The following is a 72,089-nucleotide window of genomic DNA, read 5'->3' on the forward strand; positions in this document are numbered from 1 at the left end:
GATGATTAATAGGTAAATTACTCACGTACATAAATTTATTTTAGAATTTTTTGTGTTCCATATCTTGCGTTAGCTACAGATTACTACAGACTGTTCTGTTTTTGACAGATTCTGTTTTTCATGTGTTGTTTGCTTATTTTGATGAATCTATGGCTAGTAAAATAGTTTATAAACCATAGAGAAGTTGTAATACAGTAGGTTTAACACCAATATAAATAAAGAATGAGTTCATTACAGTACCTTGAAGTGGTGTTTTGTTTTCTTTCGCTAACGGAGCTCACGAGATTTTCTACTTTAAGTTTTGTGTTGTGAAGTTTTCAGGTTTTGGGTAAAGATTTGATGGATTATGGAACAAATAGTGGCAAGAGACTAAGCTTGGGGATGCCCATGGCACCCCAAGATAATCTAAGGACACCCAAAAGCCAAAGCTTGGGGATGCCCCGGAAGGCATCCCTTCTTTCGTCTACTTCTATTGGTAACTTTACTTGGAGCTATATTTTTATTTACCACATGATATGTGTTTTGCTTGGAGCGTCTTGTATTATTTGAGTCTTTATTTTTTAGATTTCCACAATCATCCTTGCTGCACACACCTTTATGAAAGAGACACACATGCTTCGGTAATTATTAGAATACTCTATGTGCTTCACTTATATCTTTTGAGTTATATAGTTTTTGCTCTAGTGCTTCACTTATATCTTTTAGAGCATGGTGGTAGATTTGTTTTATATAAACCATTGTTCTCTCATGCTTCACTTAGATTATTTAAGAGTCCTGCAAAACAGCATGGTAATTTGCTTTAATTATTTGAGGCATTCAAGATTACTAAATAAAATTTTCTTATGAGTGTGTTGAATACTATGAGAAGTTTGAAACTTGATAATTGTTTTGAGATACGGAGATGGTGATATTAGAGTCGTGCTAGTTGAGTAGTTGTGAATTTGAGAAATGCTTGTGTTGAAGTTTGTGATTCCCGTAGCATGCACGTATGGTGAACCGTTATGTTAAGAAGTCGGAGCATGATGTATTTATTGATTGTCCTCCTTATGAGTGGCGGTCGGGGACGAGCGATGGTATTTCCTACCAATCTATCCCCCTAGGAGAATGCGTGTAGTACTTTGCTTCGATAACTAATAGATTTTTGGAATAAGTATGTGAGTTCTTTATGACTAATGTTGAGTCCATGGATTATACGCACTCTCACCCTTCCACCATTGCTAGCCTCTCTAATACCGCGCACCTTTCGCCGGTATCATACACCCACCATATACCTTCCTCAAAACAGCCACCATACCTACCTATCATGGCATTTCCATAGCCATTCCGAGATATATTGCCATGCAACTTTCCACCGTTCCGTTTATCATGACACGCTCCATCATTGTCATATTGCTTTGCATGATCATGTAGTTGACATTTTAGTTGTGGCAAAGCCGCCGTTCATAATTCTTTCATATAAGTCACTCATGCATCATTGCTATCCCGGTACACCGTCGGAGGCATTCATATAGAGTCATAGTTTTTTCTGGTATCGAGTTCTAATCATTGAGTTGTAAATAAATAGAAGTTTGATGATCATCATTCATAGAGTATTGTCCCAAATAAAAAAAGGCCAAAGAAAAAAGGCCCAAAAAAGGGGCAATACTACTATCCTTTTTCCACACTTGTGCTTCAAAGTAGCACCATGATCTTCATGATAGAGAGTCTCCTATGTTATCACTTTCATATACTAGTGGGAATTTTTCATTATAGAACTTGGCTTGTATATTCCAACGATGGGCTTCCTCAAAATGCCCTAGGTCTTCGTGAGCAAGCAAGTTGGATGCACACCCACTTAGTTTCTTTTTGTTGAGCTTTCATATACTTATAGCTCTAGTGCATCCGTTGCATCGCAATCCCTACTCACTCACATTGATATCCATTGATGGGCATCTCCATAGCCCGTTGATACGCCTAGTTGATGTGAGAATATCTTCCCCCTTTTTTGTCTTCTCCACAACCACCATTCTATTCCACCTATAGTGCTATGTCCATGGCTCACGCTCATGTATTGCGTGAAGATTGAAAAAGTTTGAGAACATTAAAAGTATGAAACAATTGCTTGGCTTGTCATCGGGGTTGTGCATGATTTGAATACTTTGTGTGGTGAAGATGGAGCATAACCAGACTATATGATTCTGTAGGGATAACTTTCTTTGGCCATGTTATTTTGAAGAGACATAATTGCTTAGTTAGTATGCTTGAAGTATTATTATTTCTATGTCAATATTAAACTTTCGTCTTGAATCTTTCGGATCTGGATATTCTACCACAATTAAGAGAATTACATTGAAATTATGCCAAGTAGCATTCCACATCAAAAATTCTGTTTTTATCATTATCCACTCGAGGATGAGCAGGAATTAAGCTTGGGGATGCTTGATACGTCTCCAACGTATCTATAATTTTTGATTGTTCCATGCTATATTATATTCTGTTTTGGACATTATTGGGCTTTATTATACACTTTTATATTATTTTTGGGACTAACCTATTAACTGGAGGCCCAGCCCAGAATTGTTGTTTTTTTTCCTATTTTAGGGTTTCACGGAAAAAGAATATCAAACGGAGTCCAAACGGAATGAAACCTTCGGGAACGTGATTTTCGGAACGAACATGATCCAGAGGACTTGGACCCTACATCAAGACATCAACCAGGAGGCCACGAGGTACGGGCATGCCTACCCCCCTGGGCGCGCCCTCCACCCTCGTGGGCCCCCTGTTGCTCCACCGACGTACTCCTTCCTCCTATATATACCTACGTACCCCCAAACTACCACATACGGAGCCAAAACCCTAATTCCACCACCGTAACTTTCTGTATCCACGAGATCCCATCTTGGGGCCTGTTCCGGAGCTCCGCCGGAGGGGGCATCGATCACGGAGGGCTTCTACATCAACACCATAGCCCTTCCGATGAAGTGTGAGTAGTTTACCTCAGACCTACGGGTCCATAGTTATTAGCTAGATGGCTTATTCTCTATTTTTGGATCTCAATATAAAGTTCTCCCCCTCTCTTGTGGAGATCTATTCGATGTAATCTTCTTTTGCGGTGTGTTTGTTGAGACCGATGAATTGTGGGTTTATGATCAAGTATATCTATGAAAAATATTTGAATCTTCTTTGAATTCTTTTATGTGTGATTGGTTATCTTTGCAAGTCTCTTTGAATTATCAGTTTGGTTTGGCCTACTAGATTGATCTTTCTTGCAATGGGAGAGGCGCTTAGCTTTGGGTTCAATCTTGCGGTGTCCTTTCCCAGTGACAGTAGGGCAACAAGGCACGTATTGTATTGTTGCCATCGAGGATAACAAGATGGGGTTTATTTCATATTGCATGAGTTTATCCCTCTACATCATGTCATCTTGCTTAAAGCGTTACTCTGTTCTCTTGAACTTAATACTCTAGATGCATGCTGGATAGCGGTCGATGTGTGGAGTAATAGTAGTAGATGCAGGCAGGAGTCAGTCTACTTGTCTTGGACGTGATGCCTATATACATGATCATACCTAGATATTCTCATAACTATGCTCAATTCTATCAATTGCTCAACAGTAATTTGTTTACCCACCGTGAATACTTATGCTCTCGAGAGAAGCCACTAGTGAAACCTATGGCCCCCGGGTCTATCTTCCATCATATTAATCTTCCAATACTTAGTTATTTTTTATTGCCTTTTATTTTACTTTGCATCTTTATCATAAAAATACCAAAAATATTATCTTATCATATCTATCAGATCTCACTCTCGTAAGTGACCGTGTAGGGATTGACAACCCCTTATCGTGTTGGTTGCGAGGATTTATTTGTTTGTGTAGGTGCGAGGGACTCGTGCGTGACCTCCTACTGGATTGATACCTTGGTTCTCAAAAAACTGAGGGAAATACTTACGCTACTTTGCTGCACCACCCTTTCCTCTTCAAGGGAAAACCAACGCAAGTGCTCAAGAGGTAGCACACAACGACGATAACGAAAATGGTGCCACGACGACGTTCCGGTTCCGGTAACTCGATTGAGATGCCGGTGAAAAAGAACCAAGTGTGCGGAACATGCAAGAGTGACAGGGAGTGATCCTGGTAACCAGGTTCCCACGGGTCGACGGCATGGCAAACGAGGAGGAACGTGCAAGGACATCTCGGACACGGTGCAAACACGAGCATCTCATACAACACACATGCATACGGTCCACGGGCGGTCGTCTCGGCGGTTATACCTTCGAAGCGTGCAAGCGGGACGGTTCGGGTTCGTAGAGGGAAGTGGTGGTACATGGGTCTTCGGCGATGGAAGTCGTACATGTTTCAAAGAGGAAGTAGAGGTTCTCGCGATCTCGGCGACGGTAGTGGTATATGTCATCGATAGTCAAACTTGGCGATCCGGAGAGGGTACTTGCCGGATCCACAACACTGTAACCGTTCATGTCAGAGAGCTTGATGTTCACGGGTCTTCCAAAAATGGTGTGGTTCTTGGCGAAGTGCACGTCGACGGTAGTCAAACTTGACGTTTTTGGTTCATGGGTCTTCGCCTTCGGTAGTCGTTCTAGGCACCGGATGTCGAGGTACTTGGCGTATTTGGGATTCCGAAGACGGCGGTAGAGGTACTTGGCGAAAAATCCTGGAGACGGATGCGTCCGTGTACGGTTCCTTGCTACCTCTTGAGCACTGCGTTGGTTTTCCCTTGAAGAGGAAAGGGTGATGCAGCAAAGTAGCGTAAGTATTTCCCTCGGTTTTTTAGAACCAAGGTATCAATCCAGTAGGAGATCACGCTCGAGTCCCACGCACCTACACAAACAAATAAGAACCTCGCAACCAACGCGATAAAGGGGTTGTCAATCCCTTCACGGTCACTTACGAGAGTGACATCTGATAGATATGATAAGATAATATTTTTGGTATTTTTACGATAAAGATAAATAAAGATGCAAAGTAAAATAAACGGAAATAGAAATAACTAAGTGTTGGAAGATTAATATGATGGAAGATAGACCCGGGGGCCATAGGTTTCACTAGTGGCTTCTCTCAAGAGCATAAGTATTACGGTGGGTAAACGAATTATTGTCGAGCAATTGATAGAATTGAGCATAGTTACGAGAATACCTAGGTATGATCATGTGTATAGGCATCACGTCCGCGACAAGTATACCGAAACGATTCTGCATCTACTACTATTACTCCACACATCGACCGCTATCCAGCATGCATCTAGAGTATTAAGTTCATAAGAACAGAGTAATGTTTTAAGGAAGACGACATGATGTAGAGGGATAAACTCATGCAATATGATATAAACCCCATCATTTTATCCTCGATGGCAACAATACAATACGTGTCGTTTCCCTTTCTGTCACTGGGATCGAGCACCGCAAGATTGAACCCAAAGCTAAGCACTTCTCCCATTGCAAGAAAGATCAATCTAGTAGGCCAAACCAAACTGATAATTCGAAGAGACTTGCAAAGATAAACCAATCATACATAAAAGAATTCAGAGGAGATTCAAATATTGTTCATAGATAAACTTGATCATAAACCCACAATTCATCTGATCTTGACAAACACACCGCAAAAGAAGATTACATCGAATAGATCTCCAAGAAGATCGAGGAGAACTTTTTATTGAGATCCAAAGAGAGAGAGGAAGCCATCTAGCTAATAACTATGGACCCGTAGGTCTTAAGTAAACTACTCACACATCACCGGAGAGGCCATGGAGTTGATGTAGAGGCCCTCCGTGATCAATGCCCCCCTCCGGCGGAGCTCCGGAAAAGGCCCCGAGATGGGATCTCTCGGGTACAGAAGGTTGTGGCGGTGGAATTAGGTTTTCGTGGTGCTCCTAGATGTTTGGGGGGGGTACGTGGATATATATAGGAGGAATAAGTACGTCGGTGGAGCAACGAGGGGCCCACGAGGGTGGAGGGCGCGCCTAGGGGGGTAGGCGCGCCTCCTGCCTCGTGGCTTCCTCGGTTGTTTCTTGACACCCACTCCAAGTCTCATGGATCACATTTGTTGATAAAATCACGTTCCCGAAGGTTTCATTCTGTTTGGACTCCGTTTAATATTCCTTTTCGGCGAAACCCTAAAATAGGCAAAAAAAAGCAATTTGGGCTGGGCCTGCGGTTAGTAGGTTAGTCCCAAAAATGATATAAAAGTGTAAAATAAAGCCCATTGACATCCAAATTAGATAATATAATAGCATGGAGCAATCAAAAATTATAGATACGTTGGAGACATATCATTCCTGACAATGTTCTTGCTGGTCCAAAAAGAAGCAAGACAGGAGGCCGGTGGTGCAGCTATCCGGTGAGGCTGTGGTGGATCCGGTTAGACGGTGCCGGATCCGGGCAGAGCAAGCGGCAGTGCGAGAGCAGCGGTCTTGGTGATGCGGTGTGGTGCAAAGGCATTGAGGAGGCCAACGAGGTGGTTGTCCACGGCTGCGACGGGCAGGGCTCGAGCTTGGGCTCGAGGCAGAGGGCAACCGCGAACCACAGAGTTGCGACAACAGAGGTCGAAGGGAAGGTTGACGTCGTGGGAACGAAGGCGTGGTACAGGAGGTCAGGCCGAGGAAGGAGAGGTTGACGTGGTCGCGCGCGGCGGCAGGCTTGCTGGCGTTGGGGATGAGGTGCAGGAGAGGAGAGGGCCTGCGAGCGGGAGGAGGTGGCTAAGGCGAAGGAGCTCGAGCATAGAGGCAGCGCTCGCCGGAGGCGGGGAGGTAGCAGTGAGGCGGCGACAGAGCAAGGGAGGGAGGCGCGTGGAGGAGGCGAGAGGAACCGGGCGGAGGCGACCTGATCCGGTGGATGGGAGCTCCTGTGGGGGTGCCATGGCGGGGAGGCGAAGGTGCTTGCAGCGAGGAGGTTCGACGCTCGAACTGCACGCTCTCTCTCTCTCTGGCGGCGGCACGAGGAAGATAGGGATCGGGACGAGGGAGAGATCGAGAGGAGTGGGTTCGGTCAGCGCTAGGGTTAGAGCAGAGGGACTGGGCTGGCTGCTGCTGGGCCTGAGTGGCCTGCGGCTACAGGAGGCCCAAGAGGCAAGGCTGGGCTCTCCCTCTCTTAACCTCTCTTCTAATATCATAAAAATAAAGAGAAAGAAAAGGGAAGAAAAGAAAAGGTTAGAGAAAGATTTTGGGCAAGGGGATTATTTTCCCGGACTCACAAAAATGAGCTTGATCCAGAAAAATAAAAGTGGCATGATTGAAAGACCTGAATTCAAATCCGTTTGAATTTAATTCAAATCCATTTGAATTTAATTCAAATGGTTTGAGTAAGATCAAGGTTTTGAATATGCCAAAAATGTTGGGAATTTTGGTGGAGCTCGGGAAGGTGGCGAAAGGATTTGTGGGAAAAGTTTGAGGTCAAGAATATTGAGATAGAAAAGGCATGGAATTAAATTGCACGTGTGTTATGGGTAATCCCAAACTAATGGAATATTTTTAATAGCTCCATAAATATTAGGAGGATATGTTATATAGAGAAATCACCATGTGAGTTCCTTCAATTTAAATATATCAAAGATCTATGCATTCTATTTAGTGGAGTTGGAAAAATTAATGGCATGATGACATGATGCAATGCACATGATGCAAAGATGAATGCAACAAACAAATAAATAACAGAGCTGACATGCAAAACATAGAAGACATCTGGAGCGCCAGTCTCGAGGTGTCACACTGACCGACCACCACGTGGCCGGGACAGAATGGCAACTCAAGCCGAACACCATCCCGCACCACCTCGCCGTAAAAAGTAGAGAAACAATAGTTCGGGGATACACATATAACCTACGACAGGACCTAGAAAATAAAGCAGGTCAGACCAGATCAATCTATGGATCGCGGGGCGTGCCCCGGCACGAGAAGACGACTATCAAGCCTGGCGCGACAAGCATAACCACGCCCGGGCCAAAAACTGCATACGGACTTCATCCGAACTGCGTCGTGACATGGCCCGGTACAGAGGCGCCGCACACCCCCTATGCTTCACCGATGAGGTAATGGAGCACCAGTTCCCAGAAGGGTTTAAACCCGTCAACATTGAATCATACGACGGCACAACAGATCCTGCAGTATGGATTGAAGATTTTCTTCTCCACATTCACATGGCTCGCGGGGACGATCTACACGCCATCAAATACCTTCCCCTAAAACTTAAGGGGCCAGCTTGACACTGGTTAAATAGCCTCCTAGAAAACTCTATTGGAAGCTGGGAAGACTTGGAGGATGCCTTTAGAGACAACTTCCAAGGCACTTATACTAGGCCTCCGGATGCCGATGACCTCAGTCATATAGTCCAGCAGCCCGGAGAGTCGGCTAGGAAATTCTGGACCAGGTTCCTAATTAAAAAGAACCATATTGTTGACTGTTCAGACGCCGAAGCCCTAGCGGCCTTTAAGCACAACATTCATGATGAATGACGCGCCCGACACCTCGGCCAAGAAAAGCCGAAGTCCATGGCAGCCCTTACAACACTAATGACCCGCTTTTACGCGGGCGAAGATAGCTGGCTAGCCCGTAGCAGCAATAGCACCAGCGACCTTGGCACTTCCGAAGCTAGAAACGGCAATAGAAGGCCCCGATGCAACATGCATAAGCGTCGAAGCAACAATGATAATGTAGAGGATACGACGGTCAATGACGGATTCAGTGGCTCCAAATCCGGTCAACGGAAGAAGCCATTCAAACGAAACAAAGACGGTTCATCAAGCCTAGACCGAATACTTGATCGACCTTGCCAGATCCACGGCACTCCTGACAAGCCTGCCAACCACACCAACAGAAGTTGTTGGGTCTTCAAACGGGCCAGCAAGTTAAATGTCGAACATAAGGAGAAAAGGGTCGCCCATCGAGGATGACGACGGGGAACCTCGCGCACCGAGCACAGGGGGACAAAAGAACCCCCCCCCCCCCGAGATCAAAATGGTGAATATGATATATGCTACTCATATCCCCAAGCGGGAACGCAAGCGCGCGTTAAGGGATGTCTACGCGATCGAGCCAGTCACCCCAAAATTCAACTCATGGTCAGCCTGTCCGATCACTTTCGATCGCAGAGACCACCGACCAGTATCTGTCACGGAGGCTCGGCCGCGCTAGTCCCCGACCCAATTATTGATGGATTCCACCTCACGCGAGTCCTCATGGACGGCGACAGCAGCCTTAACATGCTCTATCAGGACACAGTCCGCAAGATGGGTATTGATCCGTCAAGAATCAAGCCCACTAAAACCACCTTTAAGGGAGTAATACCTAGTGTAGAGGCCCGTTGCACGGGCTCAATCACATTGGAGGTTGTCTTCAGTTTGCCGGACAACTTCCAAAGCGAAGACTTGATCTTCGACATCGTCCCTTTCCGCAGTGGCTACCATGCGCTGCTTGGACGAACCGCGTTCGCTCATTTCAACGCGGTCCCACACTATACCTATCTCAAACTCAAGATGCCCGGACCCCGCGGTGTTATAACAGTCAATGGAAACATGGAACACTCCCTCCGCACCGAGGAGCACACCGCGGCCCTGGCAGCGGAAGTACAAAGCGGCCTTATCATACCAAATAATACATCGGCAGTCAAGCCCCCAGACACTACAATTTAAACCCATTGTTCCCTTTGGACATTCTCCCTCTACCACTACAAGAGTGCATCAATATGGCCGCAAGCGCACGTGTGAACCATTTCAAGAAGGTGCATGAAGATACAAGGTACACCATCGAGCGCCAAGTATAATGACTTGCGACCAAGCTCAACATCAACAAGCACCCCATGGTGTTCAACATTGGAGATCTTGTGTGGCTACACCTTCGCAAGGACTACTTCCCCGATGAACGCAAGTCCAAACTTCGACCATGAGCGGATGGACCCTTCAAGGTGCTTGAACGCTACAACAACAACGCCTACAAGATCAACATTCCACGCGACAAGTACTCCGTGAGCGACATCTTCAACGTCAAAGATCTCTCGCCCTACCATGGTGATGAGGATTTCGATCCGAGGTCGGATCTTCCCCAAGGGAGGGGAGATGATGCGAAGCATCCTACGGTTATCCCCATGGACCTACCATCGTCTCATGAAGTGCCAAGAGGACCTATGACTCGAGCTAGAGCTAGAGCTCTCGAGACCGAGGTGACTTCTCTCCTTAGTGATATTACATATGATCCTCTCGAGACATGACTACTACCTAAGTCCGATATGTTGTCCATGATTAGGTACCAAGAGGACCCTCCCGAAGATGCATGTGAAGACGGACAAGTCGCCAAGTCCACGGATGAAGAGGAACGCCGAAAGGAAAAGAAGGCAGCTCCAGGGCCTGGACATCCGGCCACTAGAGACATCAACTACAGCAACATTCCAGCCGCCGAGCATCTACAGGCCCCGGACATCTGGCCCCAGCCCGGACATCCGACCCGACCCAGAAATCCGGCCCCAACGCCTGGATATCCGGACAAGCTGCAAACAGAGGACAGAAGAGAAGCCCCGTCAGCCCAGACATCTGCCCCCAGCCCCGGACATCCAGCTCCTCCCGAAGGCCCGGACATCCGGCCCAACGCCCGGATGTCCGGCCCCGTCTGTCTGCGCATAGTAAAGGGCCAATGCCCATTTACCCTTTCCCCCTAGACTATATATACTCTCCTCCTAGCTACGTTTTAGGGTTAGCGTTGTGATAGCTCATTTGAGAGATAGAGCCTCACTCATCCATATCGGATCTACTCCTCGAGAGAGACCGCGGCCCCTCTTCGGAGAAGATCCACTTGGATTCGATACCTCCTCACGGAGAAGACCATCAAGACCTCCTCACGGAGAAGACTGGTTACCATTTGTATCGCCCTTTGTTGATCGTGGATCTTGTATCTCCTCTCGTGTTTTGAGGATCTAGCACATGTGTGACTTAATCTTGTTGGTTTGAGTGTTTCTCTTTGTGCCCCTTTGTGATTTACCCTCGTGTTCTTCGTGTTCATCGCGGGATCCGCTCCTTTCGTGAAAGATCAGCCCCTAGGGTTTCCACCCTACATCAATAGCTGGCTGTTGTGTATCTAGAACTAGTGTGCTCATATCCAAGTACTCAAGTTTCCTTCTTTGGTGATGCAGGTGGTGAAGGGGCACACTTGCTCTCCTTGATGAGATCCAAAAGGATCTCCTTCAGGTCTTCGAATCTTGTGAAGCAAGCATTGTATCATGATAACATTAATTTAACTTCACGCATAATATCCTTGTTTTCTAGTCCCCATGGATTTTTATTTCCTGCATCACTTTCACTTGGATTGGAGATGTACCAATTGGAGGGTTGCAAGCCAGACGTATTATCAACTCCATAGTTGTGAACCAAATTATGAAAAGGGTTCCTTTGTAACCAAGGCGAGGGATTCTTTGAGTAGAGTCCTCTAATGCCTTGAAACCTGAGTGAATTATCGCCATCTTCAAGGTCCTGGATGAGATGGGGGCAATGGAGATGCTGGCCAGAGTCTCTTAGTTAGACTCCGGTGCTTGAGCTTTTACGGGGTTCCCCGATTCTTCCTCCAACGCAACGTCCTCCATCAACTCCCTCTCAATATCCTCCTTCAACTTTTGAGCATCATCTTCAACGTCGTTGGAGAAGGAAGAAGGCACGATGAACTTGACCTCGAAACCCTTGCAGAAAATAGCTCGAAATGAAAACAAGAGGAAAACATGTGATACGGAGGTCAGATCGTCCTCGGGATTTTATAGGAACTTTTACTTTGCAGGACAAGCATACGAGAAGAAAACGAAGAGTCGAGGGAGAGGGGGGGGGCTAGCCCCCCATATGGACATACGGCACGACAGGGGGGGGGGGTTCCATGTGGGCCTCTCGGGCACCGCCTCATATGTATCTTTTTCCCAAAAAATCATTAAATATTCCAAAACTAACAAAAACATTTTATGGAATTTTCGGAGTCGGTTTACTTACCGTATCATATACCTATTCCTTTTTCAGAATTTCGGAGTCCTCCGAAAGGTTTTTCTATGTACTCTTCCGGTGTAATTACTTGAATAACATCGGAATCAATGTTAATGGGATTACCTGCAATATAATGTTTAAGTCGTTGCCCATTAACTATCTTGGATTTATTTCCTTCAACATTATTTATCTTTTTCTAGCCATCAATGTTATTTATCTTGATAGCTCCGTAATGGAAAACTTTTTCAATGCCATATGGGCCTTCCCATTTAGAAATTGCGAGAAATTTGAAAATTAGTGAACCATTTCAATTTTGTGAACATTATATAAATATGTGATGTTTTTGAATTAGTGAACATTTCAATTTTTTCTGCTTTTTTTTTTCAAACTTGTGAACATTTTTTCTATCTGCGAACTATTTTTTGAATTAGTGAACTTTTTCCAAATATGCCAACATTTTTAAATCCACAATTTTTTTTGAAATGGCAATCAGTTTTCATATTCGCGATTTGTTTGAATTAACAATTTTTAATACATGAACTTTTTGAATCCACGGATACTTTTTCTACTCTGCATGAACGTTTTTTCAAATTCATGAACACCTTTCAAATATACAGACAATTTTGAATCTGTGAACATATTTTCAATCTACAATCTTTTCTATTTTGCGTGAATTTTTAAATTCATAAATATTTTTAAGTTCACAAACATTTTTTGAATTCATGTTTTTAGTTTGCCTTTTCCCGAATCTACGGATATGTTTTGAATTCGCAAACATTTTTATGATTTTTTCGTTTTTAATAAAACCGGTAAAGCCATGAGAGAAAACCAGGAAAAAGAAAAGGTAAACCGGTGAAAGAAGGTTAAAAAACAAGAATGTTCCCAAATTAGGAAAGGACCAAAAGAGTGAAAACCAAAGTGAAAAAACCAGAGTTTTTTATTTTAGCGAGCGGTGCGAGGCTCGTGTGCTCGCTCGTGTGCTCGCGGTCCTCTACCTCGTGGCTGCCTGTAGCGATACATAGCGCTGCCCGTCAGAAATCCAAAACCATTCTCGCGGTCGCGCGCTCCGTAATCAGCGCGCGGTTCCGGCTTTTCCGTTCCCGCCCGTATCTTTTCGCCAGGAACGGCGATCCGCGCCGAAACGCATCCCGCCCGTCCACAAAAAACAGCGCCGAACGCATCGCACGGTTCCACGTCACCGATCCGGGGCACCCACCCTTCCACCAATCAGCGCGCACCTCCCCTCTGTATAAACCCAGCAGCACCGCCCCTCATTACCTCTCATCTCGCTCTAAATTCCCCACCTTCTTCCAGCACTCACGAGTCACAACCCACCAGCGAAGCCCCCAACCCCGATCAGCCTCAGCAGCGATGGCCCCCAAGGCGGAGAAGAAGCCGGCGGCGAAGAAGCCCGCGGAGGAGGAGCCGACGACGGAGAAGGCCGAGAAGGCCCCGGCGGCGAAGAAGCCCAAGGCCGAGAAGCGGCTGCCGGCGGGCAAGACCGCCTCCAAGGAGGGCGGCGAGAAGAGGGGCCGCAAGAAGGGCAAGAAGAGCGTCGAGACCTACAAGATATACATCTTCAAGGTTCTCAAGCAGGTCCACCCCGACATCGGCATCTCCTCCAAGGCCATGTCCATCATGAACTCCTTCATCAACGACATCTTCGAGAAGCTCGCCGGCGAGGCCGCCAAGCTCGCCCGCTACAACAAGAAGCCCACCATCACCTCCCGGGAGATCCAGACCTCCGTCCGCCTCGTCCTCCCCGGCGAGCTCGCCAAGCACGCCGTCTCCGAGGGCACCAAGGCCGTCACCAAGTTCACCTCCTCTTAGATCGCTAGTTTCTGGCAGTGCTTGTAGTTACCTGGTGTTGACTCGTTTGTCTGAATCTAGAAGTGTTGGTGATGAATGAAATTTGTTGGATGCTCTTGGGAAGCTCTAATCTGGAATAGAAATGTGCACTTCCTGCTATGTGACTTGTTTCGTAACCTGAATTAATGATATATTTACATCTGGATTATAGTTGTACTCCTGTTTAAGTATCTTTACCACTTGATGCGTGTTTGATAGGTTGAGTCAGTTCATCCTCGTTGTTTTGCATGACATATTTCAGTACTGCTTTGCTTGCTTTCTGATTAAGGAATGTCGCATGAACTTTCAGGGTGCTATAGTGGTCATTGCTTTTGGTAGAGCAATAATGGTCAGAAATCAGAAAGTTCAGCCACCCTTAATTTTGGTAGAGCAATAGTGGTCATTGCTTTTGTTTCATTATACATTAGCACTTTATTTAGTTTACAGAAATCTGTTAATGTTACTGAATTTCCACGGCAGATTTGTAAGTCAAAGGAGATTATACATTTGCTCTGCAGTTTTTGGCACAACAGGTTGCACAGAGTGATCTGCAAGGGCGCCGTGTTTCTCAAGTACGTACTGAACATTGTTGTTGTCTATGTGCAAAGATATGATCATATGGCAAATTCGCTAGTAGCTAACCCAATCAATGACGACATATATACCACATCGATTTTTGGGATCTCGAGGGATAAGATTGGGATAAAAATAGAGAACATAGTTAGTTGCCTGTTGAGCGTCAACCAACGTGCTAGTTACCCGCTGAAGACAGATTACTCTCAAGTCTTAACTAGCAAATGTACAGATGGGTTGCCGATTACTGTTTAGTAAACTGTTACCAATGTACTCCCTCCGTATCAAAATATAAGACGTTTTTTGACACTGTTTTGATACAGAGGGAGTAGTACTGTTTTGGCTATTAGTTCTTTTTTTCAAACCATGCATGAGGGCTGATTATGATATATTAAGATAAAAAAAGGCACAAAGAGGTTCATCTACAGGACACACTACTCAGATCACAGGCCAACAACGACCACATGGCTCATCTGCAGGGTACAATAATGCTTTTGTAGTAGTGCAAATTTCCAGATTAATGATCTGCTGACATTGTATTCTGTTTCTGCATAGGTGCAGAACCAAGTACTCTGGAGTATATCTGTGCGTGCTGCAAAAGGAAACCTGAAGGCCGGGTTTAAATTGCATTGGATCATTAATGTTACAAGGAAGAATAAGAGCAATCCAATGGGTTGCTTGCCGTTTCTTGTTCTGGTTTTGGCAATTGTTGGCGTTGCTTACCCAGCCGTACGAATTGTTATCAGTCAATTGGTTAGGCTGGAGCTGCCTGATGTTACTCTGAATATGAGGCGTGAGACAATTAGGCTTGCTCGAAGGTGGTCCTTAAACAAGATAAAATTCTAGTGACCTGCTTTGCGATTTGGTGTTTCCATGCAAGCAATGGTCCTGTGGCTGTAGCTTCTGACATGGTAGTATCATGTACTCAACAGAACGTGAATTATCTGCGCATAAATTGAAAGATTGATAACTTCTGTGACCTGGCTACCACGGTAGTATTATGTATAGTGTTGGATTTGTGGTATCTGCGGCTATCTGAATCTGGGCACCTGCGTTTCGTAATAGCCCTGATTTTTTTGTAGCCCTGTTTTTATTTGATAGCAACCTTGGTCAGCATATTTATTTGATAATTTGACAAACACTATATCTTTTCTTCGGTTTGTGACGGCAAGTTAAGCAGTACCATTTAAATAATTTAACAATATGACTCATCATCTCCATGTCAATGCTAGGAGGAGAAAAACTACATTCAGAGGTTACAATGGCAATGGGCGGGTTACCTCCCAGGAGCAGAAGACTGGTGTTATTAGCGATCACTTCAACGCCATGATGCACAAGGGTCCCATGATACAAGTACATCAAGGAAATTACGGTAAGTTCATGGCGCAACATATAATTTACTGTACAAATCATCTTCAGGTGCCATGGCATTTTAAGAGCAATACAGCCAACAACATCAATTGTGCAGCTTTTAAGGGGTTTGAAATGCATGTAGTTTAAATTCACTGTCCATCACTAGGGATTGTAGCCACTAAGTGTCGGTGCATCGGCAGTTTAGCTCCCATAACCAGTATCCAGATTTAGGGGCATATCACCTCAATATCAAAGTACTTAATTCTTTCAGAATATACCTTCCAAAAAGATCCAAAAACAAACAAACAAGCCATGGAGCTTCTAGGTAAGCAAATCTGCAGGCAGCCACAACATCCTGATAGTTTTGAGCAGAGTGTTTCATCCTTGTCCTGTACATGCCATTTTTCTTCACCACAGGTATATATCTTTCCTGAAACGTGAAATCCTTACAGAATTAAATACCACTGATGTAAGTTGTACTTAATTCACTACCTTAAAGATTTTATAGGTAAATGACACACATGCCGATCAACTATAGTAGGGCAAGTACATATATCAAGTAAATATACCAATAACAAGAACCCCCCTATAAAAGTCAAAAGCTTCAGTTACTGAAATAAAAATAAAATATATGTTTATTTTCTACAGATTTCAGGTATCAAATAAGATAGGTAGCAATTTATACCAGTTTAAACATCCAAGCAACAACTCTTCTCCTATGGCCTTTATGTTTCCTAGCAATACTTCAATGCTAGCTAACTCAGCTTGACAATGCACAACTAATCAACATCAACATGAATAATCCAGTTATTTTTCTGGAGAATCCAAAAGTTGAGATCGGTGCATCAGGGAGGATATGATGCCTACTCGTCGACAAGGTACAAAAGAAAAATCCAGCACCTGTTACACCAAAGTATTACCAAGATTTCTAACTAATATCAGAAGCTACCACTTACCAGATTGAGCTATAAGTTTTGACGGTCAATCTAAGGGAAGTAAACTTTACAATCTCGTTCATGGGCAGTCATATTCCGAAATCCTATAATTGAAAATAAATTCTGGTGATAGGTTGCACTCTGAAGGCTGCAATTCATTTGAAAACAGCAACTTGAACATTTGTTCGTTATCTGTGTCAGTTGAACAATAAACTGATACAACACGAGTGATTCATCGGTCATCTAAATGCTACTGTAAAACATTAGGGAAAACAAATTAAATGTGAGATGTACTGTTAATAACACCAGTTTGTTACATCTTAGCATCATTGTCCAATGGTCATAGTATCATACAGTCCACGAGTCTCTAAATCATCATTAGTTAACAGAGTATTCCGATAGCTAGTTTTATGATAGTATATTTATGCAAACCCAACAAAGAATGTAAGAATTTTAAAAGATTCAGCAAAAACTAAACTATTTGTAAAAAAACATACTAGGATGAAAAGGAGCTGAACTAGTACATTTAAAAGAAAAAATCACATCACATACTAGGATGCTAATACCCTGTATTGCCATCCAGATACTGAGCGTGATCACCATTCCTCAACCAACCAGCACCTTAACACAGCCCGTGGAGCAGCAAAGGTACTAAAGAAGTACAATTACCACATGCCAATAAACGCACACAGATTGGACTCGGAGACAGACGTCATCAAAGGTTTGCATTTCTTTTTACGAGTAAGTTTATGGCACAACAGACAATTCAACTATATAAATTATCGCCTTCAGCTTCCACGACAGGGTTGCCAAAAATTGATATCAGTGCATTGTACAGAAGTACAGACTTAAGATTCAGCTAATGCAACTAATTTGTCAACATGCCAGAGAGGCTGAGGCAATCATGTATAACAGAAGGTTTATTAGCAATGCTATTATATAGTGAAGACGAATTGAAATAGTACATTTAAATGAATTAAAATAGTATCCCATTGAAGTCTGTAGAGAAGAATTGTACCACATGCCAATGGATATTATCATTGGCACACAGACTGGAATCGGAGACAATAGGAAGTGTTTTTCCTTTTTATTTTAGGGGTAGGAAACAATCTTCAGTATATATATCACAATATGCACATAAAAATAATTACATGGTCTTCCCGTGTCTTACAGATGCCAGCATAGTAATATGATAAGTACAAGGAAATAATGGTAAAAATTTAACTGTACAAATCATCTTCTTCAGCTGCCGAGGCAGTGGATGCAAAAGGATCGGTCGCAGGGGTAGCGCTTCCCGCTGGCTGGTCAGGGAACCGGAACTCACTGCCGAAACCACGGGACTGCTGCAGTGTCTGAGCAAAGGCCTGATATTTGCGAATATCAGCATCACTCACACTCCGGCGTGCATACCTCATGCTCTCCTCGAAGTGAGCAGCCTTGATCTCAGCGATCTCATCCACCACATCTTCCTCCATGGCTTCAGGGTTTTCCTTCCGCCTCCTCTCCTTTTCCATGTCCTTTTCAATGTTCTCTCTGATGGCATATTTGCATGCACGCTGGCAGATTTCCATGATGTCTGCACCACTGAACCCTTGCGTGTATTTGGCGAGCGCATTCAGGTCAACATCTTTGGCCACAGGAGACTTCCTGAGGCAGGCTCTGAAGATCTGGAGCCTGGATTCAACATCAGGCAGAGGAATGTAGATAAGCTGATCAAGACGCCCAGGCCTAAGCAAGGCAGGGTCTATAATGTCTGGCCTGTTGGTAGCACCGATGATGAACACAGTTTTCTTGGCGTTCATTCCATCCATCTCGGTAAGAAGTTGATTCAGCACTCTATCAGCGGCACCTCCCGCATCGCCTACACTGTTTCCTCTCTGGGTGGCAATCGAGTCAAGCTCATCAAAGAAGAGCACACATGGTGCTGACCCCCTAGCCTTATCAAAAATCTCACGCACATTGGCCTCACTCTCACCAAACCACATTGTAAGCAGCTCCGGTCCTTTGATACTAATAAAGTTAGCCTGGCACTCGTTAGCAATTGCCTTGGCCAACAAGGTCTTACCACAGCCTGGAGGGCCATAGAACAGAACACCCTTGGAGGGAGACATGCCAGACTTCTCGAATTTCTCCGGATGCTCCACCGGATATTGGACGGTCTCCTGCAGCTCTCTTTTGACACCCTCCAGACCACCAATATCTTCCCAAGAGACATTTGGAACTTCGACCACAGCTTCACGAAGAGCAGATGGGTTGCTTGTCCCCAGTGCAATCTTGAAATGGTCGTTTGTGACAGCCATAGAATTCAGTATCTCTGCATCAATGGTATCGTCCTCGAGGTCTATAACATCCATCTTCTCACGAATGCACTGGAGAGCGGCCTCGGTACAAAGGGCAGCGAGATCAGCACCGACATAGCCATGCGTGTCTCTAGAAACATGCTCCAGTTCAACATCTTCAGCTAGTTTCATGTTTTTAGTGTGAATCCGGAGAACCTCAAGCCGTCCAACTTCATCAGGGACTCCAATGTCGATCTCTCTGTCAAACCTTCCAAATCTTCTGAGAGCCGGATCAATGCTATTTGGGCGGTTGGTAGCACCCATAACAATAACATGTGCACGAGCTTTAAGCCCATCCATAAGAGTGAGCAGCTGCGAAACAATACGCCTTTCGACTTCTCCATTGGTCTTTTCTCTCTTTGGGGCTATGGAATCAATCTCATCGATGAAGATGATGGCCGGCGCATTCTTCTCAGCCTCTTCAAATGCCTTTCTGAGATTGCTCTCACTTTCTCCAGCCAACTTTGACATAATCTCTGGGCCATTAATCAGGAAAAAGAAGGCACCTGTTTCATTAGCCACAGCCCTGGCAATGAGGGTCTTGCCGGTCCCAGGTGGCCCATACAGCAAGATGCCCTTGGGAGGCTTCACGCCGATGGACTTGAACAGCTGAGGATGGCGCAGCGGGAGCTCAACCAGTTCTCTGATTTGGGCCATCGGCTTGCGAGCTCCACCAACATCGTCGTAGCCAACGTCGTCCAGCTTCTCCTCATCCTCCCTCTTGATAGGCTCACCCTCACAGAATATCTCCGTGTCAGGTGCAACGACGCAATACTCTGCAGGGTCAGTCTCTATGACCTTGAATTCCACACTTGTCATGCCACCTCTCACAAGGAAAAGGTCTCCTTTTCTAAGAGGGCGATAGGCTTCAAGGAAGTATGGTTTCAAGAAGGCATCAAACAGGTTTCCAGTGATCCCTTCGACCGTGTCATCAACGGGAAGGATGTGCACACGATTTCCATATTTGACGTCTGGGCACTGATGAACAGAAACTACATCACCTAACCGCACCCTCAAGTTCTTCCTGACGACCTTGTTCATCCTGATCTTGGTCTTGTCACATGTGTCATCCGGAAGCATAATGCAGACCGTGTCTTTTCGCTTCTTGCCCTTGATCAGGACGGTGTCTCCACGGAAGAGCTGCAGCATCTCCACCGTGTCCGGGTGCAGAGCGACGATGGAGTTGTCGTCATTGGATTTGGCGGCCTCGTCGACCACCAGCCGGTTCGGCGACTTCTTCCTCTCGAGAATCGCCGTCGAGTAGTCCTTCTTCCCGCTCGGATCGGAGCTCGCCATGGGAACGCGGATTCGAGATGCTCGATTCGATTCGCTGCTGAATCTCGTGGTCTCGTGGTGCGATGTGAGGTGGAAGTCGAGGGGATTGGCTTACCTTTATACTACTCCAGTTTCCTTCTTGAGCGCTCGAGCTGAAAGGGAAGAGGAGTCGGGCTCCTGGCCGAGTCGGTCTTCTTCAGCCATGGGAAAAATCAATTGAACTGAGTCTACGAGAGTGCAGTCCAGGTAGGAGACGGTCAGGACAGAAGTCCCGAAACGCTACCTAGGGTTTCGAGTGACGAGGCGGCGCACGGGCGATCTTGAAGGCTCCCCGGGGCGCGAGGTAGGGTTTCTGAACGCCGGCTCTCTCGGTGCTCCGGTGCCCTCTCTCTCGGTAGGTCTGTTCGGGGTGACTAAGGGGGGACTTTGGGGCGTGTTTGGTTGCCTGGGTGGCTCTAGCCTGCATCGCATGGAGGATTCTGGGTGAGTGTGGCCTGGTTGAGCTCATGCAAAGATGAGCTGAGATGTGTGTTTGGTAGGCTGCATGATATGGGTGCACGAGAGATGCTACATACAACAGATATTTGGTAGCTGCATTTGAGCTAAATTCTATGTGAACTTTTCTCTTCTAATTTTAATCATTCCAATTGGACCAATTAGATCGTCCCATGGACAAAAACAACAACCAAAACAAGCCTGAACTAAAATCTGAACCAAAACAACAACCAAAACAAGCCTGAACTAAAATCTGAACCAAAGCTCAACTTTCAATTTTATTTAACATCGGATCGCCTTATTTTTAGTATCTGTGGCTTCTAATCAGGTCGCGCACAAATCGTGCGCCAGATATTGCGTGTACAGCACTGTCGTTTCATGTAGCACAAAAATTCCAAGTCAATCAAAGCCTGAACTGAAACCTGAACCTACCAAAGCTCAAACAGCGGAGAAACGCGGCGCCAGATGGGTAGTTCTCGCAGCGCCAGATGCTCATTTCCTCCCTATTTTCTCTCGATCGATGGCGGGTGGCACAACGAGCTTATCCACAGGGCCTGGCGTGGGTGTGGAGGATGGCCGCCGACGAAGATTAGGCCCGGGCGGGGCGAGATCCGGCGAGCTCGTCGCAGGGCAAGGTGCGCGCGGGTATGGAGGAGTTCGGCGGCGTTGAGGCGGCTGCGGAAACCGACGTTGTCGAGGCCTTTAGGCGAGCGCCCGGCGTGGGCGCCGACGAGCGCCGGCGACTGGGATTGGACCGGTGGCGGGCGAGGGAGCTCCGAACTACGCATGCGGGGGCTCAGACGGCGGTGGCCACGACGGTGGGTTAGTTTTTTCGACTCGATGCGTGAGAGAAAGAGAGGAAAGAGAACGAGACGTTGCGGTCGAGGCATGGGTGCAGGCGCGGGCCTGGTTCCCGAATACGCTCCTGCGTTCCCCTCAGCCTGGCTGAGAGGGCTCATTTTGCACGGATCGGGCCTGGCTGAGGAGGCGCCACAGGTAACCAACGACGCTGGAATTTGCATCGCGGGTGCGAGCCAGGTGCGAGGCAGTCATCCAAACACGCCCTTGATGTCCCTGCCCATCCTTGGCGGGCCTGGTGAGAAGGAGATCGGATTTGGTGAGTCGGGCGAACATGGCGGAATCAAGTGCCACGGGAAACAGGAGGAACAGGGGGAGGGAGAGGGAGACGGTAGAACAAGATGGACATGCTCAATCTGACGGAGAAAGAGAAGGCAAAGCTAGTGATCGACGAGGAGGACGATACGGTAGATGGGGATCTGTTTGCGTTGATCGGTAAGGTGCTGTACAGGAAAGTCCTATATGTTAACACCATTGGGGACGCCCTTAGACCAGCTTGGGGAAACCCTAAGGGGCTGAGTTTTAGACCATCAGGAGATAATGTGTTTGTAGCAAACTTTGAGAACAAAAGGGATTGTGATCGGATCCTAGATGAGGGTCTGTGGATAGTTGGAAAGCACTGTGTTGTGTTGAAGAGGTTCAACATCAGATCACGTCCGTCGGAGCTTAAGTTTGAAAAACTCAAGATTTGGGTGCGGGTGATCAATCTACCTTTCAACATGCTATGCCCACCGTGGCCAGAACGCATTGCTAGTATGGTTGGCAATGTGGTGGCTCTGGATGCTGACGTGAAGGGATTTGCCTTTGGAGACTATTTAAGGTTCAGAGTTTGGATCAGAGTTGATGAACCACTGATGCGGTGGGTTCAATTGGAAAAGGCGAGATCAAAGGAAACTGAATTTTTCGACATCCAGTATGAAGGTTTACCGTATTTTTGCTTCTCCTGCTGGTTGTTGGGGCATGCTGAACTGATGTGTCCCACGCCAGCGGGGAGAGATGAGTTTGGACGACCGCCATACCGTGAGGCTCTTAGATATACTTTCAACCGTAACAGAAGCTGGGGCAGCGCTCCTGCATACAAAACTGAAGGGCCGAGAGAGGGTGGCAAGCACAAGGAAGATGATATGCGGGTGAGGAGGTTGAGCCAGGAATCGAGGTGACCTCGCCAGAAAAACCAGCAGCGGGTACAGTGAAACAAACTATGTACCAGTTTAATGCAAGAGGCCGAGGTGGAAACGACCGGGGTGGTCGGCGCACTGGCCGTGGGAATAATACTGTCTACTGTCACGTAGTAATGGACAATACCACGAATATGAATGTGCCCAAGGAGAATGTTCTTCTTCTGCAAGACCAGGACACCTTAAACAGGAAGAGGCAGAGCGAGGAGCAAGAATCATCGGGGTTGAGGGATGACAGTAGGGACTCAAAGAAAAAGAAAGCAGTAGAGGATGCTGCTCACACACCGGCGGAGGATGCGAACCAGCCCCGCGGGTCACAATGAATTGCCTATCGTGGAATTGTCGCGGGCTTGGGAACCCAGAGACAGTTCGAGAGCTTCACAACCTAGTGAAGCAAGAAGTGCCCGCCTTGGTCTTCTTGTGTGAGACGAAGATCGAGGGAAGGAGAGTCAGTGATTTGACGTCACAGTTAGGTTTTGAGGGCTGCTATCCAGTTAGCAGCAATGGACTAAGTGGTGGCCTGGCTTTGTTCTGGTCAAAAGAAGTGGATGTGACCCTAAACAATTTCTCTGACCAACACATAGATGTAATGGTGAGGAATGTGATGGGTGATCGGAAGTTGTGGTGGTTTACTGGTTTCTATGCAAAAGCAAGACGAAGTGAGCGCGCCGAGAGTTGGGAACTATTGCGTTGGCTCAACACTCAGAGTGACGCCCCATGGCTCTGCGGGGGTGATTTTAATGAAATTGTGGATAACTCAGAGTTTTTTGGTGTACATGATCGCCCGGAGTGGCAAATGGATGGTTTTCGAGAGTGTCTTAATGCATGTGATTTCCACGACCTGGGTTTCCAGGGTGTTCCTTTCACTTGGGACAATATGCAGCAAGGCGACTCAAATGTTAAAGTTCGCTTGGATAGATACATGGCAAACCCAGCGATAATGGGCTTATACCCAGTTTCATTCGCCCGCCATATTTTATCTCCAAAGTCTGATCATTGTATGCTTGCAATTAAGTTGAAGAGCTTAGTGCGAGAAGCGGGAGTACGACGTCACCGCTTCATGTATGAAGAAGCATGGCAAAGGGAGGAAATATACGATGCCGCTGTTATGCATGGGTGGTGAATGGGCGCAGGAGTCGAAGGGCTGCAAGGCATAAATGATGCTCTAATGAACATGCAAGTTCAACTCACGGACTGGAAATCAAAAAAGTTTGGGGATGTGAAGAAGAAGATAAAGAAGGTTCGGAAGGAGTATGAAAAGGAGAGAGCGAACTCTCTGTTTAGAGGCCCAACATGCAAAGAGATAAACCTTTCTCGACAACTGTCTGAGTTACTTCACAAAGAGGAGCTGATGGCTCGTCAGAGGTCTAGAGCTGACTGGCTCAAGGCAGGAGATCGTAACACCGGTTTCTTTCAGGCGCGTGCTGCTGCACGCAAGAGTAGAAACATGATATGTAGTCTACAGGCTGCAGATGGCTTAGTTTGTGAGACAAAGGAAGATATACATGCAGAGGTACAATAGTTTTATACAAGCCTGTACACAGCTCAGGAACATACCAATATTGATGCAGTTCTTCACCATGTGCCACATAAAATAACAAAGTTTATGAACGAGCGATTGACGAGACCGTTCGTCGAAGAGGAGGTGAAGGCAGCTCTATTTGCTATGGGACCTACTAAGGCGCCTGGTTGTGATGGATTCCACGCGGGTTTCTACCAGCGGCACTGGGAGTTGATTGGACCGGATGTCACTGCGGCAGTTCTGGGTTTTCTGAATGGTGGCCTTATGTTTGACTCGGTGAACAGCACAGTAATTGTCCTTATACCAAAGGTGAAAAATCCGCAAAACATCACTCAGTATAGGCCAATTTCCTCTGTAATGTGTTGTATAAACTTTGCTCCAAAGTGTTGGCTAATCGTTTACGGGAGATTCTTGATGAGATAATTTCAGAAGAGCAGAGTGCTTTTCTTCCCGGACGACTTATTACCGACAACGTCCTTGTATCTTACGAGTGCATTCATGCTATGAAAAAGAAGAGAGGTAAACAAGGATGGTGTGCGGTCAAGATTGATATGATCAAAGCATATGACTGAGTTGAGTGGGCGTATTTGCAAGGAATAATGCAACAACTTGGTTTTGATGAGGCCTGGATATCATTAGTGATGCGGTGTGTTAACACTGTCAGCTTCCAAGTAAAAGTTGATGGCGAGCTTTTGCCTGCGTTCAACCCTTCAAGAGGGTTACGTTAAGGTTGCCCAGTATCCCCCTATCTATTCTTGCTATGCGGAGAAGGATTATCTTGTATGATGCAGAATTATGATGGAGGGTGGATCGATAGGGGAATACGTGTAAGCTTCTCGGCTCCATGGATTTCCCACCTATTGTTTCCTGACGATTGCTTGATTTTTATGAAAGCAGATGGTCGGAGTGCCACGAGACTGAATGAGATCTTAGAATAGTATAGTGTGGGCTCGGGCCAGAGTGCAAACAAGATGAAAAGCTTGGTATATTTTAGCCCCAATTGTGGTGCCTCCATGAGAAGAGGTGTCAAAGCTGCTCTAAATATACAAAGAGAAGCTATGTCTGAAAAGTACCTTGGCCTCCCCACAGCAGCAGGAAGAATTACAGAGCAACAATTTGAACACATAAATGAACGCTCCCGGGCGAAGGTGCAAGGTTGGTGTGAAAGGAAGATGCCATGTGCGGCAAAGGAAGTCCTCTTGAAATCGGTGGTCCAAGCTTTACCAGCCTACTCTATGAGTTGTTTCAAACTCACAAAAGGCTTATGCAAGAAACCGGCGACAAATATGTCACGCTATTGGTGGGCTGGATCACTTGACCAAAGAGGAATGCATTGGCAGTCTTGGGATAAGATGTGTATTGCCAAGTCGAAAGGAGGTCTCGGTTTTAGGGATCTTGAGACGTTCAATGATGTGATGTTAGCTAAACAAGCCTGGCGGCTCCTTGAGAACCCGAATAGCTTGTGTGCTAGAGTGCTCAAGGGTAGATATTACCCCAATGAAGATTTCCTCACGGCTGGATGTCCGAAAGGTGCATCGAAAACGTGGCAGGCAATAATCAAAGGTAGAGAGATGCTCAAGCAGGGGCTCATTCGGCGTGTAGGAGATGGAACAACGACCGAGGTTTGACATGACCAGTGGATAGAAGGAAAAACATCAATGAAGCCAATGGGCGCCCGTGCTGCAAACTCGATATAGTTGGTCTCAGACTTAATTGACCCTGTGTCAAACAGGTGGGACTCGGAACTCATCCAAGAAGTGTTTTACCCCCTGATGCGGACGCAATCCTACGTATGCCTAGGCCTCGAAGAGCAGGGGCTGACATATGGGCATGGGCGTGGGAGAAATCTGGAATCTTTTCTATGCGCTCGGCGTACAGAGAAAGGATGGACACGAAATTAAGGGACACAATAATAGCTTTGACCTCTAATGGAGATGAGGAGACATGGAGATCATTGTGGAAGATTAATGTTCTCCCAAAGATTAGAGTTTTCTGGTGGCGTGTGGTCAAGGGATTTCTGCCGTGTTATGGCGAATTGCAGCGGCAACATGTCAGGACCTTATCACACTGCCCTATGTGCGGGCATGATCATGGATCCTTATTCCACAGCCTGCTAGAGTGCGATCATGCAAAGGTTTTCTGGGAGGCGGCAACTCGTTACTTTGACATACAGCAGCCCAAACTGAATCCGAGGACATGGTCGCGAGATATGCTTGACCATCAACTTATAAAATGCGATGCTGCTGCGATGATGATCACTTTGATGTGGGCAATTTGGCACTCACGAAACAAGTATACACATGGGGAAAAGGAGTAACAACCGCTCCAGTCAATGATCATCATAGAGGAGATTGTACGTGCTCTAGAGCTGCCACCAAATGGGCAAGTTCATAGTGAGATTGTGCAAAAATGGCATGCACCAGAGGACGGCTGGATCAAGATTAATACAGATGGGGCAACTAATCCAGGAAGGAATACAGGAGGGGCAGGTATTATTGCTCGAAACAACCAAGGGGTTTGTTTGAGAGCAGACTGTATCCGTTATGACGGAGTAACTGATCCCCTGTCCATTGAGATCTTGGCTTCCGTGATGCAATGGGTATGGCCCTAGATATGGGACTTGAACAAGTGGTACTTGAGACTGACTGTCAACAGATTCAGCACCTTTGGGAATCACCACAGAAGTCCGCTAGTTATCACATTCTATGTGAGATGAAGGATATGAGTAATCTTCTCTAGGGATTCAAGCTACGGTTTTCTAGTCGCTGTACTAATAAAGCGGCTCACCGTTTAGCTAGGAAAGCTTTAGTTATTCATAGTTTTGTTAAAACTTTTGATGTAATCCCTGGCTGGCTGGCTGAGATCGTTCAGTCAGACATGCTTGCGCCTGTTGAATAAATAGCCGAAGGGTGTTGAGCTTCAAAAAAAGGTAGGAGACGGTCGAGGAGGCGAAAAGGGAGGAGTTCGTTCGCACACAACAAGCTGCACAAATGTTTTTTTCTCTTATTAAGATTGTTGTGAGCTTTTTGCAAATATGCAAATCACAATGTTTTTTTTGAGGTAGCAAATCACAATGGTTGTGTGTGCGACGGTGCGCACTTCAGCATTTTCTTGTTTGCAAGCTCTGGACTAGTTAGTTCATACATACTCCATAACAAACTGTAGAACATTTTTTTAGCTAAATACACAAAAAACGTCTTATATTTCATTACATAAAAAATGTAGGATGTTAGTCTAGTTAGTTCATACTCTCTACATAACAAAATGTAGGATGTTTTTTCAGCCAACTACATGAATACCAATGACGGTGTTGACCGCTCCCTTCCAGATGAAACTGGGGCCCATCTCCTCGGACGACGAGGAGCATAAGCCCTTCCCCGGTGAGGCTACTGAGGGAGTACTGGATTAAGAGCATCTCTAGTAGACCCCTGATACGTCTCCGTCGTATCTATAATTTTTGATTGTTCCATGCCAATATTCTACAACTTTCATATACTTTTGGCAACTTTTTATACTATTTTTGGGACTAACATATTGATCCAGTGCCCAGTGCCAGTTCCTGTTTGTTGCATGTTTTTTGTTTCGCAGAAAACCCATACCAAACGGAGTCCAAACGGAATAAAAACTGACAAAGATTTATTTTGGAATATTTATGAATTTTGGAAAGTGGAATCATCGCGAGACGGTGCCCGAGGGGGGCACGAGGTAGGGGGGCGCGACCCAGGGTGTCAAGCGCGCCCCTGACCCTCGTGGCCACCTCGTAAGGCGGTTGGAGCCCTTCTTTCGCCGCAAGAAAGCCAATATCCGGATAGAGATCGTGTTAAAATTTCAACCCAATCGGAGTTACGGATCTCCGGGAATATAAAAAACGGTGAAAGGGAAGAATCTGAGAACGCAGAAACAGAGAGAGACAGAGAGACAGATCCAATCTCGGAGGGGCTCTCGCTCCTCCCATGCCATGGAGGCCAAGGACCAGAGGGGAAACCCTTCTCCCATCTAGGGAGGAGGTCAAGGAAGAAGAAGACGAAGGCCCCCCCTCTCCCCTTCTCTTCCGGTGGCGCCGGAACGCTGCCGTGGCCATCATCATCATCACCGCGATCTACTCCAACACCTCCACCATCTTCACCAACATCTCCATCACCTTCCCCCCTCTATCTACAGTGGTCCACTCTCCCGCAACCCGCTGTACCCTCTACTTGAACATGGTGCTTTATGCTTCATATTATTATCCAATGATGTGTTGCCATCCTATGATGTCTGAGTAGATTTTCGTTGTCCTATCGGTGGTTGATGAATTGCTATGATTGATTTAATTTGCTTGTGGTTATGTTGCTGTCCTTTGGTGCCCATCATATGATTGCGCGCGTGGATCACACCCTAGGCTTAGTTATGTTGATAGGACTATGTATTGGAGGGCAAGAGTGACAGAAGCTTCAACCTAGCATAAAAATTGATGCATATGGGATTGAAGGGGGACCAATTTATCTTAATGCTATGGTTGGGTTTTACCTTAATGAACGTTAGTAGTTGCAGATGCTTGCTAATAGTTCCAATCATAAGTGCATAGAATTCTAAGTCAGGGATGACATGCTAGCAGTGGCCTCTCCCACATAATACTTGCTATCGGTCTAGTAAAGTAGTCAATTGCTTAGGGGCAATTCCACAACTCCTACCACCACTTTTCCACACTCGCTATATTTACTTTATTGTTTCTTTATCTAAACAGCCCCCACTTTTTATTTATGTACTCTTGATTATCTTGCAAACCTATCCAACAACACCTACAAAGTACTTCTAGTTTCATACTTGTTCTAGGTAAAGCGAACGTCAAGAATGCGTAGAGTTGTATCGGTGGTGGTCAATAGAACTTGAGGGAATATTTGTTCTACCTTTAGCTCCTCGTTGGGTTCGACACTCTTACTTATCGAAAACTGTTGCGATCCCCTATACTTGTGGGTTATCAAGACCTTTTTCTGGCGCCGTTGCCGGGGAGCAATAGCATGGGGTGAATATTCTCGTGTGTGCTTGTTTGCTTTATCACTAAGTAATTTTTATTTGCTGTTCTTAGTTGTTTTCTATCTTTAGTTATGGGTAGGAAACGCAAAATACCAAAACAATTAGTTGTACCTACTGAACCAATGGTTGAAGTGTTGGAAATATGCCCTAGAGGCAATAATAAATTAGTTATTATTATTATATTTCATTGTTCATGATAATCGTTTATTATCCATGCTAGAATTGTATTGATAGGAAACTCAGATACATGTGTGGATACATAGACAACACCATGTCCCTAGTAAGCCTCTAGTTGACTAGCTCGTTGATCAATAGATGGTTACGGTTTCCTGACCATGGACATTGGATATCGTTGATAACGGGATCACATCATTAGGAGAATGATGTGATGGACAAGACCCAATCCTAAGCCTAGCACAAGACCGTGTAGTTCGTTTGCTAAAGCTTTTCTAATGTCAAGTATCATTTCCTTAGACCATGAGATTGTGCAACTCCCGGATACCGTAGGAGTGCTTTGGGTGTACCAAACGTCACAACGTAACTGGGTGGCTATAAAGGTACACTACAGGTATCTCCAAAAGTGTCTGTTGGGTTGGCACGAATCGAGACTGGGATTTGTCACTCTGTGTAAACGGAGAGGTATCTCTGGGCCCACTCGGTAGGACATCATCATAATGTGCACAATGTGACCAAGGAGTTGATCACGGGATGATGTGTTACGGAACGAGTAAAGAGACTTGCCGGTAACGAGATTGAACAAGGTATCGGGATACCGACGATCGAATCTCGGGCAAGTATCGTACCGATGGATAAAGGGAATTGAATACGGGATTGATTGAATCCTCGACATCGTGGTTCATCCGATGAGATCATCGTGGAACATGTGGGAGCCAACATGGGTATCCAGATCCCGCTGTTGGTTATTGACCGGAGAGTCATCTCGGTCATGTCTGCATGTCTCCCGAACCCATAGGGTCTACACACTTAAGGTTCGGTGACGCTAGGGTTGTTAGGAAGACTTGTATGTGATTATCGAATGTTGTTCGGAGTCCCGGATGAGATCCCGGACATCACGAGGAGTTCCGGAATGGTCCGGAGGTGAAGATTTATATGTAAGAAGTTGTCATACGGTCACCGGAAAGGTTCGAGGGCATATCGGTATTGTACCGGGGCCACCGGAGGGTTTCCGGGGGTCCACCGGGAGGGGCCACCTCTCTCGGAGGGCCTAATGGGCTGACCGCATTCCCCCCTTGGGCCCATGCGCCTCGGGTTGGGGGGGAAACCCTAAAGGGGGCCCCCCCTTGCTTGGGGGGCATGCCCCCTCCCCTTGGCCGCCGCCCCCTCTAGATGAGATCTAGAGGGGGCCGGCCCCTTCCTCCTTCCCCTATAAATAGAGGGGCAACGGGAGGGCTGCATAGTACATCCCTGGCGCAGCCCCTCTGTAAAGCCCTCGATGCGGCTATATCTCCTACGTGTCGAGGCACGACTTAGAGGCATAACCGCATTGAAAGCAATGTCGCAAGTTAGGCAATCATCACAACACCCAATGTAATACATAAAAAGGGGATAAGTAACATAGTTGGCTTACACTCGCCACGTCAATCAAAGTACATAAATAGCATTACATCAACCAATCACTCATGGCCCGACTACGGTGCCAAAATAAAAGACCAACCCAACATGCGACACGGTCCCGATCAACCCAACTGGGCACCACTACTGATCATCAGGGAAAGATACATAGTAACGGCGTGAGTCCTCGTCGAACTCCCACTTGAGCTCTAACGCGTCATCTGGAACGGAGTCGTCTGGCCCAGCATCTGGTTTGGAAGTAAACTGTGAGCCACAGGGACTCAGCAATCTCGCACCCTCGCGATCAAGACTATTTAAGCTTATAGGAAAGGCATGGTAAAATAAGTGGAGCTGCAGCAAGTGACTAGCATGTATGGTGGCTAACCTATTCGCAAAAGAGAGCGAGAAGAGAAGGCAAAGCACAAACGAGTAACTAGAGGACCACCTGCGACAAGCATTACTCCAACACCGTGTTCGCTTCCCGGACTCCGCCGAGAAGAGACCATCACGGTAACTCACACAGTTGATTCATTTTAATTAAGTTAAGGTTCAAGTTATCTACAACCGGACATTACAAATTCCCATCTGCCCATAACCGCCGGCACGGCTTTCGGAATTTCAAATCCCTGCAGGGGAGTCCCAACTTAGCCCATGACAAGCTCTCACGGTCAACGAAGGAATAGACCTTCTCCCGAGACATTCCGATCAGACTCGGTATCCCGGTTCTACAAGACACTTCGACAAGTTAAAACAAATCCAGCAACACCGCCCGAATGTACCGACAAATCCCGATAGGAGCTGCACATATCTCGTTCTCAGGGCACACTCAGATTGTCTTAGGTACGGGTAGGCCAGCCTAGAGTTGCCCCTGGTGGCCACCGGCAGCTGACAGGTGGACGAACACTCAGAGGAGCACTGACCCGGGGGGGGGGGTTAAATAATATGACCCTCGGGCTCCGGAAACCCAAGGGAAAAAGAGGCTAGGTGGAAAATGGTAAAACCAAGGTTGGGCATTGCTGGAAAAGCTTTAATCAAGGCGAACTATCAAGGGGTTCCCATTATCACCCAACCGCGTAAGGAACGCAAAAATCTGGGAACATAACACCGATATGACGGAAACTAGGGCGGCAAGAGTGGAACAAAACACTAGGCGAGAGGCCGAGCCTTCCACCCTTTACCAAGTATATAGATGCATTAAGATAACAAGGCAATATAATGATATCCCAACAAGTAAATAATATTCCAAAAAAAGGAATGGTCTCCAATCTTCACCTGCAACTAGCAACGCTATAAGAGGGGCTGAGCAAAGCGGTAACATAGCCAATCAACGGTTTGCTAGGACATGGTGGGTTAGAAGTTTGACATGGCAATTTGGGAGGCATGAAAAGCAAGTGGTAGGCATCGTAGCATAGGCATAGCAAAAGAGCGAGCATCTAGCAAAGCAAAAATAGTAGTGATTTCGAGGGTATGATCATCTTGCCTGCAACGTTGTCAGAGTTGACTGGATCCTCGAAAGCAAACTCAACGGGCTCCTCGTTAGCGAACTCGTCTCCCGGCTCTACCCAAACAAGACAAACAAGCAAAAGGAACGCAATCAACCATGTGCACAACTCAAACAACATGATGCAAACATGGTATGCTATGCGGGATGCGATGCGGGATGCATATGCAAGATTTGACAAGAGATGAATGAACCTGGCCTCAACATGGAAATCCAAGTGTGCCACTGGAAAGGTGAGATGAAATCTCTTGAAAACGATATAAAGAACGCCGGAATCGGAGTCACGGTTTGGAAATGGCAAGCAATTCAAATATGACACCGGTCTGCGATTTACAGCAAGTAGGCATCTAAATGCAACAAGATGAACCTGCTACAGCACTCAAACATGGCAACAAAATACATGGCAGGAAACCATTCATGATGCTTAACAAAAGAGGAACACTGAGCTACGGCCAATTCATCCATTAACAGGTTCAAACAAGCATGGCAAAAGAGCAAACGGTAAATAGATTTCAGACTTAGTGAAATTAACACTTGTCTGGAATTTCAGATCAGATAGCACACTTTGGAGCATGAAAACTATATGCTAAAGGGCCTGAACATGACAAAGTAAAGCATGGCATGGAGCTACTCAAAGAGCTTAACAAAAGTCCCTTAGTGATCTTGAGCCAAAAGGGATCAGAAAATACATTTGCAAGCATGTGAACATGGCAAAAACATAATCAGTTCTCAGACTTAGTGAAAACTGGAGCATGCAAAAACAGATATCAAGTAGGCATGTTTACAAGCTCGATGCACTCACTACAGGGAAAGGTATGACAATCTAAGCATGCACCCATCAAGAATACACATTATAAAAGCTAGTCATGGCAAGAACAATAACATGTCATGCACGGATCAACTACAACATCCTCGGCAAAATCGCTAACAAGCAGACAATCTGCCCAGATTAACGAAATGACAAAAGTAGAGCTCGATTGACTCAACCTAGGTTGCTCCATAATTGCAAACAAAGACATGGATGGATAGAGCACTATAAGATTAACAAATCATCCTTACTGATCATCCTCAAAAGAGGCACGGATCACTAGGAAACAACATGAACATATGGCATATTGAAATAAACAGATCAAGGACTTAGTGGAAATGCTAAGTCCCTGAAATCAGCATTAACGAATGCTCCACTTTGCAAGCTTGTGCTAGTCACCACACACATCACAAAAATACATGGTTTGCACCTCTGGAAAGATGTAAAGGCCTATGACAAAACACATGTAGAGCTCATGGGCAGATCATGCACACAATAATCATGGCAAAAATGACAAATATCTAATTGGAGCAGCAGATCTGACAATTATCTCAAATAGCATTCTTCTAACAGCATTTCGGGCATCAAAATGAACTCAAATGAAAATGATGCAATGAGATGAAATGATGTGCTCTCTGAGATAAACATTTTGATATGCTATATGCCCAAAATGGAGTTACGGGTGCAAAGTTACGACATGATGAACATGGGCATATGGATCTGGGAATCGGGGACTTAGACAAAAAAATCACCACCTCGCGGATTAGGGTTGACCCGAGCACGCAAAACGAGGCGGTGGCGGATCTCACCGGAGATGACGAAGACGGCGGCCGGCGAGGTCGGGGTCGCCGGATCCGGCCCTCCCGCGGCCGGATTTGGCCGGAGGCGAGACGCGGGGCGCCAGGAGGAGGCGGCGGCCGGCGACGACGTCGAGGCGGTGGTGCGGCGGAGCAGGCCGGGCGGCGAGAGGCTGGGCGGCGCGTGTGTGGGCCGCGGGGGCCTCGCACGGGCCGAGCGGGCCGGCGGCGGCTGGTGGTTGATGGCGCCATGTGGCAGCCCCTGGTTCGCTGGGCGGCGGCGGGCGGACGTGTCCGGCGGTGAGGAAGGAGGTTAGCTAGGGTTTGGACGGGGGAGATCCGGAATTTCGAGAGGGTGGTCTTTATATAGAGGTGGAGGGAGCTAGGAGTGTCCAAATGAGGTGCGGTTTTCGGCCATGCGATCGTGATCGAACGCTCTAGATGATGGAGAGGGTTTTGGTGGGGTTTGGGCCAAAATGGAGGGGTGTTGGGCTGCAACACACACGAGGTCTTCTCGGTCCCTCGGTTAACCGTTGGAGCATCAAACGAAGTCCAAATGGTACGAAACTTGACAGGCGGTCTACCGGTAGTAAACCAAGGCCGCTTGGCAAGTCTCGGTCCAATCCGGAAATGTTTAATCCCAACACACGAAAGAAAGGTAGAAATGACCACCGGAGGAGAACGGAGCGCCAGAATGCAAAACGGACAACGGGGAAAATGCTCGGATGCATGAGATGAACACGTATGCAAATGCAATGCACATGATGACATGATATGAGATGCATGACAACAACAACAACACACACGAGACAAAAACCCGAACCCGAGGAAATAAAATAACTTAACGCCGGAAACGGCAAGAGTTGGATTACATATTGGGTAAATCATATCCGGGGTGTTACAACACTCCACCACTACGAAAGGATCTTGTCCCGAGATCTAGAATGGCACCGGAGGGAAAAACGAAAGAGAAAGAGAAGAGGTAAAACTAAGTTGTTTCTTTGACAAGCGAGTGAGACCAAAGAACCTTGAGAGGTTAAACAAATTGAAGAAAAGAGTGCAACGGAGATGAACGAAAATGAAAACACACCGCTAGAAAAGAGGAACAAGGGAGAACAAATTCGGACAGCACTCCGTTTGAAAAGTGATATGAAACTTAATAAGATGAAAAGAACTAGAGTAGAGGGCACAACACTCCGGTTAAATGGATAAGCAAGAAAAGAGCACGATCCAAGATGATGAGAGAGAAGAGCAACATCACAATGGCTCCGAAACAAAAGAATAGAAGATAGATAATTGAAATAAAGGAATGGAGAAGAAAATGCCATCTTATGCCACAAAAGAGCTTGGAAAGGCATCTTTAGGAGAAGGGTCGAACGGAGTTGTTGGAACACCAACAACGAAAAGAATAAGCTTGATATGGTCTTGTGGAATACATCTCAAATTATGAGGTGACAACCTGCCACTCACGGGAAAAAGAATTGGATTGATATGAACAAATTGACGAGAAAGTATATCGCACCGGAAAGGATAAATGAAGAACTTGGATCATTTATAAGCACCATAATAGCAACAATCCTTAGGGAAGGCTTAAGGTGAAAAATAACCCAAGATAACTCCAATGACGAGATTGATGGATTTAAAATATCTCATTCATGACAACATGTGAATCATGAAACATGAATTCAAATTATCAAGAATGACATAATACCACCTCCAATGATACGGAAGAAAGAATTGCACTCCGGATTACAATATGAAGAAAGCTTGAGCTTCTTAGAAAAGAATCTCGATGAACACTTCGAGAATAAATTAAATCATAGATGAACCATCATGTAGAACCTTCGTGAAGAACTCCGGTAACAAAAGGATAACGAGAAGAAAAAGGAAGTTGAAAACACGAGGTGAAACCTTGTAATGCTTGGATGAAACTTTGCGACGAGATAAAGTGGAAACTTGGAACTCCAGAAGGAAAGATAAAGCATCTTGAACTGAGAATGTGATAAGATGAACCACTCCGGAAAAAAAGAATCAATCACTTGGATGGAACAAGAATAAGAATTACGTTATGCGTATCCTTCACCAATTTAATTGATGACAAGCAAATGGATTTGGCATACTACTCATTCTCATGGAAAAGATGAAGATAGATATGGCGCAAACTTAATGGACCACCGGTAGGATTGAAACAACGAATGAATTGATATGATGAAGAAGGAAGAGAACTCTTGAGCAAACCACCGTAAGAATTGAAAAAGAACGAATAAAACATGAAGAAACACCGGGAAGGATTAGCAAATAAACGAAAATGCTTGAGAGAATTTAGATCCCTGAGAACGAAGAGATTACGAGCTGATTAGAGAATCCTTGATTTAAACTCCGGTATGATTTAGAGTATAAGAGCTGAAAGCTGAGAATGAATAAACCTGAATTGATGGACTCCGGATGAGCAAACTGAAAAGGCTCCTGAATTGCTCCGGATGGATAAAAAGAATTCTCACAATCGAACAATTATGAGAGGATGGCAACAAGCTAGAATCACAAATCTTGAAAAGAATGGAGCAAGATTGAGAGAGAAAAATCTTCTTCGGTCTTCTAATCTGAGAATGACGACGAGAAACACCACCATGTATTATTGAGGTACTCCGGAATTAAAATTGGAAAGGTTGAACCAACGATGAAAAGAATTTGAAAGATCTTGGAGAAAGGCAATTGACTGATGATAAATCATTCTTACGTCAAACTTTGAAAAGAAGATTTGAGGATAGCTCTGGGAAAATAAGAAGAGTCAGGTAAGATCCTGGGAAAAGACCTGTGGGTTAGGGCCCACTCAAAAGAAACACTGTTGAAATGATTTAAAAGAGAGGTTGCACCGGTTGAATTAAATGGCTTGAATAAGATAAGAACCTCGAAATAACTTGAACGGATTAGGAATGAAAAACACGAATCTTCGAGATATCTTGAGCACTCCGGAACAAATGAATAGCGAGAAGTGAATTATTATGAGGTGCACCGATATGAGAAGGTATTGAAACGAGGAAAAGATATGACCAACAAAGTTTGACTAGAATCCACCGGAGAATAAAAAGAACGGTGAATGATGAGCTTGAAGCTCCATTAGAATCTTCATGAGAATCACCGGATAAGAATATTGACAGAAAAGAATGGAGAGACTTCACATGAATAAAATGGATACTTGATTCAGAAATCTGAGTTCTCGAAGGAAAAGGGTGGGTGGGCGGGAAAAACAAAGGAAATTTGGAGACGGATGAAACAAACACCGTTCAGAAGAAACGGATACTTGATATTGCGGATGTTGAATTGATCGGATCCACTTGAAGAGAAACACGCCGGTTGAAAAGAAAATGGCATGACAATCTCGATTATCATGAAGGATTAGTATTCACATGGAAACATGAGAACACCATTTAGGAAAGGTATGGAATCAACATTTGACTTCGAAGCAACTCGAATACCACAACTCAAAACAAAACAAAGGATTGGCTTGCAAAATAAGCCAGAGCAAACATATGATAGAGATTTCGTCCGAAGTTTTCATGGTGGGGCCTACACGGGCTCGATCGTACAGCACCATCATGTACAAGGCAGTGCACATGACATACGAAGCGTCCCCGAGTCGGCATAGCCAAGGACTCTTTAAGACACAACGAGACCACTGTAAAACCGACCGTGAATAGGCGGACCACTAGACGTCGAACCCCAATTTCATATCATACATCTGTCGGAAAGATATCCTAAGAGCTACTTGAATCCCCACTTATAAACTCCCGAAACTTTCCCGGTTATGCAATCAGGTGTTGGGGATACAGGGAAGCATAATATCTCACCCAAAACTAACAATACCTACATCCAGCTGTATCCATCCTTTAACACATAACCAAGAAACCTTCGGAAATCGTCTACCTCAACCTTCGAAAAGCATCCGTTATACAAGTTATGGCGATACTCCCGAACTCCCGCCCCAGTACTGGGTGGCGTCGAGGTTATCTCACAAACGAACTACATAAAAGAGATTTTCGATGTCGGCGTACTAAACTCAGGTATTCCAGAACTACAACGATAAAATTGTGACGACAACACCTCGGAGCTCAACTCCTCGGGACACTGCCACAACCCCTAAATACAGGAGGCACCAAGAACAATGTTCTCGTCACAAAACCATCGGAATGATTCCAAGATACCCGCGTGATCCTAAATTTTTTTTAGTGAAATTTGAGAAGAGAAGAGACAAAACTCTACGTCAGGATGTCTCACCAGAGCGATGAATGGACTGGGGAGTAAAAAGAATTCCTAAACTCTCCGATATATATTTCCTAAATGACTCAAAACATTTTTCTAGACTCAACTCGGCCTCTAAAAACGATCAAGCAATGGGGCTCCTAAGGTCGGGAAGGCTCTGATTACCAACTTGTAACGCCCTTGATGCGGCTATATCTCCTACGTGTCAAGGCACGACTTAGAGGCATAACCACATTGAAAGCAATGTCGCAAGTTAGGCAATCATCACAACATCCAATGTAATACATACAAAGGGGATAAGTAACATAGTTGGCTTACACTCGCCACGTTAATCAAAGTACATAAATAGCATTACATCAACCAATCACTCATGGCCCGACTATGGTGCCAAAATAAAAGACCAACCCAACATGCGACACGGTCCCGATCAACCCAACTGGGCACCACTACTGATCATCAGGGAAAGATACATAGTAACGGCGTGAGTCCTCGTCGAACTCCCACTTGAGCTCTAACGCGTCATCTGGAACGGAGTCGTCTGGCCCTGCATCTGGTTTGGAAGTAAACTGCTAGCCACAGGGACTCAGCAATCTCGCACCCTCGCGATCAAGACTATTTAAGCTTATAGGAAAGGCAGGGTAAAATAAGTGGAGCTGCAGCAAGTGACTAGCATGTATGGTGGCTAACCTATCCGCAAAAGAGAGCGAGAAGAGAAGGCAAAGCACAAACGAGTAACTAGAGGACCACCTGCGACAAGCATTACTCCAACACCGTGTTCGCTTCCCGGACTCTGCCGAGAAGAGAACATCACGGTAACTCACACAGTTGATTCATTTTAATTAAGTTAAGGTTCAAGTTATCTACAACCGGACATTACAAATTCCCATCTGCCCATAACCGCCGGCACGGCTTTCGAAAGTTCAAATCCCTGCAGGGGAGTCCCAACTTAGCCCATGACAAGCTCTCACGGTCAACGAAGGAATAGACCTTCTCCCGAGACATTCCGATCAGACTCGGTATCCCGGTTCTACAAGACACTTCGACAAGTTAAAACAAATCCAGCAACACCACCCGAATGTGCCGACAAATCCCGATAGGAGCTGCACATATCTCGTTCTCAGGGCACACTCAGATTGTCTTAGGTACGGGTAGGCCAGCCTAGAGTTGCCCCTGGTGGCCACCGGCAACAGACAGGTGGACGAACACTCAGAGGAGCACTGACCCCGGGGGGGGGGGGGGTTTAAATAATATGACCCTCGGGCTCCGGAAACCCAAGGGAAAAAGAGGCTAGGTGGCAAATGGTAAAACCAAGGTTGGGCATTGCTGGAAAAGCTTTAATCAAGGCGAACTATCAAGGGGTTCCCATTATCACCCAACCGCGTAAGGAACGCAAAAATCTGGGAACATAACACCGATATGACGGAAACTAGGGCGGCAAGAGTGGAACAAAACACTAGGCGAGAGGCCGAGCCTTCCACCCTTTACCAAGTATATAGATGCATTAAGATAACAAGGCAATATAATGATATCCCAACAAGTAAATAATATTCCAAAAAAAAGGAATGGTCTCCAATCTTCACCTGCAACTAGCAACGCTATAAGAGGGGCTGAGCAAAGCGGTAACATAGCCAATCAACGGTTTGCTAGGACATGGTGGGTTAGAAGTTTGACATGGCAATTTGGGAGGCATGAAAAGCAAGTGGTAGGCATCGTAGCATAGGCATAGCAAAAGAGCGAGCATCTAGCAAAGCAAAAATAGTAGTGATTTCGAGGGTATGATCATCTTGCCTGCAACGTTATCAGAGTTGACTGGATCCTCGAAAGCAAACTCAACGGGCTCCTCGTTAGCGAACTCGTCTCCTGGCTCTACCCAAACAAGACAAACAACCAAAAGGAACGCAATCAACCATGTGCACAACTCAAACAACATGATGCAAAGATGGTATGCTATGCAGGATGCGATGCGGGATGCATATGCAAGATTTTACAAGAGATGAATGAACCTGGCCTCAACATGGAAATCCAAGTGTGCCACTGGAAAGGTGAGATGAAATCTCTTGAAAACGATATAAAGAACGCCGGAATCGGAGTCACGGTTTGGAAATGGCAAGCAATTCAAATATGACACCGGTCTGCGATTTACAGCAAGTAGGCATCTAAATGCAACAAGATGAACCTGCTACAGCACTCAAACATGGCAACAAAATACATGGCAGGAAACCATTCATGATGCTTAACAAAAGAGGAACACTGAGCTACGGCCAATTCATCCATTAACAGGTTCAAACAAGCATGGCAAAAGAGCAAACGGTAAACAGATTTCAGACTTAGTGAAATTAACACTTGTCTGGAATTTCAGATCAGATAGCACACTTTGGAGCATGAAAACTATATGCTAAAGGGCCTGAACATGGCAAATTAAAGCATGGCATGGAGCTACTCAAAGAGCTTAACAAAAGTCCCTTAGTGACCTTGAGCCAAAAGGGATCAGAAAATACATTTGCAAGCATGTGAACATGGCAAAAACATAATCAGTTCTCAGACTTAGTGAAAACTGGAGCATGCAAAAACAGATATCAAGTAGGCATGTTTACGAGCTCGATGCACTCACTACAGGGCAAGCTATGACAATCTAAGAATGCACCCATCAAGAATACACATTATAAAAGCTAGTCATGGCAAGAACAATAATATGTCATGCACGGATCAACTACAACATCCTCGGCAAAATCGCTAACAAGCAGACAGTCTGCCCAGATTCATGAAATGACAAAAGTAGAGCTCGATTGACTCAACCTAGGGTGCTCCATAATTGCAAACAAAGACATGGATGGATAGAGCACTATAAGATTAACAAATCATCCTTACTGATCATCCTCAAAAGAGGCACGGATCACTAGGAAACAACATGAACATATGGCATATTGAAATAAACAGATCAAGGACTTAGTGGAATTGCTAAGTCCCTGAAATCAGCATTAACGAATGCTCCACTTTGCAAGCTTGTGCTAGTCACCACACACATCACAAAAATACATGGTTTGCACCTCTGGAAAGATGTAAAGGCCTGTGACAAAACACATGTAGAGCTCATGGGTAGATCATGCACACAATAATCATGGCAAAAATGACAAATATCTAATTGGAGCAGCAGATGTGACAATTATCTCAAATAGCATTCTTCTAACAGCATTTCGGGCATCAAGATGAACTCAAATGAAAATGATGCAATGAGATGAAATGATGTGCTCTCTGAGACGAACATTTTGATATGCTATATGCCCAAAATGGAGTTATGGGTGCAAAGTTACGACATGATGAACATGGGCATATGGATCTGGGAATCGGGGACTTAGACAAAAAAATCACCACCTCGCGGATTAGGGTTGACCCGGGCACGCAAAACGAGGCTGTGGCGGATCTCACCGGAGATGACGAAGACGGCGGCCGGCGAGGTCGGGGTCACCGGATCCGGCCCTCCCACGGCCGGATCTGGCCGGAGGCGAGACGCGGGGGGCCGGGAGGAGGCGGCGGCCGGCGAGGACGTCGAGGCGGTGGGGCGGAGGAGCAGGCCGGCGGGCCGGGCAGCGAGACGGCGGTGAGGTGGCGCGGCGGAGCAGCGAGTCGGCGGCCAGGGCGTGCGGCGGCGGACGCGAGAGGCCATGGAGGCCAAGGACCAGAGGGGAAACCCATCTCCCATATAGGAAGGAGGTCAAGGAAGAAGAAGACGAAGGGCCCCCCTCTCCCCTTCTCTTCTGGTGGCACCAGAACGCTGCCGTGGCCATCATCATCATCACCGCGATCTACTCCAACACCTCCACCATCTTCACCAACATCTCCATCACCTTCCCCCCTCTAACTACAGCGGTCCACTCTCCTGCAACCCGCTGTACCCTCTACTTGAACATGGTGCTTTATGCTTCATAATATTATCCAATGATGTGTTGCCATCCTATGATGTTTGAGTAGATTTTCGTTGTCCTATCGGTGGTTGATGAATTGCTATGATTGATTTAATTTGCTTGTGGTTATGTTGCTGTCCTTTGGTGCCCATCATATGATTGCGCACGTGGATCATACCCTAGGGTTAGTTGTATGTTGATAGGACTATGTATTGGAGGGCAAGAGTGACAGAAGCTTCAACCTAGCATAGAAATTGATGCATACGGGATTGAAGGGGGACCAATTTATCTTAATGCTATGGTTGGGTTTTACCTTAATGAACGTTAGTAGTTGCGGATGCTTGCTAATAGTTCCAATCATAAGTGCATAGAATTCTAAGTCAGGGATGACATGCTAGCAGTGGCCTCTCCCACATAATACTTGCTATCGGTCTAGTAAAGTAGTCAATTGCTTAGGGGCAATTCCACAACTCCTACCACCACTTTTCCACACTCGCTATATTTACTTTATTGTTTATTTATCTAAACAGCCCCCAGTTTTTATTTACGCACTCTTTATTATCTTGCAAACCTATCCAACAACACCTACAAAGTACTTCTAGTTTCATACTTGTTCTAGGTAAAGCGAACGTCAAGTGTGCGTAGAGTTGTATCGGTGGTCGATAGAACTTGAGGGAATATTTGTTCTACCTTTAGCTCCTCGTTGGGTTCGACACTCTTACTTATCGAAAACTGTTGCGATCCCCTATACTTGTGGGTTATCAACCCCTTAAAACTGCAACCCGTATAAGTGTTTTACGGGTTGAGAAAAACGTGTTTTCAGGGCCAATTTTTGCTGCGGTGAAACAGACCCTGTATAATCAACCCGTAAAAGAGAATACTCTCTGAATATATCGAACAGGTCCACAACTGATCTTTTTCTTTTTCTGGTTGTCCTCTTCCTTAAGCCAATTTGAAATCGCGGACAGGGGGGCAAAGAAGATGCGAGGTGGACGCCGACTGACGGGCATGCGAGGAAGACGCAGGGCGGCCACGGCGCGCGGGCGGAGGCCAGAGCGGCCGCGGCGGCGCAGATGCAGGCCAGGGCGACCGTGGTTGCGCGGGCGACGGCCGGACTCCTCCATTCGCCGTAGCGAGCTAGCTAGACGTGCATCCATTCATCCAGAGCTAGCTAGCTAGCTACATTCGACTCGATTCGATTCAGCTAGCTAGCAAGCTAGCTCCTCCGTCGGGAGAGCCGTGGGCGGCTGGGGTGAACGACGGGCCGGTGCAACGGACAACTGGGCGGATGACGGGCCTGCACAATGGACGACCGGGTGGACGATGGGCGTGCGCAGTGGCCTGGGCGGACGGCCGGCGAGTGCGATGGCCGGGGCGGGCGAGAGGCGGACAGGGATGGGCGGGCGGCGACCAGGATGGACGGCGGGGAGCGAGCCATGAAGTTTCCGCTGGCAGTTGGACTCCCGCCAACGTATACAGGTCGTCCTCAGGTCGTCTCCGAAATCCTTATTTTCACGGGTTTGGCCGGGATTTTTTCCGTGGCCCTTAAATTTTTTTACGGGTTGGGGTGGTTTACAGGTTCTATTCTGGTTGTTTTTTCGCCTAAAACTGTAAACTGGCGGTTATTTTACAGTTTCATGCGTTTTGTGGGGTCTGCTAGAGTTGCTCTAAGGGGTCCTTGGGCCGCTGGCCTACTGTATATGGGCCGGACTGATGGGCCACTATGAGGCCGAGCTAGAGTGCGGATCCGTGGCTAGATAGGAAGTCTTCTGAGTCGTGGTGTGCCCTCCAAGTCAAGATTAGGCCGGATCTTTCCTTCCTTGTAACCGATCACTTGTAACCCTAACCTTACTGGTGTCTATATAAACTAGGGGGTTTTAGTCTTTAGAGATAGGGCAACATCCATTACCCCATCAACTTAGGGTTTAGCTCGCCTGATCTCGAGGTAGATCTACTCTGTAACCACATCATACATTAAATAAAATCAAGCAGGATGTAGGGTTTTACCTCTTCGAGAGGGCCCGAACCTTGGTAAACACCGTGTTCATCGTCCCTTGTTCCCCATAGATCCTAAATCCACAGCACGGAACCCTCTACCCAAGATCTGCTGATTTTGACACCGACATTGGTGCTTTCATTGAGAGTTCTGCGGTTGGATTGCCGAAGGATCAATGGCTCGCCTGATCATCGGAGAGGGTGTTAGCTCCGAGGACCTCTTTGTCCCCCGCCAACTCTTCGTGTTTGGCAGCATCGTGCTGCATGCCAAAGCAACTAGTCATCTAGACCAAATCAACAACTTCTCCCTTGAGCACCGGATTCGATTCGGCAATTTGGAGTATGTTGCGGACGCCCGAGGAAATCTGGCCTTTGCCGGATTCGCGGCCTCTCCCCGCACCCCCATGGGCCTCGATGTGCCCGCTCCGGAGCTTTTCCTCGATCCAATCTACGGATTGACCCCATTTCTTCAGCCGACCTTGAGCTCCGACGACTCCACCTTCAACGGAGGCCAGGAGTCCCCTTCGACCACGCCCAAAATGCCTGCCGAAGACCCATATTCTGGCCTCAATGCGAAAGCAATGTTCAAACGCCGAGAGTCACTCTCGGCCAAACCTTCATCTCACGACATGCCTCCGACTTTGGGCCCTTGCGACGGGTCGACATTCAGTAGCCAGGAATTATCCTTGGCTGAACCCCCCTAGACAACTCGACTTTGAGCCCCAATATGGGAACAGTGTCGGAAGACCAGGTTTTGTCCTCGGTCTCTTATGACTGTTCGGTCCCGGGCCTTGAGTTTAACTCGGCCCTTGAAAACAAAGATCCAGTCAGGGCACAAATTATTCCTTGCCCCGCCACGTCGGAGATCGGCCCTAAACTGCCACCACCTACTAGCCCGACGACCCTTGCCCTATTAAACGAGGTGTTGGACCAAATCTAGATGATGGCTATTTGGGAGGACGCGGCCTGACTTGCGTTTAGCATCCCTTTGAGGCAAATTTCCGGGAATTTTACATCCCACCCACCACCCACTTAGTGGCCACTGTCGAAGACTTAACCGACATGTTGGATTACACCTCGGAAAATGCCAAGTACATGGACGAGGATAGCGGAGCCACGACTAACACTTACGCTGCTCCCCTCGTCAGTGGCCACTGGATGGCCAAGTCCACCTATGACGTCTACATGGTGGACACTCCGAAAGAAGATGACAACACCCCCGGGAAGGATAAGGAGAGACCCAACAATGAGCCATCAAAGCGCCGCATACAGCGTCGCCGCTCCAAGGCACGTCGAAGCCATGCGAGCAACACGGACACCGGAAAAAATGCCACCCCGGACAATGCAGACAACCTTGATGACCCTGGCGCCAATGAACAACCACAAGTAAATCATGAGGAGCATGAGGATCCGCGCGATCCTGAATACTGTGATGATTCCAAAGACAACAATTACCTCCCCTTTTCGAAAGAGGAGGTGAGTTTGGGTGACGAAGATTTCATCGTCCCTGAAGACCCGTTGGATCAAGAGCGGTTCAAGCGACAACTCATTGCCACTGCGCACAGCCTGAAGAAACAATGGCAGAAAATAAAGGCCTAACATGATACGCTTATTAAGAGATGGACTAAAGTCCTAGACGCCGAAGAGGAGTACGACCACAAGCAATAGACGAAAAGCTACCCGAAGCGAAAGCTACTGCCGCAATTCCATGACGAGTCCATAGAGCCAGCACCTCCAAGGAACACTTGGGCAGATCAACCAGACCCCCCCTTGAGGACGGGATCGGACAGTTGGCAAAGCCGAACAACCTCCCACCCACCCTCGCCATCAAGGCAAGGAACCATTACGACTAGGGTATGAGTACAACCTCCACCGTAACCTGGATGCTCGGGGTAGGCCTAACAAGGTCCATCTATGGGCCCAAAGGAGATCCTCCTGCTAGACAGGACGATAGAGCCCGGGAACTGCAATGAGCCCAGATGACAGATGATCTCCAGTGCGACGTAGCCCAAATCAGGGGTGCCGGTCACCCCCTTTGCTTCATGGATAGAGTGATGCAACACCAATTCCCAGAAGGTTTCAAACCTATGAACATTGAGCCCTATGATGGGACAACAAATCCTACAGTATGGATCAAAGATTTTCCATTACACACCTCCACACCATCAAGTACCTGCCATTAAAGCTTAAGGGCCCGGCCAGACACTGGCTGAACAGTCTTCTCGAAGACTCCATAGTGTGTTGGGAGGAGCTCGAGGAGGCCTTTCGAGCCAACTTTCAGGGCACTTATATCCGGCACCTGGACACCGATGACCTGAGCCACGTAATCCAACAACCCGACAATTTTGGAACCGGTTTTTGACCAAGAAGAACCAGATCATTGACTATCTGGATGCCGAAGCCATAGCCGCCTTTAAACATAGTATTCAGGATGAATGACTAGCATGCCAGCTTGCCCAAGACAAGCCGAGAACAATGTCCGCGCTTACCTCCCTGATGACCCGCTTCTACGCCGGAGAGGACAGTTGGTTGGCTCGTAGAATGTAACGCCCATGATGCGGCTATATCTCCCACGTGTCGAAGCATGACTTAGAGGCATAACCGCATTGTAAGCAATGTCGCAAGTGAGGTAATCTTCACACAACCCATGTAAATACATAAGGGAAAGAGATACATAGTTGGCTTACAATCGCCACTTCACACAATACATGAATAAAGCATTACATCAACCAGATATAATCAAGGTCTGACTATGGAACCAAAATAAAAGAAGACTACCCCAAATGCTACAGATCCCCGATCGTCCCAACTGGGCTCCACTACTGATCAACTGAAAAACAGAAGAACAAAACGAACACGATCTTCATCGAGCTCCTCCTTGAGATCGGTTGCGTCACCTGCATGGTTTCATCGGTACCTGCAAACTGGTTTTGGAAGTAATCTGTGAGTCACGGGGACTCAGCAATCTCACACCCTCGCGATCAAGACTATTTAAGCTTATAGGTAGGGAAAAGGTATGAGGTGGAGCTGCAGCAAGCACTAGCATATATGGTGGCTAACATACGCAAATGAGAGCGAGAAGAGAAGGCAAGGCACGGTCGAGAAACTATGATCAAGAAGTGATACTAGAACAACCTACGTCCAAGCATAACTCGTGCCCGTGTTCACTTCCCGGACTCCGTCGAGAAGAGACCGTCACGGCTACACACGCGGTTGATGCATTTTAATTAAGTTAAGTGTCAAGTTTTCTACAACCGGACATTAACAAACTCCCATCTGCCCATAACCGCGGGCACGGCTTTCGAAAGTTCAAATCCCTGCAGGGGTGTCCCAACTTAGCCCATCACAAGCTCTCACGGTCAAAGAAGGATATTCCTTCTCCCAAGACAATCCGATCAGACTCAGAATCCCGGTTACAAGACATCTCGACAATGGTAAAACAAGACCAGCAAAGCCACCCGATGTGCCGACAAATCCCGATAGGAGTCGCACGTACCTCGTTCTCAAGGAAACACCGGATGAGACTAGCTACGAGTAAAACCAGCCCTCAAGTTTCCCCGAGGTGGCCCCGCAGGTAGCTCAGTTCGGACCAACACTTAGAGGAGCACTGGCCCGGGGGGGGGGGGTTAAATAAAGATGACCCTTGAGTCTGTAGAACCCAAGGGAAGGTGATAGGTTGTTAGTGCAAATGGTAAAACCAAGGTTGGGCCTTGCTGGAGGAGTTTTATTCAAGGCGAACTGTCAAGGGGTTCCCATAATACCCAACCGTGTAAGGAACGCAAAATCAAGGAACATAACACCGGTATGACGGAAACTAGGGCGGCAAGAGTGGAACAAAACACCAGGCATAAGCCCGAGCCTTCCACCCTTTACCAAGTATATAGGTGCAATAATTAAATAAGAGGTATTGTGATATCCCAACAAAATATCCATGTTCCAACATGGAACAAACTCCAATCTTCACCTACAACTAGAAACGCTATAAGAGGGCTGAGCAAAGCGGTAACATAGCCAAACAACGGTTTGCTAGGACAAGGTGGGTTAGAGGCTTGACATGGCAATATGGGAGGCATGATATAGCAAGTGGTAGGTATCGTAGCATAGGCATAGCAATAGAGCGAGCAACTAGCAAGCAAAGATAGAAGTGATTTCGAGGGTATGGTCATCTTGCCTGAGATCCCACAAGGAAGAAGAACGAGTCCATGAAGAAGACAAACGGATGTAGTCGAACGGATCCTCACCAACGCGACGTTATCGGAACTAACCCAAAGAAACAACACCGGAAAGAAGCAAACAACATGGTAAACAACCACCACATGAACATGCCATGATGCACAATCAAGTATGATGCATGTCTGGTTTAATGAGGCATGACATGGCAAAGTGCACAAACAATCCTACAAATTAAGTGGAGCTCAATATGCAAACGAGTTGCATATTGACGGGACACCACATTCAAGTTATTTAGTTTGATCTCATTTATGTACCCAACAATATTAAATGTTGTTAAACATGGCAAGAGGGTGAAGCAAATGAAAACAACCTATCTAGGCAAGTCTTAATGAGGCCGGAACAACAAACAACAAGTCCGGAAAATCCTCATGTGCATAATTTAAGGTTTGGTACTGTTCTGCCCTAAAGCATATTTTAGAGTTGTTAAACATGCAAAGCAATGCCACCAAGTTAAACTAGGCATTTTCCCACCCCATTTACATATAAAGTTTAATTAAAACGGAGCTACGGTTATTTAGTTATGAATTAAATCATTTTAGCAAGTTATTTAAGCAAGTTTAAACAAACAACATTTTAAACATAGATGAAAATGGCATATTATTAATCTACACATAATTTTAAACAAGTTTCATATATAAATTAATTTAATCCGGTGCACAGATGATGAGTTATAAAATGCATGAAGCTAGGGGGTAATCTGTAAATATGCAGTTTTTCTGGAAATAGCAAAATTCGTTCATAGCAGAAAAAAATATACATCGGGCCGAATCTGCACTTGGGCCAACAGAGAGGCGCTGGGGAGCAGCTCACCCATGGGCTGAGGCCCGACTGGAAGCAGAGGAGGCCTGGCGCTGGCTACGGGCCACGCAGGCAGATCAGGGTGAGGCAGGGTGTAGTCAACACGCTCGGGAGCGCTGACCCCATCGATGCAGGCGCGCGGCTGGAGACGAACAGGGCCGCCTAAAGGGAAGCAGGGCTCGAAGAAGGTCGGCTTGGCGTCCATGGCAGCAGGGGGACTCGAGAACGATGAGAATCGAGCATGGAGGAGGCCAGGAGGCGCGGGGACTGCGGATCCATGCAGCGAGGCGGTAACCCGACGAGATCCAAGGTGAGACAGGGGTCGATGGCCATGGTGTTTTCCTGTACAGAGAGAGTCGAGAGGGAGTTGAGGACGCATAGAAGAAAAGAAGTAAGGAAGTAGGAGAAGGACGACGCACGAGGGACGAGCCTGGAGGTCGCCGGCAGGGCGGGCTCACTGGCACGACGCGAGGAGGCTCGGGAGGCCCTCTCCATGGGTGCTCGGGCGAAGGAGCTCTAGTGGTGAGGCAGATCTGCAAGAGGAGACAGATGCGCGGGGAGAGGGACTCAGGCTGCAGGAGAGGTTCGGTGGGGCAGCGCGTGGAGGAGGGCACGGGCATGCCTGAAGCCCCGGTGGCGACTCCTGTGAGGTTGTTGCTGCTGTTGCTAGGACAGCAGGGGCACAAGGCCATGGGCGCTCGTGTTCGTGGAGGCAGGGAAGCTTGGAGCCTCGGGCAAGAGCTCCTGGATCGAGGGATCAACAATGTTGGATCGATGGATTGATTGGGTGGTTCAGTGGGAATCGAGGAGGGACAGGGGATCTGGAGGCTGTAGGTGGCGAGCGAGGGTTGGGGAGGGATGGATCCCGATGGGGATTTGGTGGAGTGGCGGCGCGGTTGGGAGGATGGGACAGGTCACCTAAAATTTAGGGTTGCCCACTTATATACGTTATTGGATTAGGTTAGGGGGGTATTCGGTCCGTCCGATCGTAATTGGGCGGTCGAGAAAAATAGGCTAGGGAGTCCAAATAAGAAAACGGTAATGTTTTGTAGATGTTTGGGGATGATCTGGACACAACGGTAGCGACAGTCCGAGTCGGGTCCGGGACAACTTTCGGACGCGCGTGCGAGGAGGTCCAATGCACTGCACAAAGAGGGGTAGGCATGGGCCTAGGTGGACTGTGGAGAGCGGGTTGGGCTGAGACATGAGGAGAGGAGTGCAGCCCGGCAACTGTTTCCGGAGATCGAAAATGTCCGACGTTAGACCGGCTATAATGCCGCTATAGTTTAACGGTTGGGCTATCGAACGAACTCCGAATGCGATGAAACTTGACAGGCGGTCTATCTACACTAAAATAAGACCACACGCCAACTTTCAACCCATTCCGAGAACATTTTCCAGCCACTTATAAAATACTATTTCGAACATGCCGCAGGCGCGTGCAAGTGTGACTGGGCTCAAAACGGGCAACGGAAAGATCGGGGAGACCAGGACGGATGCAAGTTTTGAAAACATGATGATGCAATGCACAAGATGACATGACAAGATGCAACACGCAAGCGAATGACATGGCAATGACAGCGAATAACTGGAAGACACCTGGCGCAACGGTCTCGGGGCGTTACAACACTCCACCACTACGAGAGGATCTCGTCCCGAGATCTAGAATGGCACCGGAGAGAAATGGAAGAGGAAGATAAGCGGTAAAACTAAGTTGCTTCTTTGACAAACGAGTGAGACCAAAGAACCTTGAAAAGGTTAAGCCATTTCGAGAAAATATCAGAACGGAGATGAACAAAGTTGAAAGCACTCCGTTAGGACAGAGGAACAAGGGAGAACAAATTCGGACAGCACTCCGGTTGAAAAGAGATGCAAGACTTGAAAAGGCGAAAAGAACTTGAGTAGAGGACACAACACTCCGGATAAATGGATAAGCACGAAAAGAACACGATCCTCACAATTCGAGATGATGAGAGAAAAGAGCAACATCACAATGCCTCCGGAAGAGAGAATAGAAGATGGATCATTGAAATAAAAGAATGGATAAGAAAATGCCAACTTCTGTCACAAAAGAGCTTGAGAAGGCATCCTTAGGAGAAGGGTCGAACGGAGTTGTTGGAAAACGAACAATGAAAGGATAAGCTTGATGTGGGCTTATAGAAGACATCTCAAAATTATGAGGTGAAATTCTGCCACTAACGAAAACAATGTATTTGGATTGATATGAACAAGGAAACAAGAAACTATTCCCCCAGGAGGATAAAAGAACTTGGGTCATTTGTAAGCACCATAATAGCAACAATCCGTAGGGAAGGCTTTAGGTGAAATATAACCCAAGATAATTCCATTGAAGAGGTTGATTGGTTGAAAAGATGTCTTGAGCGAAGAGAAAATGATGGATTTAGATATGTCAATCTTGAAAACTTGTGAATCATGAAACATGAAGGGAAATTATCAACAATGACATAACACCATCTCAAAAGATGAGATATGAAAAAATTGCGCTTCGGAATGCAAGAAGAAGAAAGTTTGAACTCCTCAAAACAAGATATGTGTTGAACACCATGTTTATTTGGGAGTATAGCTTGGAGATCTTAACTTCGAAAGAGATCTTGAAGAAAAATTGAAGAATGAAAAGAATCCTTGACGAACCACCATGTAAAGCCTCCATGAAGAAATCCGGTAACAAAATGATGATAAAAAGAAAGAGAAGTTGAAAACACAAGGTGAAGCCTTGTAATGATTTAGATGGATCTTCGTGGTGACATCATTGCGAGAGCTTGAAACTCCGGGAAAGAAAAGATGACACAATTGAAAACCGAGAACTTTGATGAACCTCCAGAATACGGAATTGAATTTACTCGATGAAACAAGAATAAGAATTACATTATGCTTATCCTTCACCAATTTAAATTGATGACAAGAAACGGATTTTGCATACTACTTATTCTCGTAAAAAAGATTAAGATAGATATAGCGCCAACTTGGGAAGGTCTTCAACGATCCACCGGAAGGATTGAAAAGAACGAAAGAATTGATATGATAACCAAGGAAGAGAACTCTTGAACGAACCACCGTAAGAATTGAAAATGAACAAAGAAAAGATAAAGAAACACCAGGAAGAATTAGCAAATGAACAAAGATACTTGTGGGAATATAATTATATGAGAACAAAGAGATCACAAGCTGATTAGAGAATATTTGAATGATGCACTGGTAAGATTTGGAGAACGAGAGCTGAAAGCTAGAATGAATAATCCCGAAATGATGGCCTTCGGAGAATCAAACTGAAAGACTCTTGAAATGCTCCGAATGGATGAAAAGAATTCTCACAATCAAAAACCAATTATGAGAGGACGACATCAAGCTAGAACCATGAATCTTGAAGAGAATGGAGCAAGATTTGGAGGAAAACTCTTCTTTGGTCTTCAAAATCTGAGAATTTCGACAAGAAACACCACCATGAATTATTTAGACACTCCGAAAGAATCAAAAGCGAAGAGGTTGAGCCAATGATGAAAAGACTTTGACCGATCTTGAAGAAACACATATGACTGATGATAATTCATTCTTACGTCTAACTTTGAGTAAATTTGAGGATAGCTTCGGGAAAATTAGAAGAGTCAGGTAAGATCCTGGGAAGAGACCTGTGGGTTAGGGCCCACTCAAAAGAAACACCGTAGAATGATTTAAAAGAGAGAAAGCACCGGTTGAGTTAAATGGCTTGAATGAGATAACATCCTCGAAAGAGCTTGAACGAATGTAGAGTGGAAACACGAATCTTCTGATATATCTTCGACACTTCGGAACAATTGAATAGCGAGAGGTGAATAAATAAGAGAGGTGCACCGACATGGGAAAACATTTGGAACGAGGAAAAGGATATGATCAACACCAAAAGCTTGAATTGAATCCTCCAGAGAAGAAAATGAGTGAAGAGTGACGAACTTGAAGCTCCATTAGAATCTTCATGAGAATCATCAGATTAGAATATTGACGGAAAAGAATGGAGAGACTTCCATCGATAAAATGGATACTTGATTAAGAAATCCGAGTCCTTGAAGAAACAGGGGTGGGTGGGAAAACAAAGGCAACTTGGAGAAGGATGAAACAAACACTGTTGCGAAAACTTTGAGTTGATCTTGCGGATGAAGTGGATGGAATAACTTGAAGATGAAAGCACCGATTGAAAAGGATTGACAAGACAATCTCGATAAATGAGAAAGATTAGTATTCACATAGGAGTATGAGAACACCGCTTAGGAAAAAGGTATGGAATCAACACTTGACTTCGAAGCAACTCGAATACCATAGCTCAAAAGAAAAACAAAGGATTGACTTACAGAATAAGCCAGAGCAAACATATGATAGAGATTTCGTCCGAAGTTTTTGTGGTGGGGGCTACACGGGCTCGATCGTACAGCACCATCATGTACAAGGCAGTGCACATGCCATACGAAGCGTCCCCGAGTCAGCATAGCCAAGGACTCTTTAAGACACAACGAGACCACTGTAAAACCAACCGTGGATAGGCGGACCACTAGACGTCGAACCCCAATTTCATATCATACATCTGTCGGAAAGATATCCTAAGAGCTACTGGAATTCCCACTTATATACTCCCGAAATTTTCCGGTTATGCAATCAGGTGTTGGGGATATAGGGGAAGCATAATATCTCACCCAAAACTACACAAATCCTACATCCAGCTGTATCCATCCTTCAACACATAACCAAGAAACCTTCGGAAATCATTTACCTCAACCTTCAAAACGCATCTGTTATACGAGTTATGGCAATACTCCCGAACTCCCGCCCCAGTACTGGGTGGCGTCGAGGTTATCTCACCAACAACTACATAAAAGAGATTTTCGATGTCGGCGAAACTCAGGTATTCCAGAACTGCAACGATAAAATTGTGATGACAACACCTCGGAGCTCAACTCCCCGGGACACTGCCACAACCCCTAAATGTCAGGAGGCACCAAGAACAATGTTCTCGTCACAAAACCATCGGAAGGATTCCAAGATACCCGCGTGATCCTAATTTTTTTAGTGAAATCTGAGAAGAGAAGAGTCAGAACTCTACGTCAGGATGCCTTACCAGAGCGACGAAGGGACTGAGCAGTAAAAAGAATCCTACTCTCCGATATATATAATCCTAAATGACTCAAAACATTTTTCTAGACTCGACCACGCCAGCGATTCTATCAAGCAGGGGGCTCCTAAGGTCGGGGAAGGCTCTAATACCAACTTGTAACGCCCACGATGCGGCTATATCTCCCACGTGTCGAAGCACGACTTAGAGGCATAACTGCATTGTAAGCAATGTCGCAAGTGAGGTAATCTTCACACAACCCATGTAAATACATAAGGGAAAGAGATACATAGTTGGCTTACAATCGCCACTACACACAATACATGAATAAAGCATTACATCAACCAGATACAATCAAGGTCCGACTATGGAACCAAAATAAAAGAAGACTACCCCAAATGCTACAGATCCCCGATCATCCCAACTAGGCTCCACTACAGATCAACTGAAAAACGGAACAACAAAACGAACACGATCTTCATCGAGCTCCTCCTTGAGATCGGTTGCGTCACCTGCATGGTTTCATCGGTACCTGCAAACTGGTTTTGGAAGTAATCTGTGAGTCACGGGGACTCAGCAATCTCACACCCTCGCGATCAAGACTATTTAAGCTTATAGGTAGGGAAAAGGTATGAGGTGGGGCTGCAACAAGCTCTAGCATATATGGTGGCTAACATACGCAAATGAGAGTGAGAAGAGAAGGCAAGGCACGGTCGAGAAACTATGATCAAGAAGTGATCCTAGAACAACCTACGTCCAAGCATAACTCGTGCCCGTGTTCACTTCCCGGACTCCGCCGAGAAGAGACCGTCACAGCTACACACACGGTTGATGCATTTTAATTAAGTTAAGTGTCAAGTTTTCTACAACCGGACATTAACAACTTCCCATCTGCCCATAACCGCGGGCATGACTTTCGGAAGTTCAAATCCTTGCAGGGGTGTCCCAACTTAGCCCATCACAAGCTCTCACGGTCAACGAAGGATATTCCTTCTCCCAAGACAATCCGATCAGACTCGGAATCCCGGTTACAAGACATCTCGACAATGGTAAAACAAGACCAGCAAAGCCACCCGATGTGCCGACAAATCCCGATAGGAGTCGCACGTACCTTGTTCTTAGGGCAACACCGGATGAGTCTAGCTATGAGTAAAACCAGCCCTCAAGTTTCCCCGAGGTGGCCCCGCAGGCAGCTCAGTTCGGACCAACACTCAGAGGAGCACTGGCCCGGGGGGGGGGGGTTAAATAAAGATGACCCTTGAGTCTGCAGAACCCAAGGGAAGGTGATAGGTTGTTAGTGCAAATGGTAAAACCAAGGGGTCTTGCTGGAGGAGTTTTATTCAAGGCGAACTGTCAAGGGGGTTCCCATAATACCCAACCGTGTAAGGAACGCAAAATCAAGGAACATAACACTGGTATGACGGAAACTAGGGCGGCAAGAGTGGAACAAAACACAAGGCATAAGCCTGAGCCTTCCACCCTTTACCAAGTATATAGGTGCAATAATTAAATAAGAGGTATTGTGATATCCCAACAAAATATCCATGTTCCAACATGGAACAAACTCCAATCTTCACCTGCAACTAGAAACGCTATAAGAGGGGCCGAGCAAAGCGGTAACATAGCCAAACAACGGTTTTCTAGGACAAGGTGGGTTAGAGGCTTGACATGGCAATATGGGAGGCATGATATAGCAAGTGGTAGGTATCGTAGCATAGGCATAGCAATAGAGCGAGCAACTAGCAAGCAAAGATAGAAGTGATTTCGAGGGTATGGTCATCTTGGCTGAGATCCCGCAAGGAAGAAGAACGAGTCCATGAAGAAGGCAAACGGACGTAGTTGAACGGATCCTCACCAACGCGATGTTATCGGAACTAACCCGAAGAAACAACATCGGAAAGAAGCAAAAAACATGGTAAACAACCACCACATGAACATGGCATGATGCACAATCAAGTATGATGCATGTCTGGTTTAATGAGGCATGACATGGCAAAGTGCACAAACAATCCTACAATTTAAGTGGAGCTCAATATGCAAACGAGTTGCATATTGACGGGAGACCACATTCAAGTTATTTAGTTCGATCTCGTTTATGTACCCAACAATATTAAATGTTATTAAACATGGCAAGAGGGTGAAGCAAATGAAAACTACCTATCTAGGCAAGTTTAAATGAGGCCGGAACAACAAACAACAAGTCCGGAAAATCCTCATGTGCATATTTTAAGGTTTGGTACTATTCTGCCCTAAAGCTTTTAGAGTTGTTAAACATGCAAAGCAATGCCACCATGTTAAACTAGGCATTTTCCCACCCCATTTACATATAAAGTTTAATTAAAACGGAGCTACATTTATTTAGTTATGAATTAAATCATTTTAGCAAGTTATTTAAGCAAGTTTAAACAAACAACATTTTAAACATAGATGAAAATGGCATATTATTAATCTACACATAATTTTAAACAAGTTTCATATATAAATTAATTTAATCCGGTGCACGGGTGATGAGTTATCAAATGCATGAAACTAGGGGGGTAATCTTTAAATATGCAGTTTTTCTGGAAATAGCAAAATTCGTTCATAGCAGAAAAATATATACATCGGGCCGAATCTGCACTTGGGCCAACAGAGAGGCGCTGGGGAGCAACTCACCCATGGGCTGAGGCCCGACTAGAAGCAGAGGAGGCCTGGCGCTGGCTGCGGGACACGCAGGCAGATCGGGGCGAGGCAGGGCGTAGTCAACGCGCTCGGGAGCGCTGACCCCATCGATGCAGGCGCGCGGCTGGAGACGAACGGGGCCGCCTAAAGGGAAGCAGGGCTCGAAGAAGGTCGGCTTGGCGTCCATGGCAGCAGGGGGACTAGGGAACGGCGAGAATCGAGCACGGAGGAGGCCAGGAGGCGCGGGGACGACGGATCCATGCAGCGAGGCGGTAACCCGGTGAGATCCAAGGCAAGACAGGGGTCGGTGGCCATGGTGTTTTCCTATACAGAGAGAGTTGAGAGGGAGTTGAGGACGCATAGAAGAAAAGAAGGAAGGAAGTAGGAGAAGGACGACGCACGAGGGACGGCCTTGGAGGTTGCTGGCAGGGCGGGCTCACTGGCACGGTGCGAGGAGGCTCGGGAGGCCCTCTCCATGGGTGCTCGGGCGAAGGAGCTCTGGTGGTGAGGTGGATCAGCAAGAGGAGACAGATGCGCGGGGAGAGGGACTCAGGCTGCAGGAGAGGTACGGTGGGGCAGCGCGTGGAGGAGGGCACGAGCATGGCTGAAGCCCCGGTGGCTACTCCGGCGAGGTTGCTGCTGCTGTTGCTAGGACAGCAGGGGCACAAGGCCATGGGCGCTCGTGTTCGTGGAGGCAGGGAAGCTTGGAGCCTCGAGCAAGAGCTCCTGGATCGAGGGATCAACAATGTTGGATCGATGGATTGATTGGGTGGTTCGGTGGGAATCGAGGAGGGACAGGGGATCTGGAGGCTGTAGGTGGCGAGCGATGGTTGGGGAGGGATGGATCCCGATGGGGATTTGGTGGAGTGGCGGCGCGGCTGGGAGGATGGGATAGGTCACCTAAAATTTAGGGTTGCCCACTTATATACGTTATTGGATTAGGTTAGGGGGGGTATTCGGTCCGTCCGATCGTAATCGGGCGGTCGAGAAAAATAGGCTAGGGAGTCCAAATAAGAAAATGGTGATGTTTTGTAGATGTTTGGGGATGATTCGGAAACAACGGTAACGACAGTCCGAGTCGGGTCCGGGACAGCTTTTGGACGCGCGCGCGAGGAGGTCCGATGCAATGCACAAAGAGGGGTAGGCATGTGCCTAGGTGGACTGTGGAGAGCGGGTTGGGCTGAGATGAGAGGAGAGGAGTGCAGCCCGGCAACTGTTTCCGGAGACCGAAAATGTCCGACATTAGATCGGCTATAATGCCGCTATAGTTTAACGGTTGGGCTATCGAACGAACTCCGAATGCGATGAAACTTGACAGGCGGTCTATCTACACTAAAATAATACCACACGCCAACTTTCAACCCATTCCGAGAACATTTTCCGGCCACTTATAAAATACTATTTCGGACATGCCGCAGGCGCATGCAAGTGTGACTGGGCTCAGAACGGGTAACGGAAAGAACGGGGAGACCATGACGGATGCAAGTTTTGAAAACATGATGATGCAATGCACAAGATGACATGACAAGATGCAACACGCAAGCGAATGACATGGCAACGACAATGAATAACTGGAAGACACCTGGCGCAACGGTCTCGGGGCGTTACATAGAAGCACCAACCCTGATACCCCCGACACCTTAGAAGTCTGGAACGAGAACGGGAAGCCACGAAGGAACAAGAACAAACGCCGATGGTAGTGAATGCCGGATTCCGTAATCGAAAGTCCGGGTCACAGAAAAAGCCTTCTAAAGGCAACTAGGATGGCCCAACCAAGCTGGACGCAATCCTGGACAGGCCCTACTAGATTCATGGCACCACCGGAAAACCCGCCAACCACTCCAACAGCAATTCAACACGATGTTTGGGTGATAAAGCAGGCTGGCAAGCTTGCCGAAGACTCGGGCAAAAGCCCTCGAAGCAAGGGAGACAAGGAGCCCCACAGGCCAAACAGTGGAGGCCAAAAACCCTTCCCTTCTGAGGTTAAAACGGTGAACATGATCTATGCCACCCATATACCAAGGAAGGAGAGGAAGCGCATGCTATGAGATGTATACGCCGTCGAGCCCGTAGCGCTGAAATTCAACACGTGGTCGGCTTGCCCGATCACCTTTACCACAGAGACCATCCTACCAGTATTCGTCATGGAGGATCGGCGGCCCTGGTACTGGACCCCATTATCGATGGGTACCACCTCACGAGAGTCCTAATGGACGGGGGCAGTAGCCTCAATCTGATTTATGCAGACACAGTGAGGAAAATGGGGATCTATCCGTCAAGGATCAAACCTAGCAACACCTCCCTTAAGGGGGTTATTCCGGGCATAGAGGCGCGATGCTCAGGCACGGTAACTCTTGAAGTGGTATTTGGTTCACCGGATAACTTCCAAAGCGAAGACTTGATCTTCGGTATCACTCCATTCGAAAGTGGCTATCATGCCCTCCCCGGCCGAACGGCGTTTGCCAAATTTAACACCGTCCCACATTACGCCTACCTCAAGCTGAAGATGCCTGGTCCCTCGGGCGTCATAACAATCAACGACAACACGAAGAGCGTTCACTCTGGACCGAGAAACACACTGCGGCCCTGGCGGCCGAAGACCAAGCCGTTGCCAATGGGCCGAAGTATCAGCCCACTTTAAGGCCAGAGATACAACTAAATGGGCTCGAGCCCGATCCCCGTCATGGGAGCCCGCCTGCGTTCGCCGCAAATAGGGACGCGCTCCCCATGGCATGCCCACCTGCGTCGCGCTCTATGTACGTCATCAACACAACTTTGCGCTCGAGATACCATGGGCGATCGTGGGGGATGATATCAAACACATATCTCCACATGTTCGGCTCAACCGAACTACGACATCGGCACGTCCTCGAACGACCACGGGTACGACTCTGGACTCACTCAGCGTCAAGCTATGTTCGGCAGGGCTACATCTCAAGGCCCCTATTAAAGGCATGACTCGCCAACACGCGACGCGGACAGGCTTCGACAGCTCTCACACCGCAGCAGGCGCGGTTGGCAGCAAGGGCCTCCAATCACACCGCGACCACGACACCGTACACCCGCCGGGAGCAAGCGAACTCGAGGGCCGCACTCACGGTGGCCCGAGAGCTGCTGCAGTGCAGACTGCTAGAGGGCGGCCGTGACGTGCTGCTGGAGCGGGTGGCAGAGCTCCTGGGCTTCGCCGCCTCGGGGGCTCACCCCTTCTGCACCCAGCTCCTATCTCCAACCCAGGACGGCCCACGCGGGGGCCCCGCGCACGCCCGCGGGCTCCAAGGCTACTCCAACACCAGCGAGGCTGTCAGCACCGGACCGGCGGCGGCGCAGCCCCCGCTCCTGGTCCGTGAAGAAGAAGGGCTCGATGCGACCCGCGGCCCCAGTGGACAGCCGCGCTGCCACCCCACAGTAGGCGCGTCAGGCAGGACCGCGTGGCGCGCAGAGCACTATGGCGTGGCCTTCGGGGTGGCGGCGCCAGAGGAATACGTGCCCCTCATGATGGACCAAGGACACTCACACGAGGATGAACCAGGCTCGCTCCTCAGCCCAAGCCGGGGGGACGAGGCGCCAGAAGCTGAGCCCTTCTAGGAGTCTTGGGACGGTCCCACTAGGCACGCTGGAAGCAACGATTATCGGGTACCGCTAATTCTTCAGCAAGCATACGCTAACCATGGATCACAGGAGGTGCAGGTTGCCGCAGCGGGCAGCTGCCCCGCTCCCACAGCCTCCTACCCCTCGGGAGGAGGACGCAGGGGGCTGCAGGAGAGGGGCAGGGATTCGACATCACCACCGCAACGTTCGGAGCAAGGTGTTCTCAGGAGGTAGGCCCTCCGCTGGGGAGGTGCCCCAGGGCCTGCCCCCGGCGGAGGACCCGTGGTCGTGGGGGGAACCGCTGGCGATTGCTCTACCCCATCGGCGGCGTCCTGGTTTCCGGTCATTGTTGATGGCACTAGAGTGTGGCGCAAGGCGGGGCCCTTATCTGGCGATATGAAGCAAGGCCAGTACCTGTGAAGAAGGCCCAGTGCCTGTGAAGCTCGCCGCCCCGTGACACTCTCACGTAATAATGAGTGGGGCTGTACACGCCCTGGAGTCTCAGGGGTGCCGGCCTCAGGCCCTGGGGCTCCCTCCCACGCCAAATGGCAGCACTTAGCTCCGCGCTGGTGAGAAGACGTCCAAGACTAGACTAAGTGCCGGACGCGGCCTTTTGTTTGCTTTCATTGCTCTTCCCCTTGGTTGTCGCTTTTCCCCGCTGGATTCAAGTTGGATTCGAATTTGAGATTTGCGTGTGTTCGGGGAAGGGGTGCTTAGTCTCGTTCGAGCAATTTCTCGCGTTTTGGTTACCACTTCGCCTCAGCCGCCTCCCCTCGCGAGCCTCTCACGAGCCGGGTCAGGCCTAGCTTGCGCGCAGCCCAGACTGCCGCCGCCGCGTCCTCTCAGGAGGGTGTTTTACTGCAGATCCTACGAATTTAATCAGGGGATACTCAGGACACCACAACCCCCGCGGGGTGCCTCAGGGCCAGCGCGGAACAAAGGTATACCAGCCGACCAGCGCGTCGCTTAAGCCAGCCACTTGGCGTGGGCGCATGGGCGATGTAGCTTCCATCGATATGATAAACACAAGTTTTACATGAGGGCCCCCCCTCCAAAATGCTCTCACAGTCATCAGGCCAAAACCTGAGTTCTATTCATGCAGGGTAAGGAAGCAGGAACGATGTACAGTCAGTCGGACGAATCCCCCAATGCATCCTCAGGAGCACCGCCCGAGCCGTTGCTGGCGCCGCTGAACTCGCCATCGCTGTCCGCGTCGCCGCCAGCGGTGTCAGGGCCGCCCATCGCGCCGCCCTCGTCGGCCGCCACGATCGCATCATCATTGTCTGAGGCAAAGACCCTGATAAGAGTGTCCACATTGCCCTCCACCTAGTGCGCCAGGTCGCCTCGGATAGCCTGGGGGACTGGGGCGATGACGGCATCAAAATCAAAATGGGGATCCATGTTCCGGAGGTGACCGAAGACGCGAGAAAAGGCGCGCCTGAGCAGGGCGCGGCTCCTCTCCTCCACCAACCTGTCAGCCCTGGTCGACCGCGCCTCCACCTGCGTCACCACATCAGTGAAGAACTGGAGATTGCCCGCGTAGTTGATTGCGCGCGGCTCACCGACGGCCTCCTCACAGATGTTGCCCAAGGCCGCGTTGGCTCTCTCCCGGAGAGTGGTGAGCATGGGGCCGTGCTCATGCTCCAAGATCCGCCGCTGACGTATCTCGTCCGCATTCTGACGCGCAACGGCCTCAGCCTCCTCCACCCGCTGGCGAAGAAGGAGCACCTCAGCCTGGGAGGTGGTTAACTCACCTCGCGCCACCTCAAGGGCGGCCCGGGAAGCATCGGCCCGCCGCACCGCCTCCTCCAGCTTGGCCCTCAAAGCAGCAGTCCTGCCTTCAGCTTCGGCCCGGATCAACCCCAGCTTCTCTTCGAACTCGTGCTCGAGGTTCAAATGCGCCATCGCCACTCGACGTCCGACCTCCTCCAGGACGCGGGCTTCCTGTGCAGCAACATCATCCTCCGCCTGCGTCACCAAGCGCTCCCTCGTCTCCAGACGCTCGTACTTGCGGGTACGTTCGGTGGCTTCCAGTGTCAGCGCCTCCTCACGCTTCTGGAGCTCTGCTGAGTTGCCAGAGGCCACCTTCATCGACGTGAGGGCTGCCTCGTGTAGCTCCACCTGCTCCTCCAGCGAGTGGCACCAGGCCAGAAGCTCCCGAGCCCGCTCCTCCGCAGCCGTTCGCCGCCGGTCAGCTTCCCGAGCCTCCTCAGCGGCCCAAGACCGGGCCTCCCGAGAGGCCACCAATGACGCCTTGGCCTCTGCTTCATCAAGATCACGCTGACGGCGCGCAAGGGCGATGGCGCCCTCCAGCTCGCGCCTCTCTACAGCCAGGCGTAGGCCCTCGGCCTCAAGGCGCGCGTCTTCATCAGCAAGCTCCTCACCAAGCAGGCTCACTGCGTCAGTCGCCCTTCAAAGGAATCCTTGGCGGAGAGCGCGACGCTCCTGAGCGCGCTCGAGCACATCTTCCACACCATCATCCGCCCCAAGCAAGCGCCGGGGGCAGCGAGTCAGCACTCCCCCTCCGGGCTGGGGGCTGGGGGCTGGCACCCTCGCGACGGCTGGGCACGCCGCGTCAGAAGCCCGGCCTGGGGCCAGCCCGTCCTCAGGAGAAGAGCGCAGGAAGCGCCTCAGCCAATCACAGTTCACGACCAGGCGAGAGGCCCATGGCAGGCTGGCTATGCCACGCGAACGCCCGCGAAGGAGGATCACGAGGTGCGTGGGGCCACGGTGCGCCTCGGGATGGTTCGCCTCTTCGATCGCCCTCACCACAAGGGCTCCGCTGCTTGGAGCACTCGAGGACGGTGGAGGGGGCGAAGCCAAGGGGGACGGCTCCTCATCCGTCTCCGCAAGCTCGGCTGGAAGGGGCCTGCGGAGCAAGGGTCAGTACAAGTAACAGAAGGATCGGGAGTCAGGAAAGGAGAAGGCTTACTCATCAGTGGCGAAGTACTTCCTATGCTTCAGCAGGCGACAAGGGTAATCGTCACCCAAGGCCTCCCTTCTCTTCCGGAGAGCCTCGAAGTTCACGCGGAAGCGGCCCAAGAGTTGGGTGCATGGATCAACCTTCGACGAAGACGGAGCGTCAAGGCAATCGGCGGCAGAGGCGCCTGCCTGATGTGCGCTGCCAATTGCCTCCCCAAGAGACGCAGCTGGAGCCTCAGGGGCCCCAGTTGCAGGCACTGAGGGCAGCTGCTCGCCACCCTCAGCCTCAGCGGCACGGGCCCCAAGAGCTGCTTCCTCATGAGCCTCGCCCGGCGCTGTCACCGCGCCGGGAGTCCCCTCGGCCTCTGGCGCCTCGTGCCTTCCTGCTCCGCCACTCGAGGATGAGTCGCCTTGGCCGACTGGTAGGGCAGTCACCACCACTGGGTTCTCGCGAGGCCCCTGAAGGCCGGCGGGGCGCGGCCCCCACTCATCAAAGACAGGCATCTGCTTCACAAAGTCACCCCTGCTCTGGCAGAGGTACAACAAGGCCCCTCCCTGCCGAACGCTGCCGGGGTTGGGGTCCCCAGCCAGGGTCAAGAGCGCCGTCCTCAGCACCTCAGGAGTCAGGTCCTCTTCCTGGAGCCTCATACGATCCTCGCGCCCACGGAAGGCGCACATCCGGCGAGAGTGGCGTTGAAGAGGAGCAACGCGGCATAGCAGGAACTCCTTCACCACCTTGGGCGCTTTCACGCCAAGCGACCTCAAGAGCGTGAAGCGGCGCCAGACGAAGACGAGCCGGGGGCTCTCAAGCGTCTCCTGGCCCCAGCCCGAATTGGGGACGGCAGGCGAGGTCGGCTCCAATAGCAGGGGGCTGGGCACCCCTGCGTCCACATATAGCCACCGCTCGCGGAACCCGACCGCGGGCAGGGGGAGCTTGAAGTCAATCCCAGAGGCCGCCATCTCAGGCGCGGCAACGAAGCTCACGCAAGCCCAGCATTGGGTAGGGTCGACAAGATGCAACGAGAAGAAGTGGCGCAGCAAGGCAACCGAAGGAGGGATGCCCACCATAGCTTCGCAAACAAAGGCGAAGACCGAAAGGAGGGTGATGGATTCAGGACCCAGATGCATCATGTGGATCTGATAGTGGGAAAGCACGGCATTGAAGAAATCAGGAAAGGGGGGAACCAGACCCGCCCACAGGGCGTCGGCAAGATACGGGACCTCGGTGGCTGTCCTATCGATGGAGAAGTGGGACGCGGGCCAGACCGTCGTCCTCCCGCATTCATTGAAGATGGTGTCCAGAGCCAAGCTGACCTTGCCCAAGCCCTCGGCGGGGGCCGCCGACGGCGGCGAGCAAGGCGGAGACACAGGTTTCTTCCCTCTCCCCTTCTTCGTCGGAGCCATGGCGATGGGAAGGGGGGAGGGAGGTTCGAGATTGATTTGAAAACAGAAACCGGAGTTCGAGCGGAGGACGGACAGAGGGCGCTCGAGCGATAAAAGGGGAACGGCTGTGTACAACTACGGGTCCGCCTAGCACAGCGCAAGATAAGGAGGGCGCGGGGGAACAATGCCGCCCACGTCCAATCAACCGCCACGCGGTGCCCAAGGCTGCAGGCTGTTAGGGCCCGCGGCGCTTCGCTCTTGCCCTTCCGCCTCCCTGCACGGTCAAGCCCGGGCGCGCCTTGGGCCCGGGGGCTACTGTCGGTGTTCTGGGAACGGGGGTCCCCAGACTTGCCTGCCTGCGGCCTGCAGCGTGGCTCAAAGGGGGGGCTAGCACGGCCCGTCTTCACCAACACAAACCCAAGACCCTCGCGAGGGGCCAAGCCTCGTGGGGCGGATGACGCGAAGCTTCCTCAGACACGGCCTCATCAGGCTGGCTCACGAGGGGGCGGAGAGATCAAGGCGGGGTACCTCACGAGGTGTCCATGACGCAAACCATGACGACTCAGGGCGCCAGGCGGGTGCTAGTCCGCGCAGCGTCCTCCTTTCCTCTTTGGTGCAAAGGGGGCAAGCGCAGCCGCGGAGTACCGAGGCATCAGACAAAGGTTGCCATTTCGGTGCAACGAGACCAAGACCAGGAGGACTATGAGACGGAGGTCACCATGGAGCCCAAGACGGCGTCATCACCAGAGCTTTGCGCAGGCGAAGACTACTTTTGTCAGGATAGCTGATACTTGCTACCCCCCTTCAAATTAGCCCGCCATTGTTGGCTTCCTTCCCGCTCGATATTTGGGAAGAGGACTAGGGCCTCTATAAATAGGACCAGCCACCCACACAGCAAGGGGTCGGTTAGTTGGAGGAAAGCAGAGAGAGAGAGAGAGAGAGAGAGAGAGAGAAAGGTGACTGAACTCCTCCGAGCAGTTCGTCGCCCCAGCCAAGAACAGACCCTCGCGAGGCTGTTCTTCCTTGTATTGTTCATCATCATCAGCCCAAGAGGCAATCCACCACACCACACACTGGAGTAGGGTATTACACCACAATGGTGGCCCGAACCAGTATAAACCCTGTGTCTCTTGTGTTGTTCTTTCCTTAGTTTAGATCCTAGCATGGTGGAGGGGTGCAGGTAGGTAGGAGGCGAAATCTCCGCGTGCACCCCAGTGTTCGAACCTCAAGGGTCTGCCGGAACCCGAAATCCAACAGGCAGGCACACAATGTGTAGCAAATACAACTCGGTTAATCGACCGAAGATTTGATTTTCCAATCAGATCTATATACCAAGTCCGAGACCACTTCTCATTGTGTGCTCGACGTCTCGGATATTGCATTATATGCATCAATGCCGAACTATGTCTTGGGTCAATAGTTGGGTTGCTCGGCTCCTATGCTTGCTTTCTTATGTTTCACACGTTCGGCTAAGAAGGCAAAGAACCCCTGCGGTTGTACTTCTGGCTAGTCCAGTTAAGCACCTCAGGGGAGAAAGCCAAAAACTAACCGTCATAGTACGAGAACTGGTCAGCGATCCGGCGACAATTGTTAAACTAAGAAATCGTTGGTGATTTATCCATGTCATATGCAGGGTTCATCCTATAACAAACCAAGTGGTCACAAAGGCATGCCTCGGCTCCCTTGTATGCCACAAAACTTGGGGGGCTAGTCATTAGTCCCCGCCGTCAAGCTCTTATGGCTAAGTGAAAGCAATAAAGCTGCATAGTCTGATTGCCTGGGCTCTCTCGAGCACTACCGCCTTCGGGCACCAAGACGTTAGCTAAGGGTAACAGTGCGGAGATGAAACACCCTCATTCTATTCGCTTGGGGGCTGAAGCCAATGACTAGTAAGTTTCAGAATAATAAGCAGCCACGCGGGAGTCAAAATTAAACAACATAATATATAATACAAGCGGACCGCATTATAAAGAAAATTTTTTGGGTGACAACTTAATACCAAATAATTCAATGATTTCATCCTTTGAGAACTGGCCCTCTATCGCCCGAGCACCTTCCGTAACTTGTGCGAAATATAGTTCGGGGCGGTGGTGCTCCTTTCCAACGGGCGGAGGACCAGTGGCCATATCCATTGGCTTGATCTTTGGCCAATGAACCATGGTCTTCGCGAAGGATGCCTCACACCTTTAAGGCACGCGTACCGCTTCACGGTGTCAGTCCGCGGCGATTCGTCACGTAGTGTAACGCCCCGAGACCGTTGCGCCAGGTGTCTTCCAGTTATTCGCTGTTGTTGCCTTGTCATTTTTTTGCGTGTCATGCATTTCATATCATGTCATCATGTGCATCGCATTTGCATACATGTTCGTCTCATGCATCCGAGCATTTTCCCCGTTGTCCATTTTGCAATCCGGCGCTCCTATGTCCTTCGGCGCCCTCCTTTGGCCTCTTTTCGTGTGCGGGTGTTGAACGTTCTCGGATTGGACCGAGATTTGCCGAGCAACCTTGGTTCACTACCGATAAACCGCCTGTCAAGTTTCGTGCCATTTGGAGTCCGTTTGATACTCCAACGGTTAACCGAGGAACCGTAAAGGCCTCGTGTGTGTTGCAGCCCAACACCCCTCCAAAGTGGCCCATCCATACCCCCACCATCCTCTCGGTCGTTCGATCACGACCGCGTGGCCGAAAACCGCACCTCATTTGGACTCTCCTAGCTCCCTCTACCTATATAAACACCCCCCCTCCGAATTTTCGGGTCCAAACCCTAGTCCCTTCTCCACCGCGCCGCTGGACATGTCCGCCGAACACGTTGCGCGGACCAACCACGGGCCGCCACGTCACTCCGCCGCCGCCACGTGGGCGCCTGCCGCCTCGCGCCTCCCACCGGCCCGCGAGGCCCATGCCTGGCTCGCGGGGCCCGTTCCCTCGCCGCCGCCCGAGCGTCCGCGTGCCCCGCCGCCGCCCTTCGTCGCCGCGCCGCCCGCCGCCCTCGGCCGTCGCGCCAGAGCGCCTCCCTGCCGGCGTGCCTCCCCGCCGACCTCGCCGGCGCGCCCCGCCCCTCACGCCACACGCCTTGCTCCGCCCTCCGCGCCGTCCGCCGCCGCCGTTCACCCACCACGGCGCCGCCCCAGCCAGATCCGGCCGCGGGAGGGCCGGATCCGGCGCCCCCCTCGCCGGCCCCCCTCCTCTTCGGCCATCTTCTTCCCTGGCTCCGGCGAGATCCGCCGCCACCTCGCCCATTGACTTTTCCCCGAGGTGCTAATTTCCACTAAGTCCCCAGTTTCTAAGATTTTCTAGCTATATTCATTGCACCATATCTCATCATCCGTAGCTCCGTTTTGCGCGTGTGATATATCAAAATGTTCATCATGATGTGCTCTTCATTTTGTTCCATTGCACCATGCTTGTTTGAGTCCATCTTGATGCCCTAATTGTTGATGCAAGAGTGCTTCATAATGTTAGTTCCTGATTCTTATCAGATTATGAGCATTTGTCATTTTGCCATGATTATTGTGTGCCTCCTATGAGCATGAGCTCTACATGTGTTTTGGGCTATGCCATGCCATCTTTACAGGGGTGTATGCCATGTATTTTTGTGATCAATGTGGTGACTAGAACATGCATGCAAAGTAGCTCTCGTGATGTTGCTGATTTCAGAGACTTAGAATTTCACTAAGTCCTTTCCCTGATGTTATTTTTATGCCATGTATTCATGTTGTTACAGAGTGATCCATGCCTCTTTTGAGTATGCCCAGTAAGGATGATTTTGAGATATTGTTACGCTCTATCCATCCATGTCCCTGTTTTCATTTATGGAGTACCCTAGCATGACTCAATCTTGCTCTACTTTTGCTATAAAATGTTCCTGGCAGATTGTTTACATGTTAATCAATTTTGCCAAGGTTGTTGTAGTTGATCCATGCATGCTATGAGATTGTTCTTGCCATGGTTAGCTTCTTGATCATGTCTTCTTGCTGGGTGTATGCTTAGTTTGTCATGCAATGCCTTGTGTTGAGTGCATCGAGCTCACAAACATGCCTTCGTAACTCTGTTTATGCCATGTCCAGTTTTTCTGCTAAGTCTGAATCTGTTAACGAAACTTGCTAAGTTTACATGGGTGCCATCGTATCTTATGATCCTTTTTGGCTTATGGTCAGTAAGGGACTTTTGTTATATGCTTTGAGTAGATTCATGCCATGCCTTGTATTGCTATGATATGTTCCTGTAGCATGTTGTTATCTTGCTCTAAACATTGCTTCCTGATGTTAATTCCTGGCATGTTAGTATTTTCACTAAGTCTGTGAAGCTGATATCTTTTGCACTTTTGCCATGCTTGTTTGAGCCTGCTATTGTGTGATTTAGCCGTAGCTCCGTGTTCATATTTTGTCAACAATCTTGAGTGGATCACTGCGATGTGCTTTGTTGTTATGTTAGAGTGCAATAGCTTAGTTTCTTGTTGCATTCTAGATGGCATCGTCTTGTTAATCGCAGAATGATGCCTTTATTGTTTTGCTTGCCATTTGCAAACCGTGCATCCGATTCCGGTGATCTTTATATCGATTTCGACCGAAACCAACTCATCTTTCCAGTGGCACTCTTGTTTTGCCAAGTTGAGGCCTGGTTCAATCTTTTCCTTCTGAAGCACGCATATGCATTGCATATCATATCCCGCATATCATGCCATGTTCTGCATCATGTTGCTTGCGCATTGCACCGTGTTTGATTGTTGGTTCCTTTGTTTGTGTTCTTGCCTTGGGTAGAGCCGGGAGACGAGTTCATGTTCGAGGTGCCCGTTGAGTATGCTTACGAGGATCAAGCTTTCATCTTCTTGGAGAACTTTGCAGGCAAGATGACCATACCCTCGAAATCACTTCTATCTTTGCTTGCTAGTTGCTCGCTCTTTTGCTATGCTGCGATACCTACCACTCGCTTTATCATGCCTCCCATATTGCCATGTCAAGCCTCTAACCCACCTTGTCCTAGCAAACCGTTGTTTGGCTATGTTACCGCTTTGCTCAGCCCCTCTTATAGCGTTGTTAGTTGCAGGTGAAGATGAAGTTTGTTCCATGTTGGAACATGGATTTTTGTTGGGATATCATTATTATATCTTGTTTACTTTAATGCATCTATATACTTGGTAAAGGGTGGAAGTCTCGGCCTTATGCCTGGTGTTTTGTTCCACTCTTTCCGCCCTAGTTTCTGTCATACCGGTGTTATGTTCCTTGATTTTGCGTTCCTTACGTGGTTGGGTTATAATGGGAACCCCTTGACAGTTTGCCTTGAATAAAACTCCTCCAGCAAGGCCCAACCTTAGTTTTACTATTTGTCACCTAAGCCTTTTTTCCTTGGGTTCTGCAGACTCAAGGGTCATCTTTATTTAAACCCCTGGGCCAGTGCTCCTCTGAGTGTTGGTCCAAACTAGAGCACCGTGCACGGCCATCCCTTGGAAACTTGGGTTACGTCGGCTCCTATACGCATAGCTTATCCGCTGTGCCCTGAGAACGAGATATGTGCAGCTCCTATCGGGATTTGTCGGCACAGCGGGTGGTCTTGCTGGTCTTGTTTTACCATTGTCGAAATGTCTTGTAACCGGGATTCCGAGTCTGATCGGGTCTTCCTGGGAGAAGGAATATCCTTCGTTGACCGTGAGAGCTTGTGATGGGCTAAGTTGGGACACCCCTGCAGGGTTTTGAACTTTCGAAAGCCGTGCCCGCGGTTATGGGTAGATGGGAATTTGTTAATGTCCGGTTGTAGAGAACTTGAAACTTAACTTAATTAAAATGCATCAACCGCGTGTGTAGCCGTGATGGTCTCTTTCCGGTGGAGTCCGGGAAGTGAACACGGCGTTGGAGTTATGCTTGATCGTAAGTAGTTTCAGGATCACTTCTTGATCACTTCTAGTTCACGACCGCGCTGTGCTTCTCTTCTCGCTCTCATTTGCGTAAGTTAGCCACCATCTATGCTTAGTGCTTGCTGCAGCTCCACCTCACTACCTTTTCCTACCCATAAGCTTAAATAGTCTTGATCGCGAGGGTGTGAGATTGCTGAGTCCCCATGACTCACAGTTTACTTCCAAAAACAGATGCAGGTGCCGATGATAACAGTGCAGGTGACGCAGCCGAGCTCAAGGAGGAGCTCGATGAAGATCGTGTTCGTTGTGTTGTTTCATTTTCAGTTGATCAGTAGTGGAGCCCAGTCGGGGCGATCGGGGATCTTTTGCATTAGGGGTGGTCTTATTTTATCTTGGTTCCGTAGTCGGACCGTGATTGTATTCTAGATGTTGTAATGCTATATTTATGTATTGTGTGAAGTGGCGATTGTAAGCCAATTTTTTATCCCTTTCTTATTCAGTACATGGGATGTGTAAAGATTACCCTGAAGGAAATATGCCCTAGAGGCAACAATAAAGTTATTATTTATTTCCTTATATCATGATAAATGTTTATTATTAATGCTAGAATTGTATTAACCGGAAACATAATACTTGTGTGAATACATAGACAAACAAAGTGTCACTAGTATGCCTCTACTTGACTAGCTCGTTAATCAAAGATGATTATGTTTCCTAACCATGAACAATGAGTTGTTATTTGATTAATGGGATCACATCATTAAGTGAATGATCTGATTGACATGACCCATTCCATTAGCTTAGCACCTGATCGTTTAGTATGTTGCTATTGCTTTCTTCATGACTTATACATGTTCCTATAACTATGAGATTATGCAACTCCCGTTTACCGGAGGAACACTTTGGGTGCTACCAAACGTCACAACGTAACTGGGTGATTATAAAGGAGTACTACAGGTGTCTCCAAAGGTTCATGTTGGGTTGGCGTATTTCGAGATTAGGTTTTGTCACTCCGATTGTCGGAGAGGTATCTCTGGGCCCTCTCGGTAATGCACATCACATAAGCCTTGCAAGCATTGCAACTAATGAGTTAGTTGTGAGATGATGTATTACGGAACGAGTAAAGAGACTTGCCGGTAACGAGAATGAACTAGGTATTAAGATACCGACGATCGAATCTCGGGCAAGTAACATACCGATGACAAAGGGAACATCGTATGTTGTTATGCGGTCTGACCGATAAAGATCTTCGTAGAATATCTAGGAGCCAATATGGGCATCCAGGTCCCGCTATTGGTTATTGACCGGAGACGTGTCTCGGTCATGTCTACATTGTTCTCGAACCGCCGCACGCTTAAGGTTTCGATGACAGTTATATTACGAGTTTATGAGTTTT

General features: G+C 48.1%; 2 protein-coding genes and 1 long non-coding RNA gene across 4 annotated transcripts; 1 reads left to right on the forward strand and 2 right to left on the reverse strand.

Moving 5' to 3' along the window:
* The first annotated feature begins 13,204 nt into the window (after positions 1 to 13,204).
* Positions 13,205 to 13,903, forward strand: LOC125514586 (histone H2B.1-like). Its single transcript, XM_048679925.2, has one exon. It carries the CDS (start codon positions 13,307 to 13,309, stop codon positions 13,763 to 13,765), a length of 459 nt encoding a protein of 152 aa, XP_048535882.1. The 5' UTR covers positions 13,205 to 13,306; the 3' UTR covers positions 13,766 to 13,903.
* Positions 13,904 to 17,663: 3,760 nt separating this feature from the next.
* On the reverse strand, positions 17,664 to 21,191 carry LOC125514576 (cell division control protein 48 homolog E). Its single transcript, XM_048679914.2, has one exon. It carries the CDS (start codon positions 20,277 to 20,279, stop codon positions 17,865 to 17,867), a length of 2,415 nt encoding a protein of 804 aa, XP_048535871.2. The 5' UTR covers positions 20,280 to 21,191; the 3' UTR covers positions 17,664 to 17,864.
* Positions 21,192 to 40,279: 19,088 nt separating this feature from the next.
* Positions 40,280 to 50,100, reverse strand: LOC147991443 (uncharacterized). Of its 2 annotated transcripts, XR_015603384.1 has the most exons (4): positions 49,613 to 50,100; positions 49,206 to 49,535; positions 48,334 to 48,422; positions 40,280 to 47,086 (listed from the first exon to the last, which is right to left on the reverse strand). It is a non-coding gene; the product is annotated as an uncharacterized LOC147991443 (long non-coding RNA). The 2 variants fall into 2 exon arrangements; XR_015603383.1 differs by having other exon boundaries at positions 48,334 to 49,535.
* Positions 50,101 to 72,089: the final 21,989 nt, after the last annotated feature.

Source organism: Triticum urartu, chromosome 1A, assembly GCF_056163025.1.
Source record: "Triticum urartu cultivar PI428250 chromosome 1A, HENAU_Tu73, whole genome shotgun sequence".
Lineage (NCBI taxonomy): Eukaryota > Viridiplantae > Streptophyta > Magnoliopsida > Poales > Poaceae > Triticum > Triticum urartu.

Excerpts from the sequence above, each read along its gene's own strand:
- LOC125514586 (XM_048679925.2), top strand. The coding sequence starts at position 13,307 with ATGGCCCCCAAGGCGGAGAAGAAGCCGGCGGCGAAGAAGCCCGCGGAG.
- LOC125514576 (XM_048679914.2), bottom strand. The coding sequence starts at position 20,279 with ATGGCGAGCTCCGATCCGAGCGGGAAGAAGGACTACTCGACGGCGATT.